Here is a 72,089-nt window from a genome sequence, read left to right as displayed (position 1 = left end):
TTTACGTGTATTGCAAACACATATTCAGGTTTGAACTGTTGATTTTTTTTCTCACTTGCCTAGTTAACTTAATTTCCATTTGACTGCCCTGAATTCCAACTTTCCCGAATTACACATTTATATGACAGCATTTACAGACACAAATTAAGAATTAAATTTGCGGTTAATCAAATCGGAATTTTGTCTTTTTTTTGAGCCCATTTACAGCCCATCCTCACCTACTTACCTAGTGTTTTCTTACTTTTCCCCCCTATTACCGCAAAGCGACTTCACAAGTCTGATTAAAACTAAATATTTTAAATATTAGTCATAATGAACACTGCACACCCCATGCTCTGTTGTTGATGTGAAAGGGGATGGGGTGGGCTGTCAGCCATCTGCCCCACCCTACCCTGGTGATACATTTATTTATCTCAATTTCAGAATATAAGGGAGATACTAATGCGGACCCTGGAGGGAAAAGGGATTCTGCTCAGCTTGGATTAGGAAGGCTGCCTCTCACTTAAGCAAAGAAGAGCCACGCAGCGCATACTTGTATCTTACCTTCTGGAGCAGTTTGCATCATTCCTTGATGGGATGGCTGTCTTGGGTCTATCTTTGGTGCCCCTGTTGGTTAGCTAATCTTGGCATTGTTATTTTCATTGCCATTGCTCAAACTATATATATATATATAATTTATTTTTGCTATCAAGCCATTTGGTGAATTTTGGTCAGAGCAGGCTCTGGGGCAGTTAATAGCCTTAATGTCAACATTAAAGATGCATAACACCCCACCCTTAATTTATTTTATAGAAATTTTACATCTCTATCTTTCTCTTTTTCTCTCTCACTCTCTGTCAGCCCTACTTCTGACACCAAAACTAAGTTGGCAGTGTCTGTTGTGGAACAGTTCTCATGCCTCAAAGACAACATGGGAAAAGGCTACGTAAGTTTGTTTCTACTGTTAAAACTCACTTTCGTTTTTTGCGCCTTTAAAATGGGTTTATATGCTGACATAATGTTATGATAGAATAATGGGAACCAAAAGCACGAGACAGACTGAGCGTAACGAAATACAATTTATTGGAAAACACGAGTGACAAGAGAAACAGTAATAAGTGACACTAAAGTGAAGCATACATCTAATGTGACAATAATAAATGTGTACAAGCAATTAATGTGACTCTAAAGTGTGAGCAAGTAATTAACGTGACACTAAATGTGATACAATAATATACTGTAAGTGACTCTAGATGTACAATGAAACGCGTGTAAGCCAGATGAGGACGAAGACAGACGACGAGGAACACGGGGTGAGGACGACAGGACTGGAAACAAACTGGGAAGGAGAGAGAGAACACGAAGGGGTCAAAAAAGTACGACAGGGTAAATCTCACAGAGTATTGAATTACGAGAAAACACGAAGAGCTACCAACCAACTGGAGAAGAACAATAATCCGGCGCTGGCTTCCTGGCAGAAACCAGCTTAAATACCCGGATGACGAAATGGCCCACACCTGTGGACCCTTAATAGAATAATTAGTAGACACAGAGGGAGTGACAGACAGGGAAACAAACAGACACACATGGGAAGAGACAGACAGACCCAAAACATGACAGTACCCCCCCCTCAACGACCGCCACCTGGCGGTCTACCAGGCTTCTCGGGGAACCGTCTGTAGAAATCCCGGATAACCGAGTGATCCAGAATTAAAGCCCTCGAGATCCAGCTCCGCTCCTCCGGACCGTAACCCACCCAGTCGACCAGGAACTGGAACCCCCTTCCTCTGCGGCGAACGTCCAGAACCTTATTAACAGTAAATGCCGGATGGCCATCGATGAGCCGGGGGGGTGGAGGGGCGACGGCCGGAGGGCTCAGGACACTGGTAACCACTGGTTTAATCTGGGAAACATGAAAAGTAGGGTGAATTTTCAAAGCCGGGGGAAGTCTGAGACGCACTGACGAGGGGTTAATGATCCTGTCAATCTCGTAGGGCCCAATGAACCGGGGCGCCAGTTTTCTGGACTCCACACTGAGCGGTATGTCCTTCGCGTTAAGCCAAACCCTTTGTCCAGGCACATAATCCGGCGCTTGAACCCTGTGGCGATCGGCCAAACTCCGGTTCCGCTCCTTGGTCCTTAGCAACGCCGACCGGGCCTCCCTCCAAGTCTTGCAAATCCGTCGCAGGTGAACCTGGATGGAGGGAACCGCGATCTCCTCCTCCTGATTGGGGAACAGAGGAGGTAAATAACCCAATGAGCACATGAAAGGTGCCATACCTGTCGCTGAGGATGTAAGTGAATTGTGTGCGTATTCCACCCATGCCAGATGTTGACTCCAGCTGCGTGGTCTCTGTGCACAAACACAGCGAAGCATGGCTTCCAAATCCTGGTTGGCCCGCTCAGTCTGTCCATTAGACTGCGGGTGGTATCCGGACGATAAGCTGACGGTGGCTCCCAAGGCCCGAACAAACGCTCTCCACACCTGAGAAGTGAACTGTGGCCCTCTGTCGGAGACAATATCCAAAGGAATGCCATGCAGCCGAAACACGTGGACTGTCATTAAATCCGCGGTCTCAGCAGCAGAGGGCAATTTAGGCAACGCCACGAAATGAGCAGCTTTAGAAAAGCGATCTACAATCGTCATGACAATAGTGTTACCTCCCGAGTCAGGGAGACCCGTGACAAAATCCAGTGCTATGTGCGACCAGGGACGTCCAGGCACAGGAAGAGGATGCAGCAACCCTGCTGGTGGCCGATGAGACGCCTTGCCCCTCGCACATACCGAACACGCCAACATGAACTCCTTAATGTCCACACCCATCGTAGGCCACCAGAAATGTCTCTTGATAAAGTCTGTTGTGCGAACCACTCCGGGGTGGCACACCAGTTTTGAAGAGTGTCCCCACTGGAGAACCTGGGAACGAACATGGTTAGGTACAAATAAACAATTAGCCGGACCCCCACCCGGATCCGGATGATCCCTTTGAGCTTCCCTCACAAGAGACTCCACCTCCCACGTAACTGAAGCTACCAAGCATGAGGGAGGTAAAATAGTGTCTGGAGCACTAGGAGTCTCACTTTCCTTGTGAAACTTTCTTGAGAGTGCGTCTGGCTTTATATTTTTATTTCCTGGTCGGTAAGTCACTGTAAAATTGAACCTGGTGAAGAACAACGCCCACCGGGCCTGCCTAGAATTCAATCTCTTGGCAGTCTGGATATACAAAAGGTTCTTATGGTCAGACCAGACCACAAATGGCACCTCTGCTCCCTCCAGCCAATGACGCCACTCCTCCAATGCCAATTTCACGGCCAGCAATTCCTTGTTGCCGACGTCATAGTTTCTCTCGGCTGGAGAGAGCTTACGGGAATAAAAGGCACAGGGATGCATCTTATTGTCACTAGAGTCTCTCTGGGAAAGAACTGCTCCTACCCCAAAATCCGATGCATCCACCTCCACAATAAATTGCTTGGTGGGATCCGGCTGCACCAGGATAGGTGCCGACGAGAACCTCTCCTTGAGGTCCACAAACGCTTTCTCCGCCGCTGGTGACCAAGAAAAAGGTACAATGAGAGAAGTCAATCTTGTGAGTGGAGCAACCACCTGACTGTAGTTACGAATAAACCGACGGTAGAAATTGGCGAAGCCCAGGAACCTCTGCAGTTGTTTTCTGGTAGTTGGTGTTTCCCATTGCAACACAGCTTCCACTTTCGCCGGGTCCGTCCTAACTTGACCGCCCTCCAAGATGTAGCCTAGGAAAGAGACTGACCCGGCATGGAACACACACTTCTCAGCCTTAACGAAGAGTTTATTTTCTAATAGTCTTTGGAGCACTTTCTGAACCACGATAACGTGCTCGTCCAAGTCCTTAGAAAAAATCAAAATATCATCCAGATACACAAACACGGAGTGGTTGAGAAAATCCCGGAGAATGTCATTGATCAAAGCCTGGAAAATGGCTGGGGCATTGGTTAGTCCAAACGGCATAACTAAGTACTCGAAGTGACCCAGATGTGTGTTAAACGCCGTCTTCCACTCGTCCCCCTCCCGAATGCGTACGAGATGGTAGGCGTTCCTAAGATCCAATTTAGTAAACACTGTAGCTCCGTGTAGAGGCTCGAATGCTGAACTGATAAGAGGTAGTGGGTACTTGTTTTTTACTGTAATGTTGTTCAACCCCCTAAAATCAATGCATGGACGTAGAGACTTGTCTTTTTTCTCCACAAAAAAGAATCCGGCACCGAGTGGCGAGGACGATGGCCGAATAATACCCGAATTCAATGACTCTGTGAGATATTTTTCCATAGAAATTTTCTCGGGACCAGACAAGTTAAACAGACGACTAGACGGTAGAGGGGCACCCGGAAGCAGATCGATGGCGCAGTCGTAGGGTCTGTGCGGAGGTACAGATAACGCCTTCTCTTTACTAAAGACTTCGCTGAGGTTGTGGTAAACTGGAGGTACTGCAGCTAGATCCGCGGATGATACCGAGGAAACACGAGGAGCTAATTTACAGGAAGGATTAGCCGCAGTAAGACAGTGAGCGTGACAAAAATTACTCCACCCGGTGATCCGACCCATGGACCAGTCGATCACCGGGTTATGGCATTGAAGCCACGGCAGACCGAGAACTAACGGAGCGTGAGACGACGGCATTATGTTGAACGTTATTTCCTCACTGTGGTTCCCCGCAACGGTCAGCAATAATGGTGAAGTCTCAGATTCGATGCGGGCTATGAGCTGACCACTTAAAGCGTCCACCTTGAGAGGTGTCGAAATGGGTTGACTCGTGATTTCCGCTTGGTTGACTAACTCCACATCAATGAAATTAGAGTCAGCACCTGAATCAACTAATGCCAGGATAGTGAAAGGTTTCCCTTTAACCAGGAAACTAGCCTCTAAATTGAGGCGTCTTTGAGGGGAATTTATAACTTCTGCCCTACTCACCAGCACCCCTGCCGTCACTGGTGAGCATGAGCGTTTAACCGCACCGGACAATGAACCAGCTGATGCCCCGCCTCCCCGCAGTAAATGCAAAGCCTAAGGGCAAAGCGTCTGTTCCTTTCCGCCGGCGATAAACGATTTCGCCCCAACTGCATGGGCTCCTCATTCTGGGCTGCGGTGTGGGGCCTGACACTAAAAGGATCTGACGGAGCATATTGCACAAAGGGTGAACCAGAAGACCCTCTCTGATCCGCTACCCGCGACACACCCCTGCCTCGCTCCCGTTGTCTCTCCCGGAAGCGGTTGTCGAGGCGGTTGTATTAACCTCATGACGCCCCACTAACCCGTCTTTCACTGCCTCACTCAACCCTTTAAGAAAAATTCCCTGTAGCGCCTGGTCGTCCCAACCCAACTCGATAGCTAACGTTTGAAACTCAATGGAGTACTCAGCCACACTAAGTTCCCCCTGCCGTAAGCTGAGTAACCGGTTGCCGGAATCCTTGTTAGCTACAGGATGGTCGAACACGGAAGTCATAATGTCCGAAAAAACTTTAAACTGAACACTGTTATTCACAGGATTGTTCCAAAACGCTGTTCCCCAAGTCCGTGCTCTACCCGAGAGCAACCCCAAGACATATGCTATTTTAGCTCTGTCAGTGGCATAAGTGAGTGGTTGCGTTTCGAACACGAGAGTGCACTGAAATAAAAAAGACTTACAGTCTCCGAGTTTACCACAGAACCTTTTGGGTGCCGGGACAAAGGGCTCACGAGGCTGAGTGGAGCTGGGGATATAAATCACAGGGTTAGTAGGCATAACCGAAGCAGCTTGGGCAGTGAGCAGCTGATTCTCCACGCGATTCAGGCTGGCGGAAATGACGTGGAGTGACTCTGTTAACCCCCGGAGAGTCTGATCATGATGACCGAGCATAATACCCTGCGAGGCTAAAGCGTGACGCAACGCATTACTATCAGTCTCTGACTCGGCTGGTTCCATGTTTTGGCCGGATTATTCTGTTATGATAGAATAATGGGAACCAAAAGCACGAGACAGACTGAGCGTAACGAAATACAATTTATTGGAAAACACGAGTGACAAGAGAAACAGTAATAAGTGACACTAAAGTGAAGCATACATCTAATGTGACAATAATAAATGTGTACAAGCAATTAATGTGACTCTAAAGTGTGAGCAAGTAATTAACGTGACACTAAATGTGATACAATAATATAAGTGACTCTAGATGTACAATGAAACGCGTGTAAGCCAGATGAGGACGAAGACAGACGACGAGGAACACGGGGTGAGGACGACAGGACTGGAAACAAACTGGGAAGGAGAGAGAGAACACGAAGGGGTCAAAAAAGTACGACAGGGTAAATCTCACAGAGTATTGAATTACGAGAAAACACGAAGAGCTACCAACCAACTGGAGAAGAACAATAATCCGGCGCTGGCTTCCTGGCAGAAACCAGCTTAAATACCCGGATGACGAAATGGCCCACACCTGTGGACCCTTAATAGAATAATTAGTAGACACAGAGGGAGTGACAGACAGGGAAACAAACAGACACACATGGGAAGAGACAGACAGACCCAAAACATGACACATAAAACTTTTTTTTCCTGGTTTGATGTTAGTATCATTCAGGATTAGCCATTCACCATGCAATGAAAGCCTGCTTGCTATATTGAACTGTTAACATCAGAAGGAATTAATATAAACTTTTATTTTAGGAGGCTTGGTACAGCCAAGGGCAAAACCATCGTCCCTCAACTGGTTTCTTCGAGGAATGTCTAAGGAACAGGAGAAAGCAGGCACACGGACCAAGGAAGCAGGAATCTTGTCTTGCCTGGTAAGATTTATCACTCACTAGCTCACTTAAACCTAAAGTCAACTAGTTAACTTGCTATTATATGATGTTGGGGATTTTCCACGGCGGCACCATTATGTAGGGACCTTCCACGGCAGCAACATTACGTTGGGGTTTTAGGATGTAACATTTAGTTGTCGAATTAAATTTAATAATTAAGTTTACTTAATTATTAAAATAAATCAATAATTATTATTAAACTGAGTTTAATAAACCTCGGGGCACCACCCTGTAAACAGGGAACAACCAAAATATTACAAATATCAGTCTCAAATTAGTTAATTAAATACCAATATCATTAATAATTAATAATCTGTATTTAATTGAAGGTGTGAAATCCGAACACAAGGCCCTTTCACCCAGCCTAAGTCACAATGTGAATACACAGTAATCACAAACAACTGCTCTTTAAATTATAACAGAATTTATTTAACAAAGCAACATCAAGTTAATCAATGAAACTCAATCAAACAAACAACTATTATAAACCAAACTACAGGTAACAAACAAAAACAAACAAGCGTGGCACATGTGTGTGTGTGTGTGTTTCTGTGAGAGTGAGAGAGAGAGAGAGAGAGGGAGAGAGAGGGACCACACGTGGTCACGTGATGGCGGACACAGAACGTGATCTACGTTTCTGCAGCGTCTGGAAAGCCACAGATCTCTGTGTGTGCGACTACCGAAAGGTGTGTGTGTAAAGCGAGAGAGAAAACAACGCACCTCGAAAGCTCAAACTCGGCCTGGAGCTCACGTACAACTCAGAGCATAGTTTACTTCACTTACCAGAAGCCAGTGGCCAGATTTGTATCAGACGGCGTTCACACTAGTCTTTCTGATAATGAGTCTATTACCCGGTTATGATGCGAGAGTTCACAGAGAAACACACGGGACGTAGCAGCCCAAATAAAGATAACAAAAGAGGTTTTACTCTCATAAAACCTAAGACACAGTGGTCAAACACCAAGTAAATATTATCACCGTTTCACAATAATAACTCAGTTATTAAACACACTCTCTATATTTAACTTCCCAGACCTAGCTAAGCCTCACTTGTAACCGTTTTGTCCACGGTTGATGAAAGGAAGAAAAGAGGTCCTGGAACGGCCTTTCTGCAGTTGTTGGGGATGGCGGCGCCATCCAAGGGGTTGAGCAAAGGGCTGTGGTGTCCTCCGTCAAGCGAGGTGATCTCCGTGGATGTCCTTTCTTTAAAGGACGGAACGAGACGTAATCCTTACAGTCTCTCTCAATACCGTTTTACTATGGGAGAAATAAGACGCTCTTCTTTGAGATGCGTTCAAGTGGATGATCTAGGCTCGGAAATTAGGACGTCGGTATGCTTCAAGGCCTTTGGATTAGCTGCGCGCCAAAACTTTTAAACAAAGAGAAGCGTGTTGAAACAGGAAGCAGAGTTGGTATCCTCGAACGTCGCCAGACGACGTATGAAAAAGAAAGAGAGAAGGGGCATGGCCGGTTTTATACCTCCCAAACTTCACACCTATGTGTTAGGTGTGGCAAAGCATTCTGGGAGTACCTGCAAGGCATGCTGGGATACAGAGTCTTTTGTCGTAGTTCTCCAAACGTACACAGCCTGAACTTTGCCATCCTGGCTGAACCCAACAATGACCTAGAAACAAAGTTGTTTGCCTATAGTTAGTGAATAGAGTAAACTACAACTGGAGAATTGTAGATTACTAATTGAGGAAGGGTCATGGGTGACCAAAATCAAAAAGGGTCTTGCTGTAGTACTCATGAATGTGCCAGCAAATTTAAAATATTTGCATAAAAACTGCTTCAGGGGTGGCGCCGATAGCGCAGCGGCAGCGCGCGCACCATGTTGCGAGGCTTTGCTCCTCGCGCGGGCGGCCCGGGTTCGCGTCCGGCCTGTGGCCACTTTCCCGCATGTCTCTCCCCACTCTCTCCCTGTTTCCGACTCTATCCACTGTCCTATCAATAAAAAGGCCAAAAATAAAAAAAACTGCTTCAGATAAAGTGTTCCACTTTTCCCAACAGTTTCGGACATATCTCCTAAGAGGCCATGCAAATGGTTGCATGGTTGAAAAACAACATTTGGCCTCTCAACCAGGTGTCTGAATACATGCGGGACACGGCCATTCATCGGGCAAAGTGGATACGGGATGATGGGGCCAAAAGCTTGGCTGAAATTCTCACAGAGTATCCACTAAACGTGGATAGTCCAGACATGGTAGGTCTTAAATGTGGCATATGTAAGGAAAAATACTATGTACTGAAACAAAAAACACAATGGCATTGAAGAAGCCTTTATTTTTGCACCATTAGCAATTATTATTATTACTTATTAAATTAATTTAGTGAGGTGGCAATGATGAACAGCTCTAAGGCCAATTAGAATTGAGTGGTTTAATTGATCAATACTGCAATCAATAGGCAGTATAGAGGGAGTGTTTATAGTAGATGGATCGCAACAATTCATGCAAATTCCACCAATCCCAGCGATTTCTGGGCGACTTTGCAATTTTGTCCAATCACTGCAACTTTTCTGCAAATTTGAACAATCAAAATAAATTTCCCTACAACTTTCACCAATCAGAGTAGTTCCCTGTGAAAACAGCGAGCTATACGTCACCAAAGTTTAGTGAGCACGGACCAAACTCACTTCTTGTTTATATGCACTCAGGAGAGTGAGCATGAAGCATTAGTGCGCTGAAAAGAGAAGTTCTGCTGGTCCTTCCTGTCTCCATGACAACAAGTGCCGCTGTGTAGCTGACGCTGCTCCGTCACTTTTTACTGCATGTTTAATATTTGAGAGGGTTTTTTAACCCAGCAGACACGGAGCATAAACAATCTGGGTACTAGATACGATCTTTCTGAAAAGAGGAAAGAGCTTGGTGCGGCCACACAAAAATGACAGAGTGTGTGTGTCGGTGTGTGCGTGGGCGCACGTGCGTATGTGAGAGGCAGACGTCGGTGAGTGAGGCAGAGGAATATGCTGCTCAAAGTAAATTGCTCTGCTCAGGTTAAAATATCACTCAATCACATCAAAGTGTGAGCAAGAAAATAATTGACATGAAAAAAGAATCACAACTATTTTACAATTTTTGCTTCCTGTCGCAATTTAATTGCAAAAAAACGCTAAAAACATCGCAACATTCATTGAATTTTTTTGGAAAAGCTGCCGTGAAATCAGGCATTTAAGGCCGCAACAATCCCCCTAAAAGTCTGCGAAATCCTGGAGGGACTGATAGTAAATAACATCAGGGCTGTGATTTGATCATAGACCTAAACCACATGCCTTAGATCATCAAAACCTTGATGTCATGTTCTAGGTTACATCATAGAATTTCAAGAGTTCTATTGCTTTTATAGTTTAGAAACAGTTTTTACTTCATGGAAGACAGACGCAAGAGCACACACTTCTAACGTACATTAATTATGTGTATTGCATCCCATGTGTCTTTTTTGCATGTGTTTAACCATTTTCACACTCCTGAACACAGTTGTATCTCCACTTGACAATTTACAAAGTTTCTCCTCCATAAGGAGTCCTGTGCGCTGCTGACGCCATTTTCAATCTGCTCTGTTAGACATCGCTGAAACTTTTTTTTTTCCTATCAGCATGTGTCTGCATGGCCCTGTCAAAGAGTTTTAGAAATCTTCGAAAGAACTGAAGAAAAACGTGCATGCATTCTTTAGACATATCTTTCTATTATAACCACTTCTCCTTGTTTCCTCCAGATATGAAAGGAGACATGGCGATGTGTGTCCTCCCATCCCTCCTTCCTGCACCAGGATTTAAAGTGGGGAATAAGACCATCCGCCCCACAATGCAGGAGGCCCAAACAGCCTTTATTGACCTGCAACCTGTAAGTATATGTCAATTTAGCTTTTTCTCAACTGTAGGGGTATATATTCTTCCTGAGTGGTGAGGGTGCATACATTATGGTTTGTGCATGTTGCAAAGAGAATACATGGTACGTAGCCTATGCGTTTTATACCTGGCTCATTTGGAGCAGTTAAATAGGAGCAGGGAGTGTTTCCCCCTTAGGGCAGTTCCTTTGGTCATGTGAGAACAAGCAATCCCCTTATGTTTGGTTACAAAAAAAGTTTTGTTTCTCGCACCACCGTCCCTCCAAACCCTCTATTTTCAAAATTAGTGCATCTCAAATAGCTTTCATTCAAATCTTTTTCTATTTCCTGTGCACATCCATGGCCCTACAGGTAGAAGCCTGACCTGTTGGTGACCACTATTTTACTCTAACCCCTGCAAAAAAAAAGTTCAGGCGCAGGTTTTTTTTTTAACTTTAAGCTTGGCATTAGGGATCATAAATGTTTTTGCATTATTATGTTGGAGTTAGGGTTCAGAAAAGGATCTGCCGCGTTGGTTTCGGTCAGGCCAGAATCATCTGTAAAGTTCTGAGTCATCTGGCCTCATGGTGGCGTGATTCTCATGAAACTAAAAAAAAGTTAGTGACTAGTTAAAGACTAGTATTAGGGGCACGTTTGAAAGATGGATGGAGAATTTGGGCTGTTCTGTGACATCTTATTTAAACCACACAAGGCCTCGCCCCTCTTTCATTACCTCTTAATTACTGTTCTATTTTAAAGTTTATTTTTTTAATTTATTTCTAATTCACAGGTTGAAACAAACATTCCTGATTTCCTGAGGGAGGCCCTGAAGACCAGACCAGAGTCCTTCGTCCTCATTCTAGGGGATCCTCTCCATGGACACACTTCTTCTCAGTTCTTCTCTGTGATCCATGGAGAGGCTCTGGAACACATCACACTGCTTGCGGCCGTTGATGCTTGCTTCAAGGCTTTTTACATATTTGACATTCAATACCCAAAGCAATGCGCCCATTTGGGACTTTTTACAAACAGCCGTGTATCAGCTGCCTGGCAAAGAGTTGCCAGCAATTAAATTCTTAAGGACATCTTTGATGAATAAAAAAACATAAAAATCCTTTTGTTTCAGTTTGGTTTAATTAATATACTTTTATATAGGTTATTGTTAATTAATAGGTTATATGTTAATGTTGTCATGTTCGTATATGTTTTAAAATGTTGTTGCAAATAAATACAGCATATTAATTAACTGTAATATTTGTGTTGATTCTATTTGTTTAGAAACAGTTTGTGTAAAGTATTGTTTCTCAATGCTGAAATAATTTTCTGTATGGCTAAATAATACAGCAGAAAGATACATAAATAACCCTATACTGGGTGAAAATAAGCATATATTATAATAACCCCATGAAAAGGTCAAAAGGAACCAACGGTTGGGTTAGAATGACCCAATTTTAGAATTAAAAAAATAACCCAACATGCTGGGTCAAAATGACCAAGTGCTGTGTAGGTGTAAGCCATATTGGGGCAATTTTGACCCAGCATTTTTTAGTGTGTAGTTAATTCCTAATGGCCCACAAACCCTCCAGGACCTTGCCTTTGCTAAGCCACCTTTGCAGGAGCGAATCATCAAACGCTGCATTGACCTCCGTCAGGAACAAATGCAGCAAGCGATGCTTGATGTTCTCAAGAAGTTTATGAGTCTCATCTTTGTTGCCATGATTTCAGAGTAGACTTCTCCAAGACTTGCACAAAGGACAGACCGGTGAATTATGCAGTGGTAAGATATCAGGTGAGGGTGGAGAACTTTCAGGCTCTGCACCAGTCCTCTCTCTCTCTCTGCCTTCTTTCTTCACATCTATTCTTTCATTCAATATTTCCAGTACTGCGTTGTAAATGTCTTCACCCCTTGTCTGTCCACAGAGGTTTGCCATGCCTAACACATATTCAACAAACTCCCTTTTTACATCATAACACCTCACAAACACCATTAACTGAGCAGTGTCAGTGGACTCATCCAAGGCGAGTGAAACACACTTATTTTTTATTCCATCACATAGATCACCAGCCAATCTTCAGTGTGTCTGGTTGCGGTGGAATCTGAGAGGGGAATTTGTTTAATTTCAGCTGTCTTTTTGTGTATCCATAACTTCAGTCATGCATTCTTATATTATTTCTGTATCTGAGAATGGCTTCTCGTGCTTACCCAAAATCCACTTGTAGACAAGTCCGGGTATACAGGCGGCTGGCAGGCTGGACGTACCCTGCGGGCCGCCTATTGAGGGCCCCTGTCTTATATGATATACCCAAGTGAGACGTGAACAGCCCTTGTAGGTCTGAGAACCCGTGGTTAACCCTGAAGTTACTTGGCTAATCTCTAACTCCCCTCCCATCAGCACCTACAGGTCAAGGTTATGTCAATAGAGCTGCCCTTCCTTTCCCCCAACACCAAAGCAAAGCAGCAGATCCACTTCAGAAACCTAAAAAAACATTGACATGGATGCCCTGGCCTGGGATTCTCAACTCTTTCCTCTCGCACCTGCTGTTGCTTTGTTACTGGACCTCAATGCCCCCTGAACATCCAGGTCAGTCTCTTTTTCACACACAGCACCATGATACAACAGCTGTGAAAGAAGAAGGCAGCTGGGTATGTCCTTGAGCAGCAGATCATGCTGAGGGATGCACAGCCCAGGTTGTACTCCACCATAATAAATAACAGCTCCAGTAACTCCAAACATTTATTTTCATTTTTTTTTTATAGATCTATCGATCTGCCCTTACCTCCAAGAGCTCCTCACCCCCAGAACACATCAGGCCCCCTCCCTTCAATATCTACACACATTCTCATTGCACCAAGGACTAAGCTCCGCACCATGGGTGATAGAGCCTTCTCTGCTGCTACAAGACCATGGAATGCCCTGCCGGAGCCCCACAGACAAAAGCTGCTTTTAAACGAAGCCTTAAGATCTCCTTTTAGAAAGGCCTTCTGCTAAATTCTCTTTTGTGTTATGTTTTAACAATTCCTTAATCTTTTAAACTCTGCAGCACTTTAAGATTTCTCAATGTAAAGTTCTCTACAAATAAAATGTGTTATTACTATTGCAGATTTGCGCGGCGCAGACAGAGAGCAGAGTCTCATGTACCCAGCTGTCTGTCTCTGAAGAGTGATCTGTACAAAGTTGAAAATCCAAACTTCAGTAATGAATCTGGACCCTCAGACACAAAGTACGTCGACTTCCAAACTTCTTTTTCAGATCTTTTCTGTATCACCACAGTGTGCTTGTTGGTCATTAAATACAAGAACACCTTGTGTGGATGCCCACTCTTCTTTTTTTTTTTAAATTTGGTATCTAAAGAGGTATTCAGGCTATGAAAAAATAACAAAACTTTGTTATTGCAGATTTGAGTGGAGCACACAGAGAGCAGAGTCTCATGTACCCAGCTGTCTGTCTCTGAAGAATGGTCTGTCTAAAGATGAAAATCCAAACTTCAGTAATGAACCTGGACCCTCAGACACAAAGTAAGTCTTCTTACGAACTCCTTTTTACTTTACACACAGATCTTTCACCACTGTGTGCATGTTGGTCATTAAAAACAAGGTGTGCCTTGCTTTTTACCTTAAACCCGGAAGCTTTTAAGTGGCAGCCATGATAAGAACTGTTTGAATTCTCTTAAAGAGCATATTGCAGGTTAAAGACAAAACTTAACTAATCATAGGAAAATACGTTAACAATACTGTTTTTAAACAAATTCAGAAATTAATAACCCACAGGGTCTCCTGGAGACGCAGGGCTTTGCTCTTTACTTCCGCATTCGGCTGTGACGTAACATAAGGGAGTCCCGCTGAATCCCCGTCTGTTTAACATTGAAAATCATGGATCCGAGTGTCACTCCTGTCAATAAAGAGGAAGAAAATATGTATTCCTTTACATATAATGGTCCACTGGCTTATTATTCTGAACCTGTTAGATGTGATAGAGAGCAGAAACAGGCAGGATTAGAGGAATAACGGCCTCAGGAGAGAAGTGAAGTTGTGGTGTGAGGAGAGACCCGGAGCAGGCGTCCTGCTGAGTGACAGGTGTCAGCTCGCCATATATGGGCTCGTGCTTTGTTCACATCAGCATATATAAAGTTTGTAATCACATTCAATCAATTAAAAAACAATTTGTAGAAGGTGCAAGTGCCGATCATTCCCCTTTACATTGTATGGGAGTTGCTTGTAAAAACGGCAAATCTGTACAACGTATTACGGTGCCGCGCTGTGCGCGCGCGAGAGAGAGAGCGAGCGAGAGAGAGACAGACAGACAGACAGACAGACAGACAGACAGACAGACATAGAACCCGATTACACGGCCTGTGCAAATGCAGCACCATGTCTTTATTGTTTATTCCTCATGCAGCTCAGTGCTCACGTTGTTATAGAAAATACAGTGTATGGTGCAGGATTCTCCTGACGTGAGTTCACAGCGCACGTAATCCACACAAACATGCACAACAGCGCACACACTCCACAGTTTAATGCGTGCACATATATTAGGCTACTACAAAAAGTTTAAAGTTTTAATGGAATAGAGGACCGACGTAAAGCTTGTGTTTCTGTTTGTTTCCAAACCGCGCGTTCCGTCTTTCCCCACTGCGCACACACAAACACACACACACACACACACTCCACAGTTTAATGCGTGCACATATATTAGGCTACTACAAAAAGTTTAAAGTTTTAATGGGATAAAGGACCGACAGAAGTAAAGGTTGTGTTTCGTTACGTTTCCAAACTGCGCGTTCCGTTTTTCCCCACTGCGCACACACACACACACACACGCACACGCACGCGCTCTCTTGTAACAGAGTTGGATTTATAATAAATAGTATGACTACATATATTAAAACAGACTGTCCGGTGTCTATTACGCTCACACTAGAGAATATACAGAGGATTCCAGCAGATCAAATCATTAAACGCTTTCTGTCTGCGTATATAATATTTGATGTTAAACAGCCAGAGATTTAAATCATTAATAAGGAAACGCTTTTGTGTCTGATGCCGAAATATTCAATGTGTCTGTTCGATCGTTTCTGAGGTTGTGGGAATAATTCACCAAAAAACACTTTGAATAATCAAGCCACTTACACTGTGCACCTGAATGTGCGCAGCGCAAATTACAAACTATTGCAGGGAGGCATCCTGTCTATTCTCACTCACTACCACGTATCATTACACCTCTTTAATCATGTTTTAGCCTGTTTTATACAGGCTAGTACAGACATAACATGAGTGTAATGTTACTCACTCAAAATCTTTTTTACAAAGGGAAATACAGTCGCACCATCAGATTGAACACCCTTTTCATATTTAGTTGTAGATCTCACGCCAAGTTTTCCAGAGCGCTACAAACTAAGAGCCGGCATACTGCCTCATCAGTGGCCTGTGGTTTATTTGTCTTAAAAAATGTCTAAGGGCATGTTATGACCACCTAACTAAGTTACATGTTTCAACAGGGAATCGAACATAAAAACACTAATCTAGTCGTCTCTAATCAAGAAAATTGTTTATTTTTTCACAAATAAAGTTGGGATAATGAACAACAAAACATAGGGGATGATTCACAAACAAAATGGAAGTGTAAAGCCCCGTTTCCACACAGCAGTTTGGTTTGATTAAGCCTGATCCCGTTTGCGTTTCCACAGCCACCCGTGCCCTAAATGGTAGGCGGCATGTAAGCCGGATAACTATAGCCGTTATGTAAATAGCGTCATATGATAGCAGCTTACCGCTAACAGCGAACTAATAAATTCAAGAAAGGAGAAAAACGCTAGACAAACAAGCTGGAAGACATGCAGCAGTTCATCTACTCTGTCACTGGCATGTGACTCTCTGTTAAAAACTCAATCAAGCTTTGTTTCAGAGAAGGCTGTGTTGTGGAATTTTTTCCATTACCAAAGAGTGAAAATAAAGAGTGAGAAGATCTATTCAAAAAGGAACCCCAAGATCGATCTGGTCTCAATGAACATTTATTCGAAGGCAAGATAAGCGTTCGAAGACCCCTCTCTCCCATGGTGAGGAGAGAAAGAGGCCCCGAGAAAAGGCAAACATGAACACTTATACATTTCCATCACATTACACAGATCACTTCCCCATCACGCCACATAGAGCCACTGCCCACCTGGCAGGGCACAATCTATCCCCTAGTGTGAGAAAAGAGACTACATGACTATTTACCATCTCCCAAGGCTGAGAAGGAGCTGGAGTCCAGTGAGAAAGAGCCTGGGTGACTCTTCCCACATGTACAGAGTGTGAGAAACAGAATAAAGGGAACAAAATGATGGGAAACAAAACACCCAATATGCTGTGCATGTAGTATTCTAAGACATTTCAGATACATTTCATATGACAGATTCTATGAGACCTTCGTAGTACACATGGAGTAAAATTTTCCATAACATTCCTCCCTTTTGATTACATCTTAATCACACCATATGATACTTGGGAAATTTTCTTAAATGTGTGTGCAGTCACAGCAAACCAAACATCCGTAATTCCAATGACAATGTGTAACCACTTCAAGTCAAAACTTCATAAAGGTACAGCATATCAATATTTACGGATTATAGTCTTCTTCATCATCACTGTCGCTGCTGGATTCTTACAATTCTTAATAACAGGGGAAGTCATGGAAAGGAGTTGATATTGAACAGTTTGATTCTCTCGGTGCTGAACCCGAGCTCTGGTGCAGGGAATGACACAACAAAAAAAACATCATCAGTAGCACAATTCCAATAAACAGCAAATTTATCATATAAGGAAGAAAGAGCAGGAGTCATTAAGAGGGATATTACATCCTGCAGTGGTACCCAAATATGTGCCTTTGGGGTCTTGACGAGTAATACAGACAGAAGGGTTAACAAAGAGGTTGAGACCTTTTTTTTTTTTTTTACATGTACACTGATCGAGATCGAACACAAAAAAAACATTAGTCGGTGCAGTAAAGGTGTGAGGATCACGAAGAACATAATAACTTCCGTTACATTCTTCCTCCAGGGGGTAAGATTCACAGTCTGAGTCTGATTTCTTTTCCAGTGAAAAGTTTGAGTCTGATTTCTTTTCCAGTGAAAAGGTTGAGTGTGGTTGCTTTTCCAGTGAAAAGGTTGAGTGTGGTTGCTTTTCCACAGTAGGAAAACGGAAGTGGAAACGTGTACTAAGGCGTGATAAGGAATCAGCAAGCCGTTAGAAGGAGTGGTTTGGGGCGATAATCCACAAACTATGCGGTTGCTGAGTGTTTCGTGTTTCCACCTTTGGTGGGAGACGCATGGACAGGGTCTCCCCAAAGGGACCCCCACAAGGGGAGGCACAAGATGGTAAAGGCAACAGCTCCAATGGTGGCCACACAGGAACACTCTGAACACCTCAGAGTCATTATGGGCTGGATTAGGGGCAGCTACTGGGCTCTCCAGTGAAGAGGCGGCAGTGGCTGGCGTGAATCCACATGGCCATCTCTGCGACCTTCAAACGGTGTGGGTCAGCAGAACCTGGTTTGGACCTAACCGGCGCTTGGACTTTCAGTGGCGGTGCCTGTGGTCCTTCACAGCAACCCACTGTCCTGGCCAGAAGGTGTAGAGCGGTCCAGAGGCCGCTGGAACGGGTAGTGCAGCTTTCACCGCCTGGTGGAGACAGAAAGGGACCGTGACAGACTTTTGCAATATTTCAACATGTTATGTTTTAATAAAGCAGTAGATGTTAGTTAGTTTGGTGGAGTTAGTTTTGTGCTGGTTTCCCCTCCAGTGTTATCTAGATGTTCAAACAATATTTCATAAAAGTTAAGTGAGGTGCGTGCACGTGTGCGTGTACGCATTTACATGAGAACAAGCGGAAGTGCTTTTGTCCAGGGTAACTTGGTGTCTTCACAACATTCAGCCAATCTGCTTTCAAAGTGCCATTTTCACGCTCACAGCGCCACCTGACTGTAGATGGGAGGCACAGAGTGTTTTAGCTTGAACCCCTACAGAGCACTTACTTCTTGTTCGGGCTTTCTTAATAAAATGGATGCCATTATCACTGGAGTTTAGGTTTAGGTATGTCCCACCTTGGAATGATCTCTGTCAAAAGAGCTTTTGCGACGGCACTTCTGTCAACATGTTTAGTTGGAAATGCCTCGACACACATGGAAAAACATGCAAACCACAGTTTCAAATATGTTTACAGTCAGATTTCAGAGAAGAGCGATGTTTTCATAGTGTTTCAACGTCATGAACTACTCCGAAGGGATAAGGGGAGTTAGTGTAGATCATGACCGCTTTAGATGCTAATTTGCAGGCCTCAGTTAAAGCCACAAGTTCTGCTGTTTGTGCAGAGTAATTAGATGACAGTGAGCCAGATAAGATGACAGTGAGCCAGACGCCCACACATTGTTTTTAGAGCAGACAGCGTATCCTACCCAATTCAGTCCGATGTCAGAGCAGGAGGAGAAACCATCAATGAACGGTATTAGGTCAGGGTTAATCAGCGGTCGGTCAGAGAGGTCAGCACGAGGTGTGCAGACCTGACAGTGAAATTGGGGAGGCCAAGCAAGATGGTGGCATAGCGCAACCACCTGGCAGCAGACAAGTGTCATGCATTTTGATCAAGCAAAATAATAAACATTACGAGAAACAAGGACTGTAAGATCGAAGCCAAAAATGTCACGTGAAGCTTAAACAGCTTCTTCAGCTGCTAAAAAAACAAAACCAGGAAGTTCCACAGTCACAGGGTCAAGTTTGGATGAAAAGTAGGCCACCAAACGGAGTTTATCACCATGCATTTATAACAAGACAGAAGAGAGAAATCCTCCCTTTTTATCCACCGTTTGAACAACAGGACAGGAGGGGTCAGAAGACCCGAGGCAGGTGGCGACTGAGACAGGGCTTGTTTTAATCAGAATCAGAATCAATTTTATTGGTCAGGTATGTTTAACACCCAGGGAATTTAATTCAGTAGACTGTGCTCTCTCTCTACAAAATAAACATCAAATAATAACAAATAGCTAAAATATAAACAATTGCTCGAAGGAGCGCTCAGCTTCAGGAAGAAACATGCAGAGAGAAACTGTAAACTCTAAACAATCCTTCCTGAGGCTCCATCAAGGACACACAGATAGCAGCCACGTGGGCGCTCCAAAACAATGTTGTTAGAGTCAGTCTGTCAGAGGATTGTTTGTACCATTGTTTTCCATAAACATGGTCGAAGTTGTTAGACGCATGAGAGGTACAGTGTAAGTCAGTAAGTCGCTTGAAGTCTGAGTCAGGAGCAACTTTTCTTTTGTCATTTTAATAAGTTGCTGGGTCGATTGTCCTAACTGTATTCTCAACTCATAGATATATTTCAGTTCAAATGGGGCCCATTGTACAGCTGTAACACGTGTCAGGATCAACATCATTAGGTCCATGATGAGAAACCAGAAATGAATGACGTATCTTTAGATTAGAAACCCTTTGTCTAATGGTTTCCCCAGAGGCAGATATAGAATAAATCTATCTGCCTCTGTATCTAATTGGGGTAGACAAAATATATCTGTGATCTATGATCACAGAATGAGTAGCCTTAAAATCAACCATAAATTTCACCAGTTTCACAAAATTTCTATCGTAAACACACAGGTTCGTTTTGAAATGCGGGAGAATCAAAATAACCTAAGTACCCAAAATAAGTAACTAAACAAAAGTTCCTAAAAAATAAGTGAATAAACACAAGTTTCTAAAAATCAGTAAATAAACATATGTTTCTGGCAGGGGTTGTGTTTGTAACTCTAAGTGTGTTAATGCCTCCTGTGTGTGTAACCTATGTGAATCAGTAGAAGCAGGCGCCGTTTCAACAGAGTGTAGCAGTGTGTGTGTGTGTGTGTGGTATCTCACGCCCCTGGGCAGGACCCTCAGCAACCGGGTTGACGTCTGCACCTGGAGTCCCAACCTCCCGTCCGTCCCCACCGGTGGCTCCTCCTTCAGCTCCTCCTCGCTGCGGGCAATCGTCCCTTCAACGGTCAGGTTGCCAGCAGTAATGGTACACGTCAGAATGTCAGTCAAGGGCTCGGCCCCCTTCGCATCCGTGTCTTTGGGACAGGCCCTGGAAATGGGCAGCTTATGCAACAGTGTCTCTCTTTTCTTTTCTGCTCCCTTCTCGCTCATTCACCATGTCCTGAGCGTGTAAAACGTGTCTTCGGAGCTCTCCATACCTTACACACCATGACGCCATGTCTGCCCTGCAACATCCATAGTGTGGTTGCAGAGGAGGCCTGAGTGACGGTTAAAGGCTTCCGTCAGGCAATGCAGGAAATCAGCAGCTTGCTTCTCTGGGCTGCATAACACTCCTGATAGCGCCGGTATCAGTGTTTCTGAAGAATTCGTCTCTCAGGTCTCGGGTCAGAGTAGCAACAGCAGCTTTGTATTCCAGTGTCTGTGTTATTCCAATCTGGATGCTTTGCTCTTTGGTCTGGAGCTGGCAGTGTTAGGGCTGTCATAACGTTGCGATGTTGAAGAACCGTTAGCTGGGCCCTGTTGACCACGGGGGGAGGCTGGTCGTCTGGTTCCGGCTGGTCTGGTTCCAGTGGTGGCAGGGACGGCGGCATGGGAGGGTAGGAGTCCAGGTCCGAGTCCGTCACCCTGAGGGCCTGCAATGGTGCCTGCAATGGGGCATATAAGGAGACAGGCGTGAGGTATCACTAGACCTATATGGAGGTGGGCTGAACTGGTTTTTTCTTCCAGTTACATCTCCACCTTAAACTCTTCCCTCTGCCATCTTTTACATGACCTTTTTTCCTCTCTCTCTTTTGCAGCGAGAGTCTCACTGCAGTTTTCCACATTGTCATGCATTTGCTATGACTCCCATATCTTTTCAAATCCTTAACTTTCACCTTTACCTTTTTCTTTTATTTATACTGTCTTTATTTATATTATTATTATTATTATTATTATTATTATTATTATTATTACTATTATTATAACTGATTTAAGTTCAACGAAACTCATTCAATCATCCACTCATTCAGACATTCGAAACATTTTTCACCGTATTAGTTTTTTTTTTTTGTTGTTTGTTTGTTTTTTCCCTTTTTTCCTGTTTTCTCTTTTTCTTTTTTTTTATATCATAATATTACACAATGGACTGTCGGGGAAAGGTACTTGACACTTAGTGGATCCGGACCCCCTGTTACAGTCAAGACGTCTCTTGCTGGCTTTCCTAACTTTATAGTGCCGAAATGCTAAGGGCACTGGCTTGCCACGAGGATATTCTCACCCTTTGAACATCCCTGGAAAGTCCCCTGATTCTTCACTTTTATAGTGCTCGAAATCATAAGAGCACTGAGTCCCCCGGAGAAAATCCAGAGCTCCTAGCTTCATAAAGTTTGAAATACTAAGAGCACCTTGAATTTCCCACTGGGAAGTCTGATTCCTTTTATATTTTTTTAGTGCTCGAAATCATAAGAACACTGAGTCTCCAAGAAAAAATCCCTGATTTCTATTCTTTATAGTGCATGTAATCAGAAGAACACTCAATTTTCCCCCTGGAAAATCTCCGGATTTTCAGATTTTATTGTGCTTGAAATCATAAGAGCACTGATTTTTCCTTGGAAAGTCCCTGATTTTCTCTCTTTATAGTGCTTGAAATCATAAAAACACCCGTCTTCCCTTTCCCAGAGAGTCCATAATTATGATTTGAATAGTATCTCACCCAGTATTCTCTCGGATCTAGTCCCTTGGATCCAGGCAGCCGTAGACGCAGGAAACGAGATTCCGGCTCCCCTGTTCAAACAGGTGGACTGAGTTTTTTTCCTCAGGCTGGCCAAGCACCGTTCTCCCGTTCCTCTCGTGTAGCAGCTCGCTGGATCCTGCCGACAACGCCAAATTGTTGTGGAATTTTTTCCATTACCAAAGAGTGAAAATAAAGAGTGAGAAGATCTATTCAAAAAGGAACCCCAAGATCGATCTGGTCTCAATGAACATTTATTCGAAGGCAAGATAAGCGTTCGAAGACCCCTCTCTCCCACGGTGAGGAGAGAAAGAGGCCCCGAGAAAAGGCAAACATGAACACTTATACATTTCCATCACATTACACAGATCACTTCCCCATCACGCCACATAGAGCCACTGCCCACCTGGCAGGGCACAATCTATCCCCTAGTGTGAGAAAAGAGACTACATGACTATTTACCATCTCCCAAGGCTGAGAAGGAGATGGAGTCCAGTGAGAAAGAGCCTGGGTGACTCTTCCCACATGTACAGAGTGTGAGAAACAGAATAAAGGGAACAAAATGATGGGAAACAAAACACCCAATATGCTGTGCATGTAGTATTCTAAGACATTTCAGATACATTTCATATGACAGATTCTATGAGACCTTCGTAGTACACATGGAGTAAAATTTTCCATAACAGCTGTGTGTGGCGAGGAGAAATACAGACGTAAACAATCAGCTGTGTTTACATTCAATAGTTTAAACACGGCAGAGTTTTTTTTTTGCCGACGTAACATTGGAAGTGACTATTCTTTCAACCAATCAACGGACTGCAGTGTTTAGCTCCACCTTTTCGGGTTGGCTCGACATTCTTGGCACCCCAACGGAATGGTCCCAAAAAGTAGGACGGTACGGATCAGTTATTTGCGAATCTTTCCCGGAATTATTCTATGGAAATGCCGCAAAATGCACGCCGTACCGAGACAGACAAGCTGGACCGTTCGGTGGAAACCGGGCTTAAGTCACCCAGACCAGCCCACAAAGGACCGTCAGACTGAGCACTTACCCTCTACCCCTTTAATTACATAAACAAAACGTTATGTCATGGTTTGGGTTTTGTTCTGCATTTAATCCTGTTTTAGTTTTCATTAAATTCCCTTGTGTTCTGTGTATCTATGTTCCTAGTGTGTTTTCCTGTATCCTTGTGTTCTTCTATGTTGCCTGTTAGTTTATTTCCTGTTTTGTGTTTTAAGTCTAGTCTTTAGTGTTTCCTGTTTTATTTTGTATATCTGGTTTTGGTGGTGTCGGTGTCTTGGCTTATGTTGGTTCATTGTATTGTCTTGTCGGATGTCAGTTGTCGTGGCCTGTTGTTTCCTCTCCCTGCTCCATGTGTTTCTCCTCGTCGTGGTTTTTGGATTTTTGGTTTTTCTAAGTAAGCCTTTTTTTTTGTTAAAATAAATTAATGTATTCTGCACTTGGGTCCTCCTCCCTGTTTCCTGCCTGCTACTTCGTGACAGAATGAACCGACCAGAAATGGACCCAGCAGAAGATTTTTGGTTAAATAACAAACCTTCTCCCTGGGAGGGGACAAGGCTTGCTTTTTTCCCTGGCACAAGAGGTAGGAGGAGACAAGGCCGGGCAACACGGTGTCCGGACTCCATATCCTCTGAGGCTCTGGTGGATTTTTTAATGGATTTGTACTTGGAGCCAGAAGGCTCCACAAAGCCTCGGCTCAGGCTTCAGGCCAGGTCCAGGAATCAGCCTAGTCCTCAACCCAGACCACAGCAGCCTAAACCTCAGTCCTGGCGTGCCTGCTCGGCCTCCCGGCCGTCCCCCAGAGCTCTCTCCTGTGCCTGCTCGGCCTCCTGGCCGTCCCCCAGAGCTTTCCCCCATGTTTGTTCGGCCTGTATGCCTGAAGGTCCGGAGTCCTTCCTCCGGACCCCCTCCACCCACCCTGGGTTGGTTTTTTGAGTTTTTGGGACATCTGGGAGCTGTCCCTTACTGTCGTGGTTTGGTTTTTGTTCTGTATTTGATCCTGTCTCTTTGATCCTGTCTTGTGTTTTAAGTTCATTGTTTCCCTTGTGTTCTGTGTATGTATGTTCTTAGTGTGGTTTACTTTAGTCCCTAGTGTGTTTTCCTGTATCCTTGTGTTCTTCTATGTTGCCTGTTAGTTTATTTCCTGTCTTGTGTTTTAAGTCTAGTCTTTAGTGTTTCCTGTTTTATTTTGTATATCTGGTTTTGGTGGTGTCGGTGTCAGGTTGTACTTTGTACTTGTCTTCAGTGTTCTGGTCTTGTGTTCTTTGTTCCTTGTGTTTCCCGCCTTAGTGATTACCCTGATGTTCCTCACCTGTCTCGTTAGTCTCACCTGTGTCTGATTACCCCTCGTCTATTTAGTCTCTGTGTCTGCCTCAGTTTCTTGTTGGTTCATTGTATTGTTTTGTCAATGTCTCGTGGTCTGTCGTCCTGGAATGCGTTTCATCTCCCTGCTCCCTGTGTTTTCTCCTCCTGGTTTTTGGATTTTTGGTTTTTGGTTTTCGAGACGTTTTGGATTTAGTTTTTCAGTAAGTTTTTGTTTTGCCTTTTTGTTAAAATAAATTAAGTGTATTCTGCACTTGGGTCCTCCTCTCCTGTTTCCTACCCAGATCGTGACAAAATTGTGAGTTTGGATTACTGATGTTGTATCCGAACTCTGCTGAGGTGGAGTGGAGGTGACTGGGGCAGAGGAGGGTCATCAAATGACAAACTGACTGCAAACTGATTGACTGCAAAAGAAGAAATTTTAAAATTGACCGCAGCAGGATGATTGGTTGAGAGATGTTGTGATAGAATTATTACTTATAGCGTAAATGCCCCAAATCAGCTGATCAAGGAGCAGGATGGTGGAAGTAGTAGAGAGGGAGTGGCTAAATCGAATGAAAGAATCTAAATGAATGTATGATATGTAACTATTATTCATGCTTGAACTTGTGCTGAGCTCCATTGCTATCCAAAAGCACATCCTTCTGCAGGGATAGATGATGGAGTTTGACAACAGGGAGAATCGTGTACAGTACAGCAGTCAGGAGATTTGGGCTGCCTTTGTTGGATATCAAGACACAGATTGGAGTCTAAAGCTCCTGTTCTAGTTAGAGGAGTACAGACTAACATATGCTCATTCCACATTTATACTGTACGGTATGTCTCACCTACTTATTCACCCACTGCTGGCAGAGGCTGCTATGTAAAGTGACCATCAGAATCCCATTCATTCACATATACACTCTGCTCACAAAGCATTGGGAGAAACTTGGGGTACATCAGACGTGTCTATTATTATTTTTTTTGCAAATTAATGAATAAATAAAATTAGCATGCTTGGTGTGAATAGGTTAAAATGCTATAACAACACATTATTCATATTATCCCAAACACATTTCATTGAAGTATGTGTCCATAAACAGCCCCAGATTTCTTAAGACCCTGTGCAGCAAGGATCTGCTGGTGGCTTTTCTAAAAATAGAAGTCCAGAGCTTCCTTCGTCAGCCCTGTTCCATCTTTTTTGGCTCACTGCAAAGAGCTGAAAGAGAAGGCAAGCATTTCAGACAGATGGAATATTAACTGTGCTCAGACGACCATTGATCCACAGGCCACATATAAAGAAGGACCTGGTTTTCAACAAAATCAAATTATATCAATGGGATTGATTAGTTATACGTACCAGTTTGATTTGAAACAACAACTTATGCATAGCACGTCATTTATACATATATCGTATATTTATACAAGTTAATGTTATAATTAAACCTGAGTTGATAAATGTTCTGAATATTCTGAATATGATATGGAACATGGGCCTAGGATCAGTGAGGGACAAAACTTCTGGTAATAACTTGTCATACTGTTAAATGTTTTACAATTAAAGAAACATGACCTGTTTTTTACATACTGTCTGAAATATGGACATAGTCTCAGTGACCTCAGCCATCTGTTTCTGAAACACACTTTTGGAGTCCAATGATGGTGTTGGCTATGTTGGAAATGCTATCTCACACTAACTTTAGACAACCAGCCATGAGCCTCCTGCCAAACAGATAAAAAAGAACCCATCATCTTATGCGTGACCTAAAGTCTATTGATACCAAATGAATTTAACCTGCCTGTTAACGTGTTTATAGATGGTGATAAAATAGACAATTAAACATTAGAGTATCTATAGCCTTGTTCACATTTCAGCTCCAAATCAGATTTTTAGCACATCTAGATGTATGTACCGTAAATTCCGGACTATTGAGCGCACCTGGATATAAGCCGCACCGGCTAAAAATAAGTAAATAAATGTATTTGTACATATATAAGCCTCACTTGATTATAAGCCGCAGGTGTCCACGTTATAACAAGAGCTATTTACACAGAAAGACGTGACACAAAAACATTGTTTTAACTTTTAATTAAATACGTAGGCTACCGGTAACATCCGCAAATACGAAGCCTAGTGGACATCCTTTATCGAACAGGGTCTGTAACACGGCTGATGGAAAAGATTACCTTAATACAGTAATGCATTTCACAAGAAAAAGTCCATCCATTCACTGCCTCAGAATGACTTCATTACTCACTTCCTCAGTGTCTTTTTCGTTGTCGCTGTCAGTTTCAACTTTACGTGCAGCAGCTCTATTAGCTTCTTTGACAGCCAGGTCGATCGCCTTTAACATGAAAGCTGCATCATATGTATTTGTCCGTGTGTTTTCCATGATGAGGGTGCATGCATGAAGCACAAAATGACTGATATAAAGATCCGACGCGACAAGGTGAAATGTTTTTGCGGCAGAAGCTCATTGTCCCGCAAGAAAAATCCATAAATAAGCCGCATCCTTGTAAAAGCCGCAGTGTTCAAAACGTGACAAAAAAGTAGCGGCTTATAGTCCGGAATTTACGGTAGTTTGTTTTTTTGCTATTCTGGACACAAAAAGCCAAATGAGATCTGACATACTCAGGTGGTTTCGAACGCAATTCAAATCGGTTTCCTACAGATCAGATGCAATCTGAACGTCTCGGTCGCTTCAATGCGTCTTCTGCATTACTGGCAACATGACTCCATCGACAGTAATTACGGCGTAGATCCAGCAAGCTGGAAGTTAACTTTGGTCAGTGAAAGAAATCTGAATAAAACAAACGTAGTAAACAACCCCATGGACGGATTTCTCCAAAAGCTTGTTTGCGTCTGAAATAGACACAATTCTCTGTCATCTATTTTGCTGTTGTATTTCCTGGGTGTTCCATCGTTAATTAATTTAGAACTGACTATAACTACTCCTGTTTCTTCTCTGAACTGAATACGTTGCTCGAACTGTTTAAAGTGGCGAGTAGGCCTATAACACGTAGAGAAGTTATATTTCAGGGTGCAGCTCTAAACATCAAAAACAGAGCGGCAAGGAGATATCAAACATTAACAAGAAAAAAACAACTCAAAGCCAGAAGAAGCTATTCATAATTGTACATCTTCAACTAAAATACTCTGGCACTTTTTCAGTCTCTGTGGAAGAATGAAGCATATCAGTAAAAAAATAATCATTAACTGAACAGACTATAGCCTAAAGTAAAATCATGCAGGACATATAAAGTGTCCTCCCCCCTCTCGATCAGCTCCAGGAGCTCCATGACCTAAAGATCTTATTGGTAAGTGGGCTGAGATTTACACAGTTTGATCCCTTATGTCTAACATAGAGCAGGTTAGGTGTGCAGCATAAGTTACCGTTGCGACATACCCAGGTAAGAAATGAACGACCCTCGGAGGGCTGAAACATGGTGGACACAAGAGATTGTGCTGAGTCGTTGCATCTCAACCAGAAGGTCACTGGTTCAAGCTGCTGCCCAGACACTTAACCCTGAATTGCTCCTGCTGCTTTGTTGGCAGTGTATGAATGGAATTAGTTACTTCTGATGTTCTCACTACAGCAACCACTGCCATCAGTGTTTGAAAGTGTCATGCAGTGTAAACGCACTTTCAGTCGTCAGAAGAGTACAAAAGCGCTGTATAAGTCCAAGACCATTTTTACAGCACTTGAGAAAAGAAGTCAATGAGAAACTGAAAAACTGCAGTTCCTTGGATTAATTTTTCAACGCTGTAGGTTGCCACTTTTCATTTTTATTTCTAAGTTAACTAGTAGCTTACGTTGCACATAACAGGTGAGAAGAGTCTGCAGCCTCTGTGGAAAACATTGTGCCTGAGTCTGACAGCTTCTGATCATTTGTATGCACCCATAACTGCATAAGAACCATACTAGTAAGCCCAGATATCAATGAATCATAGACACCAGGTCAAAATGGAAATAGGATACATACACCTTGTGACTTTGAAAGAAATTTTTTTTTATTTGAAACCTGTAAATTAAGCATTTAACAGGTTTCAACTGGACGACATACTGTACATTATTTGCAGAAAATTATCTGTTTAGGTTTTCTCATTGGTGTGGAATCTATTTACTGATTTTAGAATTTATTTTCTCTTAATCATGCAAAACATTTTTGTCAAGTTGAAGAAAATGTGTTTTGATGATCTAGAGGTTTCAAGAACATGTCCTTCTTAAAACCAAAATGGTGACAACTCTTGAAGGACAATACAACAGGTTTTCCTTCAATAGGTTTTCCTTCAATAGTGTAATGTAATGTAACAGAGAACCTGGGACTGAAGCATAAGAAAGACAAGATTTTTATTTGAAGTACTGGAAAAAAAAAAAGTTCAATTTCTGTTGAATTAATGCAACAGCCTTAAGCTTTCATCTAAATGACACATCTGGGGCAACAGCTCTGGACTTTTTTTAAGTATAGTATTACTGGGCTGTATGAACTAATTAATCCACTCATTGCATCTTATTAAGGGGATAGAGCCTTCACACACTGTTACATGCTAAAAGCTTAGCTCTGCACAATCTGGATTTACAGAAAGAATTCTCAACACTTCATGGAACCTGTTCCTTTTGATTTTTCTTCGTGAAGGACTTTCTGCATTAAACTCCATATACCTCTTCATGAAGCAATGTTAAAAGGAAATAATGCGTGTGTACAAGGCAGTCATATCCCATAAAGCTGTTAAGATATATCCAAAAAATAACCGATTACAATACAAGGGGAATAAAAAAAATCCATCAACAGGAAAAAGACCACCTTCAAATCAGGAGACACTGCAGGAGTCAGAGAAGCACAATAAGGCTTGAACCAGCAGATGAGAGCGGCACAGCTGCAGCAAAAGGAACGAGCAGAACAGGATCTGTCTCAAAGAAACTGTGGGCCTCTATCCGCGGAATCACCAACATGGACACAAGTCCATGTTTTAGAGAATGTAATGTGAACGAGCACAGAATCTTGATTAACCCACAATCAGTAATTAAGATTTTTAAAACCATACGGACCAACAAAGCAACACGGCCCGTGATGTGATCTGACTGGCCTGCATTTTAGTGTCATTACACCACTTAACAATGTATACAATTTTTTCAGAATTTCCTTGATTTATGAGCAACAATTTGAGATCAAATTGAATACCTTTAGCTTGAGTTATGTTGGGGACCATTCTTGGTAGAAGTACCTGAGTATAGCTGATCAAAAATGCAGAACATGCAGACAGTCTCCTTGCAATCCCTCAATCACGATGAAGGTCCATCCATCTAAAAAAAAGTAAGCATTAATGGTGGTAAAATTACATTGTACTCACATTTTTTGGAATATTTTGGTCTGCTTTGGGATTTGATCAAAGAGATTGTTGGGAACTTGGGGCACATGTACATTTAGAGACCAAAGTTGAATAAGATGACAACAACAACCAAGAAGCTGGCAGAGGAGCTAGAAGAGATCAAAAGACCCCTCAACTTTATGTCTGAGGAGATTAGTAAAGTGATTCAACAGCAAGTCAATGTTATGGGTCTCATGGAGGAGGTCCGTGATCTCAGGGCCACAATCAATCAAAAAGACCAAATGATTAAACTACTGGAACAAAGGATTGATGATTTGGAGCAATCCTTTTGTATCAATGATATTTTCATCTCTGGGCTGGATAAGAAACATCACTGGCTATGCCAAGGCCATAGCCAGTGACTGGCAAGGTGAGGAAGCATCACCTGAGAACCTGCACACATTCTCCATGTTACTATTTGAACTATTTGTCAAACAAGTTAAGTTCAGATGTAGTGTGGAAGTCGAAAGAACGAGCTGAGAGGATTAGGTTCAGGAGCCGGTGAGTTTATTCTCAGACTTCCATCAAAACAATAACAACATTCACCCGGAAGTGCTATCCCTTATATCCTCCTTTCTCCGGCCTATCTGCCAATCCCATCTGGTGATGAGCACCCCTAGTGGACCGCCACACAGGCCCCCCCCGAAACACCAGATTTGGCATAAAGAAACCAAACTGCAAAGCAACAGGAGGAAACAGAAACAAACCATAAAAAAACAAACAAAAACACCATCACATTCTTCTAGGAGGGTTAACTGGACGTCCATAGCGGCTAACTTGCCCAGTACCCTCGGGTAAACATGACACCTCCCGCGGGGGACGACCCCGCCGGCGGCGAGCCTGGCCCGGAACAGCGGACAATTCAGCCTGTCTGTTCAATGCAGGAACAGTGTCCGCCACTGCTGCCCGCGGCCGGCCACGACGAGGAGGAAGCGCAGGCACCGTCACGCTGTCCGGGTCCTGATGGGCCGGCTTCACTCGATCAACCGACACCCGCTCATGTCGACCACCAAAGTCAATAATGAAGTTTTTAAGCCCCGCTTTCACCACTCGAAAGGGGCCATCGTAAGGAGGCTGGAGTGGGGAGCGATGCCCGCCGTGCCGAATAAATACAAATTTGGCCGCCTGGAGGTCCTTTGGCACGTGGGAGCGGGGCAGACAGTGATGCACGGGTACAGGAACCACTGCCTTGGTAGCCCCCTGCGCAGCGGGCCGCCAGGCCCCCAACGTCCCTTGAGCCAAGTTCGCAGGCAGGAAATCCCCCGGAACCCTCAGCGGCTGACCGTAAACCAGCTCTGCAGCTGAAGCCTGGAGGTCCTCCTTCGGGGCCGAGCGCAGGCCCAACATGACCCATGGCAGCCGGTCAACCCAACCACTGTCTGTGAGACTGGCCCGCACAGCAGCCTTCAGCGAGCGATGGAAACGTTCGCAGAGTCCGTTTGCCTGCGGGTGATACGTCGTCGTGCGATGTAGCTGCACTCCCAGCCCCGCAGCCATTGCATTCCACAGCTCCGACGTAAACTGGGCTCCCCTGTCAGAGGTCAAATCAGATGGCGTTCCAAACCGCGAGACCCAGCTGCTGATAAAGGCCCGGGCAACCTCGTCGGTAGTTGTGGACGAGAGGGGAACCACCTCTGGCCACCTCGTAGTCCTATCCACCATCGTGAGGAGGTGAGTGCAGCCCCGGGAGGAAGGCAGAGGACCAACCAGATCCACATGCACATGATCAAACCTCCGCTCCGGCACCATGAAGGGTTCCAGTGGCGTCCTGATGTGCTGATGGATCTTAGCCCGCTGGCAGGGTACACATGCGGCTGCCCATCCCCTGACGTCCTTCCGCATGCCAGGCCAGACAAACTTTGCACTCACCAGCCTGACGGATGCCTTCACGCCAGGGTGAGAGAGAGCATGAACGGCGTCAAACACCCGTCGGCGCCAACCTGCAGGAACCATAGGGCGGGATGGACCAGTTGACACGTCACACAGCAATTTGGTCCCATTTTCATGGCAGGGAACCTCCACGAACCGCAAACCTGTCACTGCTGTGCGCCAGGCCTGAAGGTCCTCATCTCTGCCCTGATCGACTGCCATCTCTGCGAAATCCAGGCCCAGGTGCACTGCAGAGATAAGCACCCGTGACAGACAGTCCGCTACACCATTGTGCTTCCCCGCCACATGCCTAGTGTCTGTGGTGAATTCTGAGATGGAGGCCAGCTGGCGTTGTTGTCGGGCAGACCATGGCTCCGAGGTCTTACCCATAGCGAAAGTCAGGGGCTTGTGGTCCACAAATGCAGTAAAACAGCGACCCTCCAACAGAAACCTGAAATGGCGAGTGGCCAGAAACAAGGCCAGGAGCTCTCTGTCAAAAGCACTGTAGATTCTCTCCGCAGCCCGTAGCTGCCTGCTGAAAAAGGCGAGAGGCTGCCATGCCCCCGCTACCCACTGCTCACAAACCGCCCCCACAGCTACGTCCGACGCATCCGTGGTGAGAGCCAAAGGAGCAGTAGGAGAGGGATGCGCCAGCAAAGCAGCGCCCGCCAGAGCAGACTTTGCATCCTCAAATGCCTGCACTCTGACCGGAGACCAGTCTACCTCCTGTGAAGCTTTCTTCCCCCGTAAGGCCTCATACAGGGGGTGCATGAGATGAGCTGCTCGTGGGATGAAGCGGTTGTAAAAGTTTACCATCCCGAGGAACTCCTGCAGCGGTTTGACCTTCAACGGTCGAGGGAAGTTCGCAATAGACTCCACCCTTGTAGGCAGTGGCACAGCCCCCTGCGAGGACACCCGGTGCCCAAGAAAGTCAATTACGGCTACTCCAAACTGGCACTTGGCCGGGTTAACAATCAGGCCGTGCTCGTTCAACCGGCTAAACAGCACCCTCAAATGCTCTATGTGCTCCCTGGCAGAAGAACTGGCCACCAAAATGTCATCCAGGTACACAAACAAAAAGGGTAAATCCCGTAGAACAGAGTCCATGAGCCGCTGAAAGGTCTGTGCTGCCCCCCGCAGACCAAATGGCATCCTCAGGAACTCAAATAACCCAAACGGAGTTATTATGGCAGTCTTTGGTATGTCCTGCACATGTACTGGTACCTGGTGGTAGCCGCGCACCAAATCCACCTTAGAAAAGATGGAAACCCCGGCCAGCCGCGCAGAAAAGTCCTGGATGTGCGGGATGGGATAACGGTCCGGTGTGGTGGCGCTGTTCAGCCTGCGAAAATCACCACACGGCCGCCAGCTTCCACCGGGCTTTGGCACCATGTGTAGGGGAGAAGCCCATGGACTATTGGAGCGACGTACGATCCCCAGTCTTTCCATCGCCGCGAACTCCTGCCGGGCTAAGACCAGTTTAGCTGAGTCCAGCCGCCGTGCATGCGCGAAAACCGGCGGGCCCGCTGTAGGGATGTAATGCTCCACCCAGTGCTTCGCGACTGCCGCCGAAAACGTCGGCACAGTCAGTTCTGGAAACTCCGCGAGAAGGCGCTGATAAACATCCCCCACAGCCAGCATATTGGCGAGGGCCACGGGCTCCAGCCCCCCCAATGTGCAAGGGTAGGTGGAGAAAGCGACGGCGTCAATTAAACGGCCATTCGCGACGTCTACCAGCAGTCTATTTGCGCACAAAAAATCCGCCCCTAATATAGGCACAGCTACTGAAGCAACCGCAAAATCCCAAGTAAACCGACGGTCACCTCTGCGACGACGGTCCGAAACAGCAGCCACAGCGCCGTCCTTGAGCTCCTCCGGCACAGTCCAGGCCGGTGCCAGCAGCATGGCCTGCACACTGTACTGGCGAGCAGCCAGAAGAATCCTGTCTGCCTCCTCAGCCAAACCCCGGTAATCTTTTGTGGCGAGCAGCGGTGAGTTGGCCAACGCCGTGCGCACCGGAGGCGGGAGCTGACGGAGAAACAGCTGTACAAACAGGAACGAAGCATCCCCCGAACCGAGCAACGCGAGCATGTTCTCCATCAGTTCGGTAGGTTTGCTGTCCCCCAGGCCGTTGAGAGACAGGAGGCGGTCGGCTCGCTCAGAATCGGACAGCTGGTAGAGGCGCAGCAGTGAAGCCTTCAACGCTCCATACTTGTCCGCAGCCGGAGGATCCCTCAGCACCCCCATGACGCGCCGCATCGTCTGTGCAGAGACGACATGGTAGTACCGTGTCTCGTCCACCGTGACCCCCCGAAGCCGAAACTGGGCTTCCACATGCTGGAACCAGGGTTCGGGGTCATGTTGCCAGAACTCCGGGAGTTTTACCGTCGCAGCGTACACGGCAGGAACCGGCTGCAATGGAGCCGGGGCAGCAGAGGCGGAGGCGGCGGCGGCGTGATCGGCGGCGCTCAACATGTTCAACAAACGTCAGGGTCACCAATGTGGAAGTCGAAAGAACGAGCTGAGAGGATTAGGTTCAGGAGCCGGTGAGTTTATTCTCAGACTTCCATCAAAACAATAACAACATTCACCCGGAAGTGCTATCCCTTATATCCTCCTTTCTCCGGCCTATCTGCCAATCCCATCTGGTGATGAGCACCCCTAGTGGACCGCCACAGTAGAACATTTATTTTGAATTATGTCATTGATTACTTTCCAAGTTGTATGTATTTTTTTTTTACTGTCCTCCAACATTTTACTATTACCTTTTTCTATACTCTCATAATGGTAATCAGTTTGTTCTTATATGTCTTGTATTTTTATTCACTAGAAATGTCTTGTACAGTAAATTTTTATTCTTGCATGCCCGCTGCATATCTGTTTCTCATCCAAGGTTTTCTTTTATCTTCATCTTTCATCTTTCATTTTCTGATAGGACAATTTTTGTTGTCTGATTGTTATTTAACATTAAAACTGTAAACGAGAACTCATGATACCCTTGATTTGGAACATTTTTTAGATGAGCTTTATGTAGTCCATTTTCTGTAAACTGTAGTTCCACCCCGGCACACTTACGTCACTAACCTCCGCCGCCGTCACATGATTATTACATCACCTAGTGAAAGTGCAGTCAGATTGTCAAAACATCACGGTCGCCGGTTTGATGACCCTGATTAGTCTCACCTGTCTCTTTAGTCTCACCTGTGTCTGATTACCCCGGCGTTCTTTGCCTTTTACAACACAGAATCTTGTTTTTCCCATGTGTCTGACACCACATGAATGAACCAATACACATACCTAATACTTGAATTCTTAAATATAACACACATCTGAAGGTGATTATTCACCACTACATAATGTTCTATAATCAAGAGTTTAGTTATATGGTATATTAAAGGTTTGTTTACCCAATAACATTACATCAGCAAGGCTACTTAACTAAAACAAACATTTGGGTTTCAGGAAAGAATACAATTAATTTTGAATATGAACAGCCACATAAATGATAGCACATCCAATGATTGGTTTTAATAGCAAACATTTATTCCAGTCATTACGACAATTCACATCTTGCCATCTAACCTGATAAACGTGCTGTGAAAACTCAGTGTGATTGCTTCAACTCTCTTTAGCCAATACTTTGTTATATTTTGACCATTACACAAAAACGTTAGGGTTAGTATTGAACCCTTTTTTTTCATTTGATCTCAACTAATGCTCAATCCATTTTTACGTCATTTTTTTCTTGCTGCATAGAATTCATACAGCTGATCACAGTATCAGAAAACATTAATGATTCATCCAAAGACAACACAAGAGGCTACACATGCAGAGAGCATCCATTCACAGTTCTACCCATAGGATCTACATATCTACTCATGTGTCACATAACACTTCTTGATTTTCACAGGCCTTTGGGATGGACTCTAAATCAGACAAATCTTATGAAACAACGCAATATAAATATTCTTTTCATATCCTTTTTTTTTTAAATATCCAATCTATATATAATATATATCTTACTCTGGAGGGATTTCTGTATTTCTATTCATCATCCTAAAGGGAGAATGGACACTGTTAAGGCTTTGATCTAAAGAATGTTAGTTGTATTTTGCACAGTCATACAAGTTCAGTTTTTGTCATACAGACTAGTTTCAGATATATCTTGTAAAAAATGGCAGTCTTCTTTGATATGTCTGCTATAAAGAGGCTGGTATGAAATGTTAATCTAAAGCAAAAGAAAGCTGTATAGTTTTTGTTTGCATCTGAAACATCGCATCAACAGTGTTTTTCTCAGTTAAGTCCTATCAAGTAAGTACTGTATGTAAAATATTTCAATAAAGTAGGCCAATTCAAGATTTAGGTTGATCTACAAGTTGTAAGAAAACAGAAGAGAACAAAGGCTACGCCCTATGAAACCTGTCCTGTCATCAAATCTCATTTGAAGACCCAAAACAACTATAAATGTGTCTTTATTGCAGGTGTTGTACGCATTTCTCTGTTCAATCATTGTCCAGTAACATTTTTTTTTAAACAAATCAATAATCAACAATGTTGTTTTCATTTTGATTAACACACAGAGCACAAATTGAGGCAACCACATATACCTGTACTGCTGCTTGAAATAATAATACCACATCCTTTTTGTGAATTAAATAGTGTGTTTTTGCGCATCTTTTAAAGTGTTGTATTTTCAGTATTCTAAAATATGGGGACTTGAAAAATATAGGGCAAGGGACTTGGCACATTGTTAGTTTTGGTCTTTTGTGGGATTTGTTGACCACATTAAAAATGTAGTGAAACAAAAAGAACCAAGCAAACATTGTACATTGCCACTGAATGTTACTCTTGATACACTATGCTCTATTTATACAACACTATTAAAGTAAGTGTTCTTTTGAGGGTACAATGACACAGAAAAAAAATTTCAAAATACTTTTCTGTCTGTTTATGTCATCACCAGTAAAATCGTCAGCATTGGCCAAGATGGTAGGCATGTCTGGAGTCAACAACAACAAAAAATGCAACATATTCTCACAATGTGTTGAGATATACTGTTTTAATTTGGATTGCAGGCTAAACTTTATCTAGTTATTCATAGTGTTCAGTCACATGACTAGCGCCGAGGCCTGGAGGGCAAAAACAGCTTAGAAAACTGGCAGCCATCATTAAATAATTTCTGTGTTTTCAGCACAGAGTTGTACATTTTCCATCTCTTAAAAAATGTATATAACCTGCAGAGAAAACACAAGATCATTTGCACGATTTAGACACTACTGACCTTTAAACATCATCCAGACACTATTTGAATAGCTAAAAACAGCAAAACCCTCCCTACAACTGTACTTTGGTAATGTTGAAATCAGGATGAGAGCTAACAGAGTACAAACAGCTTTTTCTATTTTTGGTGTGTTAGGGCCAATAGCTCTGCCATTTGTGGAGTAAAGGGCAATAAATTCATCATTGAAGATGAGCGCTAGTTAGCTAGCTAAAAGTAGTGCTAAAATTAGCTAGTGTTGCACGTTACCTGACATTAGTTTACGGAAGACTGTCAGCTGTCACTGACTGTTCAGTCTGTGTTCTCTTGCAGTGATGTGAGTTAAAAGGCGTTAATATGTTATTGAAGTTAACACTAAATGTTGTAGCAAGAGATGTCTGTTCTTTTGTTTCCCCATAGGCGAGCAGAGCATCTAATCCACAAACTGAGCTAATCCATCCCCTTGAACAACAACTGTATTTTGTTTAAAACATAACACTGGTTAAAACACACACTAAGATTGGCAATTTCTCCATGGGTGCAGAAGTAGGTTTTTTTTGTCCCTCCAGGTCGGTACTTCCATTAATGTGTGATGTAATGTGAAAGCTATAAATTGTGATTATAATGGGAATGGTGCAGGTAAAAATCTAATTAAATCAACTTGTTTGAATAGCTGAAACACTCAAAGATGTTCAATGTTTGAGTGTTCAATTAAGAACAAAAGAGTGTATTAAAAATATTCTATTAATTTGGTTAATATTAATAAGAAACATATTTGTAAGAGTTTTATTCCCCTTAAGTCAAAGAGATCAGCTACTGTTTGGCACGGTTACGTAATATACATATTACAAATGACTGTTATGCAAAGTGATTAGAGTTAAATGGAAATCTAGCCTGCATTCATGACATAAATAGGCAGCAGTACTCAGATAAAAAAGATTGTCTTATAACTCTCTGTATGATACACTAATCCTATTGACATACCATTAAATACTTGTGTAAATTCAAAATAAAAGTACATTTATGATATGTGATATCCACTATATAAAAGTGACCATGCAAATGTAACTTGGGTAAAGAATAACTCAGTACAATATATTGCAAGCTTGCTATACAAACACTAAAAGTTACATGATGGTTAATATAATTATTCAAAAAAAAAAAAAAGAGCTTTGGCAAATTTTCTCACATAGTTACACTGGCAAAATATTTTTCACAAGACAATTGTCAATTCTGGAGGTTTTGTATCAAATATAACTTATGTAAAGTGGGTGCTTATTTAGCCACTGAGATACTAATAATTTGCACAATTGTAAAAAACCTAAACCTCTGTAAACAACAAGTTTTGTAATTCTTGAACAGTCGTCTTTTTGCTTTTTCAAACAGTAAATACCCTGTACGTCTGTGTCTTTGAAAAACTCAAAACAAAAAAAAGCATATCAATTGGAGACATGTTTTGTCACCATAAACAAATCACTTGTTTTCTCGTTGAATTGGCGGCTTCTATTTGCCTCTACATACAATTGAATACACTTGGTTAGATTTGCTAGAAAATTTGCTGGTTGTTTAATGGCACTAAAGGAAATTATAGCTCAAAAGTGGATGAATGTTCTGTCTTTCTAGTGCATACAGCAGGGAGCAAGGGGAGTGGTAAACCCAGCAAAATTCACCTGTTATATGCTTATTCTGTTCTGCAAACCAAATACACTGAAAAGTTTTTATTAAAGAAAACGATTACACTGAGGTATTGCAATGCGACAGCAACACTATTTTGGAAAAATGCTACATGCATCACCTTTAAATGTTGGCTAGAACTAATTTGTTGCATTTTACTGATGACCACAATGCTTTACATTAAGTTTATAAAGAACTAAGCTTTACAAATGTTTATTAATTCTTATAAGGAAAATATATGTTTGTTGGCTAGTTTAAACCAGAAGAAATGATCAATATAATTCTCATCTCTGTGCATCCAGTACAGAAGTATGTCTGGGATATGTTTAGCTTCATTGAGACTGTAAGAATGTGAAAACTGGAAGCCTCAATCTAAAATTTGTGAAAGAAATGTTTTCAAACGTGTGTTTCATGACATCGATACAAAAAGAAAAAAAGATATGGTGTTCTTCTTGTTAAAGTACTTTCAACAATTTTTAGACATTTTTAAGGCCAACAACTGCAGAGCCCATACAGTACAGGCAACTACATATCTTTGTGCTGTGCTTGGCAAAATCACATCCCAAACTAATGACTGTAACTCTTTTGTAAACACTAAGAGATAAAAATAATACTGAGTTGCAAAGTGGTGTTTTCACACCATTCTATATGAACAACCTTTATGTCGCTCACCATGAAAACGTGCATGTCCATCAGTTTGAATTATAAAATTTCATTTTTGTAAAGCAGTTTTTGCATTGCCGTATCCATTCTTCATCTTTTTCGGTCTTAATGGAAGATCTCCATAACTATTCATGCTATGGAAATCCACCTATCACTGCCAGTAGTGACATGGTGTATTTCAGAACCCTTGACCCACCCATGTTACCTCCCCTCTTTCTGTTCCTGCAGGCCTTTAGCTTTGGATTTGACAGCTACAACTTTAATTTTTGAAATATTAATTTGAAAGCTACAAAACAACTTTTAAGCAGTTTAAAACCTGCAAAATAAGGGAAGATTGAGGTCAAGTATTGCAGTGAGATTTGGATATGTACAAGTTATCTTATGATAAGAAGACACAGAGTATTTTAATGTTTTGCTGTTTTTTTGTGCTGTAGAATGGGATTGAAATTGTCCAATTGTAAGGATATGCAGATAAGGTCAGGGTTTACAGTATACTAGGTACAGTAAACACATATTTCAGTGCAAGTCACAGCATATTTTACTTCGTAGCTACAGAAGGGATGCTAAGCACACTTATGGTTCAAACAGTTTTCTGTTGAATATGTAGTATATTTACAGAAAAGAGACAAAATACAAAACATATCTCTATATCTTTAACATATTAACGTCATGTTGTTCACTATGTAAAATAAGCCATTCTTTATCTATTCAAATGATACAGTATTACGTATAGTAAATAGTATTTTCTGGTGTAGCACCCTTTTCAAACAAACACATTATATAGAGTGCAGTGAAGTTAACACTGGTTTCACAGCTATGGTACAATTATTTTGTTTAAGTTTGCTACAGTTTAAAAATGACTGTGCTACTCAATTTTTTCTTTTGTTTTGTGATATTCAAAACCAACAGGTCAGTTTAAAAAAGGTTCTCCCGCCCCCATATGACTGGCACAGAATAGACATTACACAATGTTTCCTTGGGAGTGACCACAAAAGGACACAGTGATTATTTCTACATCACTTAAAAGGTTGTGATTACGTGTTAATATGTAAAAACCTCATGCTTCAAAAAACATTTTTTTCTGATATTATTGTGATATTTACAATGGTGGTAGGTACTGACATTTGTCCCAGACATAGGGTTTTCTACAAATCCAGCTGTCCTCTAAGTAGCTACATCTTTAAAGTAATTTATTAACTAGTCCTTAAAAACAGGAGTTATTGACGTTCCCTTGTAGAAAATGTTTCGGGCGTTATCAGGACTGTTGGCTCTCTCTGGAATCAGGATGATATTATTGCCTTTTCTCCGTAATGTTGACTCACGACTGGAGGCTACTGAGTGGGTTTCAGAGGCAGATTCACCACCTCCCCCTCCGCCACCAACTCCGGAAACAGAACCACTTCCATCACCTGGAGTGACCCTTATGGTAGAAAAGCCCTGGGGATGAAGCCTCTGCTCTGACTGGCTGGTGCTCTGGGTGTGAACAGTAACTATAGGTGGCGTGCTAACACTGGCAGTGGTTGTAACAATATGATTGGCACGCTTCCGGTCAATTGACCCTTCACGAATTGAGTCTGAGCTTTCCGAGTCTCTATTAAGATCATTGAGCTCAAAGGACTGCCTCAAACTACCACCTCCAACTAATCCACCTCCTGCTCCACTTGTCCCTGAACCTCCACCAGCTCCTGTGCCATGATCCAGAGAACGCCATCTCCATGATCCAGTTCCATCTGTTGAGGGAGCTTGAATGATTGGCCTGTTGGTTTCAGGATGGGCCTCTACTCTAACAATTGCTCCAGTACTGCCTGAAATGCTGCCGTTGGTGCTACCAAGTGAGCTGGGCCCTGTGGTGCTGGTGGGATCTTGATCAGTTAGCGCTCTGTAGCGAGTTGAGCCTTGGCAACTCCCAGTTGTGCTGCAGCCAATGCTGCTCTCATCTAAGCTCTTGGAGTGGGTCTGTAGTAGACCTTGCTGCTTTGACATAGCAATAACTTGCATAATTCTTGGCTGGGTGCTGTGCCCATTATCATTAGTCCTGCAGGCTGTCTTCTCTGCTGCTCTTTGCCAGTTAGCCTGAACTGTGCTATTTATTGTTGACATCCCCTCACTTCCTCCTCCTTCACTGGTCCTTGGAGATGTAGGGTTGTAATTTTCATGAGCCTCCTCTGGTATGTGGACTAGCTGTGAAGATCCAGGTCTAGATTGCATGGATATCCTTGCTCCTCCAGTGATGCCACTGCAATTACTGGGCAGTGTGTTACAAGTACCTGTGACCAGTTTCGACATGTATGCATGTGCATCAAATCCTCCATTCATGCCCATAGCAGATGGATCTGAGCTGGATCGGAGCTCCATACTGCCATGGTGGTGAGGATGTTGGGATGAATGGCCAGATGAGGAGTCTACAGAGGAGGAGAAGGAGTCTGGGACCTGCAGCGAGCATTTGTGGTTGTTCTTACTTTTCCACTGAGACAGAAGTTGCTTTGAGCGACTGGAGTCCATGGAGGCATGGTGAAGGGTGGCAGCATGACGTCTGGCTGCTTCCTCATATGCTGCCATGGCCTGCGGGGTATGAACCCTAGGAAGGGTGTGGCTAAAGGTCACATAGGCATCTTTGCTCTGGGGGCTGCGGGGGGAGATCACTTCAACATCTGCACTGGAGTGCTTCAGACTGTCTTCAGGCCTTTGCTGCTGAAGACCTCGATGCAAAAGGCCCTCAGTGTGGGCGATAGGTATGCCAGGCTCTCCGGCCATGGTCGCTTTCATTTGCAGGTGATGGAGCACAGCCTCCTGGCTAATGTGGGGCAGGGAGCATGGGGGGCGGTGTAGGGGTGGAGGAGGGCTGGTGCTGATTTCCTCACTAGGCTGAAAATTTCCGACTGCATACAAACCCTGGCAACAAAAGAACACACAGTAAGTTCAGTACCGTTTAATTGATGATTATTTTTCTGACAATATAATTTTTTTTTATTTAGACAGTTTTAGATTTAGGCAGTTTTAGGTTATGTCTCATCTATGGGTCACCTTTATGTTTCTATACAAAACATTTTAAATTTGCTCACAGAAATGTTGCTCGTCATGCCAGCATCATAACTCAGCAGGAGCATTATCTGTCAGTTGGTCAAATAGCTACTTACACTGATATTTTCTAAAATGTCAGAAATTGAACCAGTGTTGTATTTGGTACAGTTATTTATGAACCACAGTTTTGAGAATTCCCACACATGTACTCTACTGCTACCAGCAGGTCTTTATTTTGACTGTTGAATGGATTAAAATGACATACGGAGGTGATAATTGGAACTGTAAAAAAGGATTTCCCTAAGTGGACAACCAATAACTCCCCCCTGAACTGCTACCTTATCGTGGTGGGGGAGTTTGAGTACCCGAATGATTCTAGAAGCTATGTTGTCAGGGGCTTTATGCCCCCAGTTGGGTCTCCCAATGCAAACAGGTTCTAAGTGATGGTTCAGGCCAAAAGCTGTTCAAATAACCCCTCTGAAGAAAACAGCAAAAAGGACCGTGACGCCGCCCTTCATGGCACAGCCGGGGCCCCACCCTGGAGCCAGGCCTGGGGTTGGGCCCGTAGGAGAGCTTGGTCGGGCTCAACGGGCCCATCCTCCTCCTGTGGGCCCACCACCCAATGAGGAGACCGTAGGGGTCTGGTGCAATGTGCTTTGTCGACGGTGGGGGCCTCTGTGATACCCGAACACAACTTTTGGCTTTTGGGACATGGAATGTCACCTCACTGGAGGGGAAGGAGCCTGAACTTGTATGGGAGGATGAGAGGTACCAGCTAGATATAGTCGGGCTCACCTCCACGCACAGCTTGGGCTTTGGAACACAGCTCCTCAAGAGGGGTTGGACTCTTCACTTCTCTGGAGTTGCCCGCAGTGAGAGGCGGCGGGCTAGTGTGGGCTTGCTCATAGCCCCACAGCTCAGCCATCATGTGTTGGAGTTCACCCCGGTGAACGAGAGGGTCGCATCCCTATGCCTTCGGGTAGGGGACAGGTCTCTGACTGTTGTCTCGGTCTATGGACCGAACAGCAGTTCGGAGTACCTGGCACTTCTTGGAGTCCCTGGGAGGGGTGCTGGACAGTGCAGGGGACTCCATTATTCTGCTGGGGGACTTTAACGCCCACGTGGGCAACAACAGTGAGGGGGGTGATTGGGATGAACGGCCCCCTTGATCTGAACCCGAGCGGTGTTCTGTTGTTGGACTTCTGTACTAGTCACAGTTTGTCCATAACTAACACCATTTTGGAGCACAGGGATGTCCATAAGTGCATGTGGCACCAGGACACCCTAGGCCTGAGGTCGTTGTGTCCTCTGACCTCAGACTGCGTGTCTTGGATACTTGGGTGAAGAGAGGGGCTGAGCTGTCAACTGATCACCACCTGGTGGTGAGTTGGATGCGCTGGCAGGGTAGGAAGCCGGTCAGACTCAGCAGGCCCAAACGTGTAGTGTAGGTCTGCTGGGAATGTCTGGTAGAACCCTCTGTTAGTGAGGTCTTCAAGTTCCACCTCCGGGAGAGCTTCTCACAGATCCCAGGGGAGGCTGGAGACATTAAGTCTGAGTGGACCATGTTCTCCACCTCCATTGTCGAAGTGGCTGCTCTGAGCTGTGGTCACAGGCAATCCCCGACCTGTTAGTGGACACTGGAAGTAAGGGAGGCCCTCAAGCTAAAGAAGAAGTCCTATCGGGCGTTGTTAACTCATAGGACTCCTGAGGCAGCTGACGGGTACCGGCAGGCCAGATGTACTGCAGCCCAGGCTGTTGGGGAGGCAAGAACTCAGACCTGGGAGGAGTTCGGGGAGGCCATGTAGGAGGACTTTCAGATGGCCTTGAGGAAATTCTGGCAAACTGTCCGTGACCTCAGGAGGGGGAACCAGTGCTTCACCAACACTGTTTACAGTGGAGTTGGGAAGCTGCTGACCTCAACTGGGGATGTAGTCGGGTAGTGGAAGGAATACTTCAAGGATCTCCTCAATCCCACCGTCACGTCTTCCATTGCGGAAGCAGAGGCTGAGTCCTCAGAGGTGGACTCGTCTATTACCCAAGCCAAAGTCATCAAGGTGGTTGGCAAGCTCCTCGGCGGCAAGGCACCAGGGGTGGACGAGATTCACCCTGAGTATCTTAGGTCTTTGGATGTGCAGGGGCTGTCATGGCTGACACGTCTCTGTAACATCTCGTTGAGATTGGGGACAGTGCCTCTGGACTGGCAGACCTGGGTGGTGGTCCCTCTTTTCAAGAAGGGGGATCGGAGGGTGTGTCCCAACTACCGGGAAATCACACTCCTCAGCCTCCCTGGGAAAGTCTATTCCAGGGTACTGGAGAGGAGGATCCAGCTGTTAGTCGAACCTCAGATACAAGAGGAACAATGCGGTTTTTGTCCTGGCCGCGGAACACTGGACCAGCTCGACACTCTCCATCGGGTACTTGAGGGTTCATGGGAGTTTGCCCAACCAGTCCACATGTGCTTTGTAGATGTGGAGAAGGCGTTCGACCGTGTCCCTCGTGGCGACCTGTGGGGGGTGCTCCGAGAGTACGGGGTGCGGGGCCCTTTGCTATGGGCGGTCTGGTCCCTGTACGACCGGAGCAGGAGTCTGGGTCACATTGCCAGCAGTAAGTTGGACCTGTTCCCGGTGCACATGGATCCAAAAGTCACCCCCGTCAATAAAGAACAAGAAAATAATGTATTCCTATAAATATGATGGTCCACTGGCTTATTATTATGAACCTGTTAGGTGTGATAGAGACCAGAAACTGGTCAGGATTTAAATGTTTTTATATGTGTTATAAGACACCTTTATGAACACGTTTGTGAAGAAATCTATTGGTAAGGAATTTATTTTTGCAATATTCCCTCACTAGATGCCTAAAAAAGCACAAAACACACAGGAAACAACTAAAAATGGGACCTTTAAGGACTATCTGCTTTCAAAAAGAGATTGTTGATAAAACTGGCCCTTACCAGGTATACAGCGATAGCACCTCCAAGCAGGAAGCCCAGGTAGACGTCAATCGCATGGTTCTTGTACTGAATAATCCGGGTCAGACCACAAATGATGGCACAGATAATGAATGAGAAAACCAGCAGGGGCTTGAGCAGTTTGGATGAGTCAGTCAGAGTGCTGTTGAAGTACATCTGAGGACACATGACACAGAACTGATTACTGATTCTCTGTAATGACTTCTCTCTGTCACACAATGTTTGAGTCACCATTTTTTAAACCTTTCAGCATTTTAGTTGAAAAATATCAATACATGGTTCAATCTTTGCTTTAGGCATCTAAAGAGCTTAAAAAGGAAGTCAGCAATTATCCAGTGATGATCAAGATTTGTTCGTTTGACCAAAAAACAATCCAAATATGCTTTATCCAAGCAATTATTGAACTACATTTTTTAAAAACCTTATGAAGTATTAAGCAGAAAATGGGATGGTTATTACAAAAAACAACTTGTCTTTTATCGTGGCAAATTTAAAATAAAAAAAAAAGGTACTCTCTGGGTGTAGGTCTGATCAATAACACTACTTGCTTAACAAACTTGCAAAATACTTGCTGTCTTTTTCCTCATTCCTGAAAGGCTACAATTCAAGAGTCTAAAAAAGGCTAATTCCATAATCCACCACCTGATTTTTTGATTTGTTCAGTTCCTCTGATACATTGGGGGGTATTAAGAAAGGTTGAACAAGGTTCAGTGTTTGTGTGGGCTAAAACCATTACTCACAGAAACATAGACAGCAGCGAAGGATGCGAGGGTGGCATGCTGCGATGGAAAGGATTTTCTGCAAGAGATGAAAGAACAGAAATAGACTCAGCCAATGTTCGCATCTGTATGTGTGAGTCAACAGAGGGTGGGGAGAGGGTGGAACCACTGCCAACTTAACAAAGCATAATGAGGTATTCTAAAATCACCATGTGCACATGTGTTATCTGTTATGGCTAGAATTACGGAAAAAATTTAGATACAGCTTTTCATGTTTTTCTACATTTTGTCCCCTTTATACTCCTCCCCTCCCCGAGAAAAAAAATCAAGAAAAAATATAGCAATGGCCACAACATTAAAACAAAGTACAGTTCCATTGAAGGTCACTTTTAACCTAATGCTGCAAGCATCAACGTAAGATAAAGAAACATATCATACAGTCATGTACTGCAGTGAAGTGGCAGGAGTTTCACTGTGTGCTTCATAAAGAAAGTGAACCTGTGGCCCAGTTTCTCACTGGCTCCAATCCCATGACCTACTTCTGACAACTCTTGGTACTCTCTCCTCCCACCAGCCCTTATCTTTACTCCTGACTCTGCATGTGTGGGAATATGTGTATTTTGTGCTGCATGCATGCACTTCTCTGTGTATGTGTATGTGTGTGTGTGTGTGTCTGGTGGACATTATACAGTTGGGTATTCTCTTCTAGCATTTACAACATCTGTGCAGTTATAAAAATTCATGAGCGGACCCACTTCTAGCTCTGATAAACTCCACACAGAAATAAATATCATTCTGGTATCGAAGTATAGGTAATACTACTACACATAATTTTCACAGCATTAAGAATTGCATGAAATTTCAGTCCCCTGTTCTTACGATGATCCCCATTTTACCAAGTGCAATTTCAAATGTACAGTAGATGAAGCTATGCAAGTTGCAGTATTAGCAGTTCCTAGTTACAATAATTATGGAAACTGAACAATCCAAACACATTTCCCTCTGGTCAGGTACAAATCGTTTGGAAGCAACTTTTGTTGTCAAGGAACTGCTGGTCATGATTTAAATTCTAAAGGCAAGACACAAAAAGTAATTTTCCTGAGGTATAAAGGTTCCCCAAAAAGTTCAGTCTATGAAAATACACATGTTTGTCTTGCTCAAGGGAATGCTTAAGCATGGTGGTTTTTTAGGTTGCACCTCAGTTAAATTAGGTTAATAATACCCCTGATAGGCAACCACCGCAATGAAACCGCTCCCATGCTGCCTCGGAAACAAGATTTGAGGCTTAAGCTGCTATAGAGAGAGTGGAAGATGGTGTTTATGCCAGGAGCAGCGGGTTATATTTAGACCCCTATTCTCTACATTCAAATCCCTGAGTGTGCCAAATGCTTGGGTCAAACCTAGGCTTATACCCCTTACCTACATCCCTGTTCCTTTCTACTGTCCCTCACACACAAACACACACATGTACATATCACTCTTTCACGTTCCATCACTTTTCAGGAAACAGAATTAAATTAAATCTCACACAAACCAATGGTTTAATCAGATATACTTACTTTATGTAAAGTAACGCTTAGGGGGCAACAAACGGCACAGTCAAGTTGCCATCATCTAGTATTGCATAAGTTTGTCACAAAAGACTTTTAAATATCATAGCTAGAGATAAACTTATCTGTTCCTTCCTTGTTTTAAAATTATTCTCTGATGGGCCCACTGCCCAACAGAAATGTAGTTTTGCTTATGTAAATTATGTAATCTGAATTTTTTCATTTCATTTTTTCAAAATGAAATATGTAACATCTCTATGAAAACCCAGTAAACTTGAACTTTATGCATTTGATACTTGCATGAATGTGACCATCTAATCAACCATAAAAATGAGAGACACTTTCATAATGTAAGCTGTGGGAAAGTTTGGAAAGACAAATGCTGCAGGAGAGGGAGAGAACCAGTGAGGAGACGAGACCTGTCACCATGTAAAAATAAAGACGTGGATGAAAAGATCTATGAGTCAAAGGGAGCCTGCACTGTCTGTATATTTAAAGGAGGAAGGAGACGAGAACAGCCTGTTTGTGAGAGAATAAAGAGTATAACATAAAATGATGTTGCAGCAGCTTTATGCTCTATATTCTTGAAAGCATTCCCCCCTGCCTCCCATTATTCAAAACCTGGCTTAGCCCTAATGACACCTTTGCAAAAATAAGAAACTACGACTATAAATTCAATTCAATTCAATTCAAAAACCTTTATTTGTCCCCGGGGGGCAATTCAGGGCACACAGAGCAGCAAATAACGACAGTGCAACTATACAAAAACATTCAACCTATCAACAAGAATAAAGTGTAAAAGAAGAATAAGTGTCAGGGTGTTAGTACAGGTTAGAATCCAATCACAGAGTTAGATACGAAGATCAGCAGAGAGGAAAGTGTCTAGATGTTAGTATAAGTTAAAAACACACAAGTCACAAACAGAGGACAGCGTTGACGTGAGATGTAAAAAGACATGCATGTATCAGATGAAAGCAGACATGTGAACAGGAAGCAATTAAAAGCAATTAATATGTGAATTTATATATTTTCTTTTTTCCGTTGATGACATGATTAAATGTAACAGATTTTTTTTTTCAACCAACTTTAACACAAACAAGAAAGCACAACAGGGAAGAATGGGTTTTTGAAAAATGTTTGCATGATAAGAAAAACCTGCCAGGATGTTGCCTTTCTTTCACTCATTAGAATTACTCACGTATAACATAAAACATCAAAGGCTATTTTTACTCTCCATCTACTACAATCTCTGTGACCAAAACAATTGTGCTCTAGATCATGCTTATATAAATATCACAAACAGACACACATAAATAATCAGCTGAATTCTTCCACATCAATGGAGAGTGGGGTTATCAGATCTAAGTAATGTGTAGTATAAGAGCTTGCAAATCCATGATCCCTTTTCCAATTCATTTAGTATCCTTGTCACCTGAGGGAAGATAGTGTAGGTGGAATGTAGCAATGCTAACACATTGTATGGTCAATGTGATACAAATACTCTTCCTGTTGTTTTGTAACCAACATTCCTGATGAATGATGCATTGTTGTTTTTTTCCTTTTTGTGAAAATTAAGTTGAGTGATTTTATGTAGATGGTCTTTCTACATCCATTAAAATGTGGATGTTATAGATTTATATTACTACATTATTTATAATTCTCTGTGCAGAGGGGCAAAGTCAGCAGTGTTTTTGAGAAAAAATACGTATCTGAGGACTAAATTATGAATAAGCATGTGACATGTTGGTGTTAAATCATCCTAACACTAAATAATTGATTGTTTTTAAAGTCAAATAAATTTGTAATTTGATAAATATACTTTAATATATATATTCAAATGAGTAGCCTTTAGTCCAGTCTTGTAAAATGCTCACTCACTTTTACAACTGAAAGGCCACCATTGCAGCTTCCTACAGATTGTAGAAGGAGTCTTTTTTTTTTTTTTTATGCCTTTATTATAGAGGGAGGACAGTGGATAGAGTCGGAAATCAGGGAGAGAGAGAGGGGAGAGACATGCGGGAGATGGGCCACAGGCCGGACGCGAACCCGGGCCGCCCGCGCGTGAGGACTGAGCCTCAATACATGGGGTCGCGCGCACCGCCGCTGCGCCACCGGCGACCCCAGAAGGAGTCTTTCTAAATAGAGAAAAAGAAATTGTCTTCTCACCTGCCCTGGTTGATGGCCATGGGGTCGGCTCCTGAACAAATATCCTCCATGATGTAAGGGTTCTGCTCGCAGCTGACGTTGAGCGTGGTGTAGTTGGGTTTACATACAGTAAGGAAGTACGGTGTTGGGTAGCCTGTCATCAGTTGGAGGATGTCTGTGATAAGGGCCGTGGCACAAAGACCAAATGCATGAACACCTGAAGACAGAGCAAATGTGTTATTGAACATACAAACCTAGCTGAAGCTACTGTTGGATGAGCTATACTCAACAAAAATATAAACGCAACACTTTTGTTTTTGCTCCCATTTGTCATGAGATGGACTCAAAGATCTAAAATTCATTCCAGATACACAATATTACCATTTCTCTCAAACATTGTTCATAAATCTGTCTAAATGTGTGATAGTGAGCACTTTTGCTTTGCTGAGACAATCCATCCCACCTCACAGGTGTGCCACATCAAGATGCTCATCAGACACCATGATTAGTGCATAGGTGTACCTTAGACTGTCCACAATAAAAGGCCACCCTGAAATGTGCAGTTTTTGCTTTATTGAGGGTCTGGGGACTCAGAACCAGTCAGTATCTGGTGTGACCACCATTTGCCTCATGCAGTGCAACACATCTTCTTCGCATAGAGTTTATCAGATTGTCAATTGTGGCCTGTGGAATGTTGGTCCACTCCTCTTCAATGGCTGTGCGAAGTTGCTGGATATTAGTGGGAACTGGTACGCGCTGTCGTATACGCCGGTCAAGCACATCCCAAACATGCTCAATGGGTGACATGTCCGGTGAGTATGCTGGCCATGCAAGAACTGGGACATTTTCAGCTTCCAAGAATTGTGTACAGATCCTTGCAACATGGGGCCGTGCATTATCTTGCTGAAACATGAGGTGATGTTCATGGATGTATGGCACAACAATGGGCCTCAGGATCTCATCACGGTATCTCTGTGCATTCAAAATGCCATCAATAAAATGCACCTGTGTTCTTCGTCCATAACAGATGCCTGCCCATACCATAACCCCACCACCACCATGGGCCACTCGATCCACAACATTGACATCAGCAAAGCGCTCACCCACACGACGCCACACACGCTGTCTGCCATCTGCCCTGAACAATGTAAACCGAGATTCATCCGTGAAGAGAACACCTCTCCAACGTGCCAGACGCCATCGAATGTGAGCATTTGCCCACTCAAGTCTGTTACGGCGACGATCTGGAGTCAGGTTAAGACCCCGATGAGGACGACGAGCATGCAGTTGAGCTTCCCTGAGACGGTTTCTGACAGTTTGTGCAGAAATTCTTTGGTTATGCAAACCAATTGTTTCAGCAGCTGTCTGAGTAGCTGGTCTCAGACGATCTTGGAGGTGAACCTGCTGGATGTGGAGGTCCTGGGCTGGTGTGGTTACACGTGGTCTGCGGTTGTGAGGCCGGTTGGATGTACTGCCATATTCTCTGAAACGCCTTTGGAGACGGCTTATGGTGGAGAAATGAACATTCAATGCCCGAGCAACAGATCTGGTTGACATTCCTGCTGTCAGCATGCCAATTGCACGCTCCCTCAATGCTTGCGCCATCTGTGGCATTTTGCTGTGAGACAAAACTGCACATTTCAGAGTGGCCTTTTATTGTGGGCAGTATAAGGTACACCTGTGCACTAATCATGGTGTCTGATGAGCATCTTGATGTGGCACACCTGTGAGGTGGGATGGATTGTCTCAGCAAAGCAAAAGTGCTCACTATCACACATTTAGACAGATTTATGAACAATGTTTGAGAGAAATGGTAATATTGTGTATCTGGAATGAATTTTAGATCTTTGAGTCCATCTCATGACAAATGGGAGCAAAAACAAAAGTGTTGCGTTTATATTTTTGTTGAGTGTATATAGGGATAACATATGAAAACTATGTCAATATGTGCATAGATTTTTAGAGCTCTAAAACATCAAACACAGCCTGTGGAGTGTGTAGATTTGTACAACTGATTGACACAGCTGTTAAACCAATAGAACTGGCTTTGTTGCTTTTTTCTCTTTTTCTCAGACACACAGAGACACAAACACATAACTATTTCTAACAAAACATGTTGAGAATTAGATACAGGAAAAATAGAATAGTAATTATTCAGTGACTGAAAGTTGTCCTTACTGAAAGTTTCAGGTAAGTGTACATAGATTAAGAGAGGAAATCACAGTACCAATGAAGCGGACAGCTCTGCGTATGAAGGAATTGAAGTTACAGCCAGCAGCGTTGATGTTAGCCTCAGCTCCAGCACCACTCTTCCTCCGAGATAGACAGCAGAACAGGATGGCCTCTCCAATCATTATCTGTCAATACAAAACCAAAAAAAGACATAGAAAACATGTTTGTTATAGTTTTATGGCCAATATTGGGTGTTTGCATAAGGAGTGGTGATGTGATGAGGCGTGATGTCGCACATCTTGCCAGCTATGAGGGGCCCCCTTATGATGTTCTCAAGACTAGACTGAGATGGGCTACTATTGCTGCTGTTTTACACCCACTTAACTTAAACAGTGTGAGTTTCCTGCATGATTTTTCCGAGGCAGTAGGCAGCTTACCCCGGCAAACACTGGATGAAAGGGGGTCTGGACTATATAGTCCATTCAATAGGTTATTGTAATATTCTTATTACTGAATGCAACTAAATGCATGGTGTAACCTGTCATCATTTGACACGCTATGAAATGAGCCTCAGAAATGAGCCTCTTTTTGACATCTTACTTAGACATGGATGTACACAGCAACATCTGCGGCAATGAATATAACATATAACGAGAAACTGTTCGGTGTTGGCTGTGTCCCATAGCTTAAACTTATCGTCCTTCAAACTTTGGTTGATTCAGAGGGCAGGCCAAGACTGCTTCTTTCTGTATGATACGCTCATACATACAACACATACTACACAGACATGCCATATGGTATCAGATGGGTGATGCCTGGCTACCTGCAGACTGCAGCTATCTAGGAAACAGATTAAATACTACAAAATTGCCATCACAGAAGGGAGGAAACAATGAATGGAAAAATGAAAAAAGAAAAAAAAGAAAAGACGAGATCAGTGTTGAGAGACAGAAAGAGGGATTAGCAGTACTTAAAGGAGGGCCTTGTGGGATCTGCATGAAACTGAAACTGACACAATGTTGGCTTTAATGCGTCTGAGCATTCTTCTCATTTTGTAATTTAAAAAGTGTAAAATATCTAGAATAAAATGCCAATAGCTATCTCCAATATAGCTTGTTTGAAAAGGGAAACTAACCATGAACAGTGGAACTAGATTCCTTAAATGTATGATTGCTGGTAACTTCTCCTCTTCACAGGTAAATATTAGGAGGGATTTGGTGGACCCAGCTGTATTAAATGTTTTTGCGTTTACACCATTCTCTGTATGACAAGATATAATCAAGGGGAGTGAATTAATTATATAAACAACAGTATTAAGCTAATTAACATGTGGAGGAAACATTTTATATCACAATATTGGTATAGCCTGGTTATAGACTGCTTAGGAGCTATTATGAATAACTCTGTATTAAGAAGTTTTTAGAAGATAACATAAAAACTGCTAGAAAAGACCCTCTTTTTGTTTCAACTATTACAATCCGTTAAACCAAGTAGCAACACTTCTACATTAAGTGGTAATGTCTGACAGTTACAATTTCTTTGTGCTCATAACAGTTTTTCTATTTGAAACAATTACTTAGTATTGTAATGGTAAACGTTATCTTCTCATGGGTGATACCTTGGAACAAACTTGCCTTTGTCAAGATGTCAATATTTTTTTAAATAGCACCAATCCATAACAGATGTCATCTCAATATCTTAAGACTCTTTACAAAAAGAGCAGGTCTAGACCTTATGCTTCGTTATATTAAAAAAAAAAAAAACGTATTCAAAAATTACCTTATTCTTAACCTATTTATGAATTCATGATTAAAAAAAACTGTAAAAACATAATAGTGTAGTACAGCACACTGTGGCCTTAACAGTGCAAACAATCCACTCATTTTGTACTCTAGTTTGTCTAGAATGTCTTCTCATGCTGCATTTGGCAAACAGGTGCAAGCTACAAAACATTTACAAAGGCCACATCATGTACTGGATATATCCCCTTCACTGTCCTGGTCTTGATCCCATTTCTCACACAAGTCATGTTTTTTCATGCCCAGGGGAGCACAGCAGGCGGTCCACCTAGGCAAATAAGGACATCACAATTTTGAAACCAGGACCACAGACAAAAAGCAAGCTGGCATGATACACTGAATCTAAAATTAAAAATAAAGCAAAGGTTGCCTGCACGCACAGATTATGACTCAGGTCAAGGCCAAATGAAAGCTCAGCTTTCTAAACCAATTATAGAAACAGTAATCCAAAGTGATTCATACACAATAGTAAAAATGTCTGATGAAATGGAACATATTTTAGACAATTAGAGTAATCATAACACAATAAACTTTTACGGAAAGACAGATTACAAAGTATAAAAAGACACAATCTAAATAAACATTTAACAAGTTTTTAATAAGTGGTACGGACCAAAGCATAAAGACAAATTGGTTCAAAGAGCTGAGTAATCTTAGGGCATCTCAAAGAATTTGTTTGTAACTTCACAAATGGACAAGGGTAACATGCTTTAGAGGACAAATATTCTGTTTTGGTCGTATTCAGCTGAAGATAAGTCAGCAAAATTCATCTATAGAGCAGTGAGGCTATTTATTTTAATGGATTTATTTTTGGGTCTTTACACCCTCATTGGAGAGACAGAGTGAGAATGTGGAGTGACATGTGAGAAAGCAGAAGGTTTATTTCAAACCTGGGCTGCCCCTTTCAAGGATAAAAGCTTCTGGTCATGGGGTGCACAAGCTAACAACAAGGCCACCAGCACCCTAAGGGCCTGATTTACTAAAGGTTTGCGTGTATTAAAACGTGTGCACACTTGATACCACCAGCAAAAAATGTGCTATCTGATTTACTAACAGCGTGCAGTGAGCATTGCGTCTTTCATATGAGCAAAACAACATGTATTGTCCAAATAGTACGTTTGCCTTAATCAATATGCAAAACGAGGCGTTTCTGCCTCAGCGTGCAAAATACTGGGAGGAGAAAATACAAAGAAGTTAAGTTAGTACACGCAATGCGATTTACCAAGCCAGGCAAAAATTGCGGTGGTTGTGACGGTGTCTGAATTTAACACCTTTTAAAAGAACGTGCTAATCCAAGAGCCCCAGTGTTATGCACTGCAGGCTGCAGTTAGGAGGAGACATAGGCACAATAAAAGACGTGTTAACATGTAGAATTTCAACATTGACACTAATGTCGTCCTATTTCCCTCTTCTCGCCAACATTACATTTTAAACTGGGCATTTCATTTTCTCGGGTTACGCGTCTCTGGTGCGCTCTTCACTCTACAGCCCCCCCCCCTCCTTTTGTTATATTCAGATTTATCTGCTATTACTTGAAAATACTGGACGTTCATTTGCCTCTAACTAATATCTATTTAGTAAATCACCCGCAAAACGCCCACAAGCCAAACGTGCAAACTTTTGCAATGAGCACGCAATTTAGTACTCTTTAATTGAGATCTTAGTAAATCTGGCTTTAAGTGTACTAATTTTGAACCCTTTCAAGTTTAAATAACATACTTAATAATGCTGGTTGATAACAGACAGCCTTAAACAGGTGTGTAATGGTCAAGGCTGATCTAATACATGATACTGAATTTCCCTCGGGATCAATAAAGTATCTATCTATCTATCTATCTATCTATCTATCTATCTATCTATCTATCTATCTATCTATCTATCTATCTATCTATCTATCTATCTATCTATCTATCTATCTATCTATCTATCTATCTATCTATCTATCTATCTATCTATCTATCTATCTATCTATCTACATAATAAAACTGATAGGCCTAAAACATTTAACTGATCAACCACGCCAATAACTTTATAAAACTGGGTTAAGCTGGTACATAAGAAAGAAAAGTTAAGATAGTTACTCTACTTTTTGTTTTCTCAGAGAAAGAGCAGACAATAATAAACATGAATGTTTTATAATCTGATACAAATATGGCAAGGGGCAAAAGTATGAAACTAAAGCAGAGCAAAATCTAAATTTCTGCTTTCGTAATGTATTGTGTCTTCTTAAAATATACACAGATACTTAAACAACCAATATGATGACACAAGATAAGATATTTATTAAATTAAAATTTAAAAAATGACCCCCTACATCATTAGACATTACGGATATGTTGAAGTGCTGACTTCTCTGACAACAATGAAGCAGCCAGTATGACCTCATTCTAAGTTTAGATTCTGATAAATATTAGAGATGCTTTTGAAAAATGGAGAGAGGTTAGACAGCAGAAAGGTTTCAAGAGATCTGGCTAAACACTGAAGCTTCAGTGTTCGCAACATGGCAACCATCATGAACAACGACTCTAGGGAGGAGTGGGCGTGGGGAGACAGCTCTCTGCAATACTTTGAACTTGACCACTATTAGGTTTGGGGTGGTTTGTTAATAGCAATAGAACAGACAGGACTATTACAATTAACTTTGAACGTCTCCAGTTGTTAGCTACAGCTAAAATAATTATATTTTCTTTGAAAAGTATTTCAAGCAGGAAAGCATAATTTGGTTTAAGAATCTAATTTTGAAGTGTCTTCTGGCTAAGATAGGCAGCAGCACAATCAACAAGTTTCAGACGTACAATACACACACAAAATAACATTACAAACACCAGTCCTGAGTTTACAAGCAGAAAGCCATTAGTCAACCTGTTGCAGCTTCCTTCGTTATCGTCAAACTGATTTCAAATGATTTAAAGTGATCAGCTTCCTCAGACCCAAATCTATCTACAAGTCCATGAAAATCTCTTTCTCCAATTTAAGACACACTTTGGGGACCGAATAGCAAAAAGTCTCTCCAACTGAATCGGCAAACCAGTGGTACACATTTTGGGAAGTTTCTGACATTGTCTGGAATAATTGGTGTTTGTGTGAGTTGGTGTGAGTTGGCTTAATAAAAAAATAATTAAGTTCCATAAAAAAGAATATTTCTGAAGGTTTCTCTAATGAGAGACCTTCAGAAATATTCTTTTGAGAGAAGAGATATTGACATGCTTCTTTTTTACATGCATGGAAGGGCAAGGCATACTACTCTCTAATTTGAACCAGGGTCACATTTCTTTGCAACACCTAATCATTTAATGTTGGTCCTAGCAGCTCATGTGTTAAAACCAGTGTCAAAAATAGTTTGTTAAAGTGCGGTGTCAAAAAACAAGCAAACACCTACAGTATGTATTGAAGATGTTCCAGCTGATTTTTGAGAGGTGCCAGATAGAGTAGCAGCCATGTTATTCACCCCATGCACCGGGACTACAGTCCTTGAAAATGAAAAGCAAACTTTACGACTACCCTGTTCCAATCCTTACCGTAATGGCGGGTCCAGCAAAGGCTAGGCTAAGGAGCATCAGCAGGGGGATGACCTCATGGTTTGGGTCAATGTAGGGCAGGCTCAGGCTGCGGTCATGGCAGTTGAAGCCTGACTTCACAGGCTTAAACAAGTCTGTCCACTCCAGGAAGTACAGGCTGACCACAGATGATACCAGAATCGGCAGCTGTTGATGGACATGACAGAGAAAACAGAATGACAAAGTTATCAATTGGTTCAAAGTCATAAACAGCTGCAGCAGGAGGAACTTTAACAGATTGCCAATGAATAAATAAATAGATAAACAGGCAGTGAGTGTTGCAAATGTCCCCATAAACGTATGGTTCAGTGATCATGTTAATTTGATTTGATAATGAGGACCAAAGGAGGGCAAATTATTGGTATGACCAGAGGGGGGTGAGGATGGGGCTGAGGGTTATGGAAGAAGGCATGTGGAATGAATTGCACACTCTGAACACAACTCAAAATACAGAATGAGTTCTCCAGATACCAACAAAAGAAAATGAGAATCACCTAATTCTTGTTTTTATAGCCAGCTTGAGATCTAATAATCGTAAAAAACAATCACAACACAACAGCTCAATCCCTAGAATTAATATCTTAGAGTAATAAAGAAAGTATTTTTCTGTCAGTTTAATAAATGAAACTGCTTAAGCGGTTATGTAAATTTCTGCCTTAGCCTAGCTGAATGGCTCGCTGCAGTGATTTCACTACTGACCTTTCACAGTGTCATCGTAATGTACTAGGAGTTGGTGGCATTTTAGCAGTGGGTGTCCAATTATTTGCAGAGTAAGACAGAAGAACTCAGAAGTCCTGACTATCCTTTTTATCAAAGACGCTATCACAACCACTAATTTTCAGAATGTTTATCAATTGAAATACTCCAAGTAGTAAGGTGGAAAACTAACTCAAAGATGAGGCTTTCTTGGGGACTTTTGTTCCTTATTATACGTCACATTGTTCTACTTTGCTATCCACCACCAGAACTCACAGAATGTCAGATCTGCAAAGAAAATAACATATGACCTTAAAAAATTAATTAAAAGGATAACGATGACAAAAGAAATTAGGTTAAAACTGACAACTGTTTGATGACCTCCCATTACAAAAACCCCCACAATGAGTAGGGATATGGAATGAAATCCCCAACTGGGTCAAGTAAGGCAGACCTACAATAACAATAAAGGATTGAACTGTATATCTCTTGAAAAAACATGATAACTTGCATATGCTCCTCAATATTTCTTATTGAGACTTAAAGGGATACTTCACCCATTTGTATAAAGCTTTTTATCATGAGAAACCTGGTGGTATTTTTGCATGGTGGTGCATCCCGCTCTAAAGACAGGAAAGCTCCACATTTCTTGTCTGAAAAGGAGCCTCCGATGATGCAAAAATGTTGTGGTTTTGGTGCTGATGCGAGTGGCCAAATATCCAGCAGTTCCATCTCTGTTGTACTTGCTTTAGTATGGACAACACCCACCACCCTCTACACAGCACCTTCACCAGGCAGAGGAGCATGTTCAGCGGCAGTTTACTGTCACAATTGTTTTCCACAGACAGACTCAAGAACTATTTTGTTCCCCTGGACATAAGACTGTACAACATCTCACTGTCACAGCAAGGGAAAAACACATAGTGACTCCTGGACTAATCTTTCATATTTCTTTTTTCTCACTTCTCATCTGCACTGTCCAAAGAGTATATCTGACAATCACTTCCCTTTTGAACTTTATTGTTTCGACACTTATGCTCATGTGATATCATTTTACTTTTTACTCTTCGACTTTAATTATGTCTGTTTTTACCTTATTCTTTGGACACTTCATTCTAATCTGTCATCACTTTATTTTCGCACCTTTAATGTTTGGACACTTTTAATGACAATCACTTCAATTTGCATTTTTAATTTGCACCCGTAATGTCTGCATTGACTGTTTTTTTTAACACCTTCTGCACTATCCCCACCTCAATCACCACTTTACATACATAAACAGCACATACTTTCAGAAGGTCAACACTCTTCATTTGATATGCACAAGCCTAATTACAACTGTTCTGAGGTTCCTCAACTGTTGAGAGGCCTCTTTAAAATGGCACATATATTTTCTTTCCTGCTGTAGTTATGTACATTTCTAGTACTGGTATTAGTATTAGTATTGGTCTATTTTATTTGCACAGGTTTAATTTGTAATTTGTTCATTCTTAGTCATATAGGGGGCCTTTTAAATGTTGTTTTGGGTTTATTATATACAGAAGGGATGGGGGACAGCGGTTTACTATTAATTGTAACTACTACAGTCTTGTGTCCTGCATGTCTTGTATGATGCTATGTCTGTCTGTCTGTCCGTCCGTCCGTCCGTCCAAAATCGTAGGGTGTTGTGGTTAGAGGGGGTGAAGCTACATTGCTAGACAACACACAGATCAGTTGGTGGGACCTCACTGCCAGAATCTAAAAGCAATATCTGCCATCTTGCTAGGAAGCTATGCTAACAGGCTCTGTGGAGAAAGCTGGTAAGGAAGGATACTTTTAACCTAATATGGATGAACAGGATTTTGAAGGTCTTGGGATCGAATCGGATGTTCTTGGCTATCTCTATGAGCCACAATATAGCGACAAGTGGTCAAGGCTGATGGAGGAATGGGAAGCGGCTGCTGCCAACAGGCAGGACTTGTGTCTGCAGCGACCAAGGCACAAGGCATGCCTGTTGGTGGTGAGGATGAGGAGGCCGGGCCGGTGGTGTTGGTGCTCTCACTGTTTGCCACTGAACACAGACATGGAGTCCTTTTGCTGCCAAACAGCCGTATCTGTTGCAGACATAGACTGTAAATAGAGCACCGTAGCTTCAGTGGCGGTGGCCTGCTGTGCTATGCATTCTGCGAGTTGTTGTCTTTCATCCACATGAGCCAAAAAGACACTTTCTGCCTTTTCTCTGTCAAGAAGGCACCAACTTCAACATTTATTTCACATAACTATATATGATTGATTTTTTAACAGGTGAAGTATCCCTTTAAGACATCGATGACTCCATATCAACCAGCAACACTGCTCTTCTGTTGTCAAAATTCCCTCACTAATTTTTTTTTTTAAAGCTCCCCCCAGGCTCTGTGGCGTCCTCATAAAGAGTAACAGGAACAAGTGAAGTGCATGTGTAGGCAGAAAGCTGATTGTAATTGAAGGCAGTAAAGGTTCCACAGAGGACTGCAGTCAGATGCGCCAGTGGGAGCTGAATGTGGCCTGCAGCTTTCCCTGGCTTTTTCATGCAGCTTAATACCCTGATTCACTGGTACACAGTGGCAGGCTTGCTGCTCGCTCAGCTAATGCTAAGTAGAGCAGCGTGACAGAGAAGGGCCCTACTAGGAGCCCAATACATGTGGATGTCTTCAAGTTAGCACTCTCCTGCTGGGAGCTGAGCCACTTATACACACGTACAACCACACAGAGGGCCTCTGTTTGCAGACTTCCTCCCTTTTGTTGTTCCTGCCAGGGGTTACTTACTACAACACTACTTTTCTTGTCTTGCCCAGGGGGACATTCATTTTCCTGCATTCTCAATAGTTTTTATGCACCAATTTGTGCATTTTCTGAAATCAATCATGATCCAATAGTTTTATTAATGTTTTAAGTTAATCATGGTATTGTTCATCAGACACATGTTCAGACAAGAATGCTACTTTAAACACATGGACTGGAGAATTGCAATGTTTCAGGTCGGGATCATTTTAATGACAGACACAATCACAATTGCCTGAACGCACACTGAGTGCTGATGCAGTAAGCTGCACAGAAAAAAATTGCTAAACGGTTGCTCCATGCATGCAAGACAACAGAACTCCCGTTTTAAAAAGTGTATTGAATATCCTGGACCAGTGTGTGGGGAGATTTCTTATGAAGATGCAGCAAACCCAAGAGAGCCCTGAATCACATCAAGTAGCTGCACAAAAGAGGAAAACACATTTGCAGTTGTTTGCTTTGCATCCAAAAACGTAACAGCAGACATTACTCTCTTTCTATCTCACTCTCTTTCTCTCTCTGGTCCACTGGTGAGAATAAAGTCAATTGTAGGTAATTTTATTTTTCCAGAGACCTCCCAAAATGTGGGGGGTTTAATTGCCAATCGAGGGGTCTAAGACTCTCCTCGACCCCTGTATTTCGCATCCAGGTCAGGCCAGCTGACAGTACATAAACAATCACAGACGGTCTTAATTCAACAAAATCAGCATCTGGGTTTAGAAGTGATTCAAACAAATTCATTCATTACTCAAGCAGAGCGATTCAGATCTATCCTGACTTAGGGTTGCGTGACTATGCCCTCCACTTTATCCAGCTTTGTTCCTTTAAAGTATGTTTGGGTTTGTGGTTAAAATAAGGCTTATATTTGTGATTTTTTTTTTTTGCCTTCATGCTGTTTCATCTGCATTGTCAATGTATAATGAAAACTGATGTTACTAAAATGCAGTTTTCATTTTCAAAGATTAGGGGAAAGTTTGTTCCCATCTGAATTACTGTTTGCCGCAGATTTAAACAAGTGTTTGATTTGGAAAGATTTTTATTTCAAGTGTTTAGAATCATCATTTTTGATATTTGCCTCTGACATTGGTGAACAATGACATCGCTTCTGCGTTGAGAAAGGTAGGGATTAAAATAACAAAATATCTCAGAATCTCATCTTTAACCAACCCATTCTCACAAACTGCTTACATTTAAAATCAGTCAAAACTGCTAAAGAAAGACTGGAAAAGATATCTGAAGCCTGGGCCGAATGTTGAAGTCAAAATGAACAATTATTGGACGTGTGTTGGACACCCTAAACAGCTGCTGGAGGACAATATTGGAGAAAGTAAAAAAATATTTATTCTATTTCTATCATTCATCTAAATACTCTACTAATAAAACTTCCTTGTGCAGGTCTTTTGTATCTTGAATTGAGAACTTAATGCATGACAGCATTTTTATGCAGGAATTATATTGGTGTGGGTTCTTTATGGAAAACAGTTCATGCAACGCCCCCCCATTGCTGCACACTGTCCCCCTCCCCCTCTCTTAGGTCTGTTTCCTGGCATACTGTCAGCCTCCCTCACCTCTCGTCCAGCATCTCAGCTTGTGGAAATGAGAAATATAGGTCAGTGGCATCAGCATCAGCACCCGCACTGCTCATGTTCTGCAGATGAATCCGCTCTTAGAGGAATACTCACAATACTTCAAAGTAGATTTCTGCAGGATATTTTATGTCATATCCTGTTATTTTTAAAGTGTGGTGTGATTCAAGCAGGCAATTATCAGTTGATCTTATTTGAAATACTTCAATCTCCCCACACATTTTTGTCATTCCTTTAATTTGTTTTTGAGAAAAAAGTAATTTAATGGCAAATTACCAGTGTACAGAAAGCAATTAATTCACAATCTTAGCAAAGTTGCATGCAGTGCAGTGCAGAAGATAACAACAATAGACTTAAATATAAAAAATATTTATATTATTTAAATATTTCCCACAGACAAAATACTGTAGTTTCATGTGCTAATAATGGCAATGCCTACTCAGTGTGACATCAGTCAGTTCATCAGACTGTCTTTCCAACACTTACAAAGAATGAATCAGTTAATGCTTGAAAAATTGGGGGGTTAGGTATGAATAGTTGGTCCCTAAAAGCAAGATTATTAGAATGAGGTAACGTACAGTGGAGTACTGTTCCCACCTGGCCTGCTATCTATAAGTATCTAAACATTTCTATGACAATAAGACCTCCCTAACAGGTTGAATTGCTGTTTTAGTTTCAAAACGCTTAATTGTTACCTATAAGCTGATAGCTGCCACACTACCTCAACAAATAGGAGCCCTTTACACTGAGACACTTGGGAGCTGATGGCCTCGTTAGGAAATTGTGGGTTGCTTTTGAGTTAGAACAACGGATATAGAAAGCTTTTTAGAAGATGATGCACACACCCACATTCGATTGCTGATTGGGTCTCTTCTGTGATGATGTATCCTTCCATGATTTGCCACACAATTATTATATCACCCTTTTCCGGAAGACAACTATTATCATTAGTCTTGGCAAGTAGCTGTTTTTTTTTCAACATGAAAAATCACAGCATTTGCATTTCATAATGACACATTTACATGCTATGGAGAGAATTTAATTGATTCGGTTTCTCTGGGCTATATGGAGTGATGCTTTTATTGTGACAAAACCTGTGTCTATTTTGAGTGTTTAAACCAGCACACAGATATCCAGAGAATGTAAAGAGTCATTGGTTTTGTTTGAGGCATGTTTGAATGGACAAAGTTTAGTTTGTGCCTATTATCTGTCACTAACAATCGAGAAACAAGATGTTCTAAAAAAACTGCAAAGAAATGAAAAGTTGTCATTAAAAGAATTGAGAATGCTGTGGTCATATTAATTAATGTACCACAGAGTTGCAGTATGAGTTTATAAAGAATGTCAGTGCAAATGGATGAACAAATTTCATGTCCCTCAGTGGACAAACAGTTAAACCCCATGACCTGTGCTATACTGTACCTGCAGGACAAACATTACACTTCACATTTTCATTCACCTTGAAACTATCTCTGCAGTGCAGTTGGAAGTGGGTTTTGATTTTCTACACCTTCTTCTTTGGGTGTTTAAATTTGGATAACTCTACAGCTTTCTGCCATGCAACACTCCTCTGAAAGTTTCCCTGACAATAATCCTTCTACAGGCTCCCAAGTGTTCCTGGCGGGCCCTTAGTGATTACAGAGATGAGAGAACAGGAAAGAGACAGTGCAGTTTGAATTATAGATGTGTAAAATGGAAAGCAGGCTCTAGTGGGCTTTAGCTGGCAGTTATTTTTGGTAAGTGTTGGGCCAACTGAAAAGACAGGAAGTTTTCCCAATGACAGCGTCCAAATGGTAATAACTCAAATCTCTCATTCTGAAATGCACTGCTTTATGGAGTGCACTTTGTCAACACAGGAAAAACAATGAATCAACAAAGTAATTGTTATTATTTATTACAGCCATCTTGGCATGTTGAAATTCTGATTGTATAGCACAGCCTCCTAAAAGAGCCTTATGTGTTCCACTCAAATTACATAAACAGACGTACTTTGTGGTGGAACATACATAAGTCTGAACAGATGATCGTCCTACTGCTGGAAACAGATCCCTGCTGCAGACAGCTGCCATCTGTAACAAAGCCTCTGTCAGGATAGGCAAGAAGGAGCACTATCATAAACTACCACAGTCATTTTGTACAATATCTAAATAAAACTGAAAAAAATAAATAAATAAATAAACCAAACAAACCAGAAACACAAAAACTGGTGGCAAGTCGTTGCATTTGTATGTTCCAATTCATGCCACCATAAGCAAGTAGCAAAGCTGGCTACTTAGCACATGAGCTATGACGAACAATCAGGTGGTCTCCAGTTAAGAAGGAGAGCAAAGCCGTAGAATTCTTCTGTCTGAAATGTAAAGAAGACCAAGTGTAACATATGACTTAAGAGTCAAGAGCAAGTTCGTCAAATGTGAACTTATGGGACTTTTGATCTGGTAGGTGTCACACTTTAGCGTCAGTCTCTCATAACAAAATAAACTCCCTCCCAGAGCTAAAAAAACAACAAACCAGATAGAGTTTGACTTCACTTTTCTCCATAATAGTAAGTGGTAGTTACATGTCAGTCAGTAACTTGCCCAATATAGTTACTAGTTTTTCAATGGAACTCATGGTTCTGATTTAAACACAATACAGATAACCAGTCGTCTCTCGCTGTACTGTTGAAGACAGCATGGTCACTGTTGGAGTTGGAGATGACAAGAGAAACAAAAGAAACAAGTTCAACTGAACTGAGAAAATCTGCATGTTTCACTCCTTTCATATTTTGAATACTGCCATTTGTTAAGTGAAGGATTGTTGTGCAATGACACATATACACCGAAAAAGCCATCAGTGCTGAAAGACATGATTAAGTCTGAAATTGAATTAAATGTTGTCCTATAATATGATAAAATGTTCAATGAAATTGTGGATTGAGTTATTCTTAACTATCCCTGTTTCAATAACTGGTCAACTGTGTGACTGACCGGCTTATCAGCAATCTTAATGATTATAGTGACAGTGATGAGGGAATCTACTGATCGTTCACATTGTGCAGTCAGAGTGAAGGAAAGGCAGAGAAGTAAATCACAGAGCAGAATGACTTTGTGATTCTTACGCTCTCTTTCTCTGAGAAGCTTCTCCTCTGGGGAGAGTTCAGCTCAGCAGAGATGCTCCATTGCCCTACATCCTCTAACTCTCACAGCCAACCTCCTCTCTATGTCTCATTCTCTTTGTCTCGCATTCATTCCCCCCTCCTTTTTGTCACATGCAAAGAACCAATGTATGTCACATATTGTACTGTTCTATATCACAACTAGCCTTTTTTTCTTTACTTCTGACTTGATTTTTTTGTGATATCCTTCAACTTTCCTTCGGTTTGTCTGCCTGCCCTGGGATCATCCTATTTTTTTTTCCAATGTTGAAGATGTAATGCTGATTGTGTTAGATCAATACAAAAAACAGGGGAAAAATTGCAAAAGCTGGACTGTATTTTTCAAATCTTCTGCTTTGCTGCCTCCACATCACCGCTCACTGTAGCTTCAAATATTTATGCCAATGTTTCAAAAATAAATCTGATAATGAACCATTTTACACAGTTTCTGGATATGGCTAGTTTTTCCCCATCGTAGGAAGTTTTTCCTAACCACTGTTACTTTGCTAAATGTTGCTTAGAGCTCATGATGGATTAATGGTTTGGATCTTTGTAGACTTAACTATGACTAAGGTATTTTTCTTTCTTTTGCACATTGAGATAACAGTTGTTATGAATTGGCACTATTCTACTTTCGACCAGGGGTACTGAAATACAAATCTTAAAGGGCCACAAAGATGTTTTTAATGACTCATAGGGCCATTTATTAAGGTCGGTCAGGCCACATACAATAATACCGTAAAATTCAAAACAAAATATCCTTTTCATCTCAAACAAAAAAACCCAAAAACAAACTAAAATAAAATGTAATTTCATTTTTTGCTGTTTTGTCATAGGTCATGATTTACTAAAGGTTTTAAAACGTGTGCAAACATGATACGACCCGCAAAAAATATGCTATTTGATCTACTAACATTGTGAAGTGAGGATTTCGTCTTTCATATGAGCAAAACAACACGTATTGTCCAAATAGTACAAGGACAATAAAACACGGTATGAAGATTGTTTTTCCGCAAACATATTAAAACGTTTTGAATGACAGAAAAATAAAACACAAATGGCATTTATTTTTAATTTCGATTCAATAATAGTTAACAAACCATGATTAAACTAATAACTGAACATTCACAGCCTCTGCATTCAAAAGAATTTCAACATTGACACTTACGTTTTCCTATTTTCTTCTTCTCACCAAGATTACATTTTAAACTGGACATTTTCTTCTTCTTGCATTTCTGTCAAATCAGACACAGACACTATATCTATATTTCTGCTATGGTTTACATCCAACACGATGCAATACTTCTATTTTATATTCTGCTATAGTCTACTTTGCATACTGTGCAAAATATTTACACTTTATATTTTCTGCTGTAGTTTACATTTCATATGGTGCAATATTTATATTTTATATTTTTGCTATAGTTCACATTTCATACTGTGCAAATATGTTTTTGATATTTCTGCAATACCCATTCATAATTTATTATTCTGCTACCTTTAAACAAGTCCGATTTACTTTTTTATATTCTTCTTTTGTTGCCGTTCTTATTAGCTGTGAGCACTTTAAGGTGAAGGGAAATAATTTTGTTGTACAATTGTGTAATGACAATAAAGGCATTCTATTCCATCTATTCTATTCTAGTGCTGGACAGCTGTCTGGTCTGCAACAGTGGCCCGAGTAGCGCACCTGAGCGCCCGTGCCCCAGAGGACGCACAGCTCGCACCTGCTGTGCAATGTGTGATAATTCGTTAAAAAAATTGGAGGAAAGAAAAGAAAGGCTTTGTTTAATGCCGTGGTTTTCTGATAAGAAAAATGTTGTTTTTGTTAACTGCTATAACTCTAAAATACTGGAAGTTCATTTTCCTCTCCAACTTAAACCTATTTAGCGCTTGCAGTCATCTTGCTTTCCGTTCAAACTCTCTGTGACCTGAACCAGTAGAACATGCAAAAGCCTGACTTAAATACTACCCCCTCCAACCTCTTGGAGTGAACACACAATTTAGTACTTTTTAATTGGACTCTTAGTAAATCAGGCCCTTACAGCCAGCAAAATGTCAATATGAGAACTGCTCCAAAAACGAAAGTGAAAGTTAAAATTGTGCTTGCAGCAGTGAATGGCCCAGTATCAGGCCACATGTGGCCAGCGTGCCACCTATTGAGGACCACTGCTCTAGACCATTAACTCCCAATGTATGGCAATTAATTAATGAAACATACAGTATGTGATACTGTGAAAAGTCTGTTTCCCTTTCACAAAGTCTCTCTGTTTACCCACATACCTTACTGTCTGCACTCACAGTGGCTGCAAAACTGTTCTAGTTGGTTGAAGCTAAAAAAGGCTATGCAACCTGTAGCTTCAACCCGAAAGTGATACTAGCAGCAGAATATACAATTTTCATTTGCTGTATCTGACACATTCAGTGAACAGTTGAAGTCCCATATACTTCATCAGCCACTGTCTGAACAAAAGGCTCCTGATTCAAAACCTTACCGTTGTTCTGCTCTCTGTTAAAGACTAATGAAAGCCTAGAGCTGACCTTTTCAAGAAGAACAGCAGACTCTTTATTCTTGTCAAGGCAAATGGATATCCATGCCTTTATTTAAGCATGGGATTTCATCTTTGTATTTTCTCAAATTTTAAATCTTTTCAGCCTTCGTCGTGCTAGCATTTGTTCCACTTTGGAGGAAAATCAGCCTGGGGCTCCACTAACTGCACTTCACCACAAAGTCCACATGAAAAGTAAAGCTGTCAGAAAGTATTGGGGAACAGATCATATCTGTAGTTTCTCTTTACACCAGGGAACTAACATCTGTGACATAATTGATTACCAATGATGGCATTGCCATAATTTCATTGCGGTCTTTTACATTACTTAATTTTATTCTTTCTATTATACGTAGTCAAGTTTAAGTAATAGAGAAGCATACCCTTTAAGTACTGGGAGGAACCCAGTTAATCTAGCTACAAAACATTATAAAATGTGCCTCATATCACAAACCACATGACTTTATCAGTCAAACATGACCACCATTTCTTTTTATTGGAAAGTTTGATCATATGTCAAAAAAACCCACAGAGCAACATTACTTTTCATTTGGAGGGAATTCATATGGTCAATTGATGAATTTGCGAACAAAGTCCTAATTTCATTGTTGCTGATTTGTTCACTATGTGAAGGAGGAAACCATTTACACTGTATAACTAAGTTTGAATGATGTCATATTCAGGAATTCTGTGGCTGTAGTTAAAGGAATACTCTGTCAATTTCTAACAGCAAGGAGAAGATAAGATGTAACTCAACAGTATGTGTTGAGTTATTTCCCAAGTTTAATGTGTTGCAGTCTGTCAACTATAGAGCCATGATTTCTTTGTAAATAATCTGTTTTTGAAAAAAGGAAATATGACAAACAGTACCTGCTCATTGGTTAGGTGTGTCGATATATTATTTGTTATGAATTGGTGATAAACAAATAAATAATGATTGATTGATTTACAGCTAAATGTTTTTCCCAACAACTCTAGATGGCTGGGAAACTCAGGAAAGACAGCTTTAAACAAGAATAGTCCGACCAATTGAGCAAACTATGACTTATCCCGGCTTCAGTCTCTCTACTGAAGGGCAAACCGCTGGCTTCTAATTCTTCTAATTCCTTTGGACTGTACTTACTTCTCTAGTTTTCAGACAAAGCAAGCATTTTTTTTTCCTGACATGTCCCAATCACACACACATTCATATACTGATAGCAGAGGATGCTACTTAAAGTGCACCTTTAGTATTAACTTATTTCATTCAAACACATTCACAGCCTGCTGGCTATACCATCTGGAGCAACTTAGAGTTCAGTGTTTTGCCCAAGGGCACTACCACATGTGGACTGCAGGGGCTGGAATAACTAAACCTTCAGATGTTGTGAATGATTTTCTTTTGCATGATTCCCCACACATGAACCTGATTCCCTTAGTCATTCCTATCTTATACTTCTTTTTCTGAGGACCATTATAAAAAAATGTATGGCCGTATGGTGGTTTTAAGGGGAAGGTCACACAAATCAACTGTTAAGGAATAGGCTGGATGGATTTGTAGCGCAAGTAAAAAGAAGAGCATCACAAAAAAACAAAAAACATAACAAAACAAAAAAACATAACCATTAATGCATTATATATTTTTATCAAAGTTGACCAAGTCTGCCTTACCAACCTGTTTGTTTTTTGGTGATATAAAAATTAGGCTCAGATAAGAATCTTTACTGTCAACAACATATTTACTTTCTACAATATCAATTTTACATTCCATCCTTCAAAAAACCCAAACCTGTTTCTGTGAGAAAACAAAAACTCTATTCTCAAGGAAGAAACGTAGTAAACCGCTAAATAAAATCTTTCATTCAACCAGTGAGCTGTGAATACAGTTGGATACAGAGCAGAGGGGCTCACTCCTTATAAAAGGCTACGTTATATTTAGATCAGCCTTTTCCCCCTTGATCTTAAGCTATAAGCATAAAGAATTCATATGGCAGGTAAAGAGCAATAACTTATGCAGAGGTAAATCTCCCGGAGGGGGATGCATACAGCCTGATTGACAGACTCTTACCTCTGCCCCACATGTATTGTTGGACATGGCTGACAACAGTACAGATAAAATTATGCTGAACCACCTCATCAGCTTTTTGCAAACCAGCCACTGACAACACACTCAGGGAATGAGCCCGAGTCAGACTAATTATATGCACAAGTGTTGTAGTTCACTGAGTAGAATTTACTTTCAGCATTGACCTAGTTTAAACGCTTCCTGCTGTTCATAAAAATGGAGGGTAAAAAAAAAAGTCCTTTAGTGAACAGAATGCTTTAGCTATTTCAAAAGCTCAAGGCTGAATTTCTTTTTCAGGCATGTTAATTATAGCAAGAGTGCACTGGAATGAAAGGATTAGAAAAAATACAAGAACAAAATCAAGGGAATTCCCTGTCAAAGTCTCTACTGTAAAAGAGTCAATGAGCGTCATGATGTTGTAATCCCAGCAGCATCCAACATACAGTATACAGGCTACTTTATAATATATGATGCCGATTTGATTGAAGAGCCACAGGCCAGTGGTGAATTAGAGCGTGCATAAAGTGCACAGCAGGGGAACGAGTGACAGTCACCACAAGCTGCATGCAATCTGTGACTAAATCTTTGAAATCATCAGGCCATTTGAATTACTCCCTAAACAATTTAAAAACGATGTTTTAACAATATCTAAAAATAAATCAATTAATCACAAAAGAGTCTGGTTATCTGCCCCATTATAAAAGTATTCGTTGGGAATTCACGTATTCCCTATATTTAGAGTCCATGGTGGTTTACCTTTCTGTCCCCAGACTCGATTTTAAAGCTGCTCATCAGTGAAATGTCAGCTTTCTCTGTTATTTTTAGTGTGTGCAATATGCCTGTTTTCTCTAGAATAACATTATTTGCAATCCTGTTTTTTTCATCAGTGTATGTGGCATGATAATTCACGTGAACACAAAACAATATACAGAATGATGCAATGCAAAAAAAAAATGATAACAGGTGACTTCGTTTGACAGGTTAAAAAAATGCACATTTCATTCGCTGAAAACCGGGTATAATAATGTATGCATTCATTTGACCTACATATTAAAATTGTACCATTTAATCGTCATCTTCATAAAGGTTTAAGTGATGGTTAGTTATGCACGACCACATCATAATACTATGTTACCAGGAGCATAATACATCGGTTTCGTTTTGATGGGGATACCGAGCGGCTCTGTACATGCACATAAGGCATCAACACACCTCCACGAAGTAGAAACACGGCAGCAGGCTAACGCTGTCTTTGGTCAGGATCCCCTTGTCTCTCGCAGACATGGTCGGGCCTCAGAATATCCAAACAGATCCGAGATGTAATGAGGGAAGAATCGCTTGAGATCTCCAGGCGTCCTGCCGGGATCAGGAGCGCTCCATGCCGCTGTGTGGAGGAAGACGCGCAGGACAACAGCCGGGCAGTATCCTGCCCAGACTCCAGACACCGGGGCCACTACTGGTGAGAAACCCTGGGCTTGGTTCTGTGCATGTCTCCCGATGAGCTGTCAGGTGGAGAACCGAGACCCACCGACGGAGGGAGGAAGGAGGAGGGGAGTGAACGCAGGCGCACTGGGCAAGATGCATTTGACAGCATACGGCTTCTTCTGCTGACACGATGGATGGATGAGACTGGCTCTGTCAGCAAACATGTCAGCTTTACCAACAAGGAAAAAAAAGAAAAAAAAACGTTTAAATGTGTTTATATTTACATTTATGTATAAACACCATTTACATCAACATTGTGTATTTTTGCTGGTATCATAAGGCTTTTCTTGGTAATTGATGAGCTGCAGTGATTAGTCCAAAATCATAAAGGTTTCCTGCCTGAAACCAGCGCAATGAATCAAGGGCACATTT

The 72,089-nt window shown here is 42.0% G+C and overlaps 1 protein-coding gene and 2 long non-coding RNA genes across 3 annotated transcripts in view; 2 read left to right on the top strand and 1 right to left on the bottom strand.

The window, feature by feature from the left end:
* LOC306834689 overlaps positions 1–562 on the top strand; it is a 4,281-nt gene extending 3,719 nt beyond the window's left edge. Inside the window, exon 3 of the long non-coding RNA XR_013780525.1 lies at positions 424–562. This is a non-coding gene — a long non-coding RNA (uncharacterized lncRNA). The remainder of the gene's footprint in view (positions 1–423) is intronic.
* Positions 563–12,247: 11,685 nt separating this feature from the next.
* Positions 12,248–13,923, top strand: LOC306834688. The gene is made up of 2 exons (XR_013780524.1): positions 12,248–12,330; positions 13,407–13,923. It is a non-coding gene; the product is annotated as an uncharacterized lncRNA (long non-coding RNA).
* Positions 13,924–35,424: 21,501 nt separating this feature from the next.
* On the bottom strand, positions 35,425–71,678 carry plppr4b (phospholipid phosphatase related 4b). The gene is made up of 7 exons (XM_079361641.1): positions 71,445–71,678; positions 57,387–57,572; positions 52,125–52,254; positions 49,919–50,114; positions 46,224–46,281; positions 45,466–45,639; positions 35,425–42,383 (listed from the first exon to the last, which is right to left on the bottom strand). The coding sequence occupies exons 1-7, from the start codon at positions 71,514–71,516 to the stop codon at positions 40,689–40,691; spliced, it is 2,511 nt and encodes an 836-aa protein (XP_079217767.1). The 5' UTR covers positions 71,517–71,678; the 3' UTR covers positions 35,425–40,688.
* Between the last annotated feature and the right edge of the window lie 411 nt (positions 71,679–72,089).

This window comes from Symphodus melops (genome assembly GCF_947650265.1).
Source record: "Symphodus melops genome assembly, chromosome: 14".
In the NCBI taxonomy this organism is placed as follows: domain Eukaryota; kingdom Metazoa; phylum Chordata; class Actinopteri; order Labriformes; family Labridae; genus Symphodus; species Symphodus melops.
The sequence above is the reverse complement of the archived record's forward strand: the minus strand, read 5'-3'. Positions and strand labels throughout refer to the sequence as shown.

Bases quoted from the DNA above. Each gene is read 5' to 3' on its own strand.
- plppr4b (XM_079361641.1), bottom strand. From the start codon at position 71,516: ATGTCTGCGAGAGACAAGGGGATCCTGACCAAAGACAGCGTTAGCCTG. The intron at 46,282-49,918 runs GTGAGAAGACAA...CATCTCTTGCAG, and splicing joins ATGGCCATCAACCAGGGCAG to AAAATCCTTTCCATCGCAGC. The intron at 45,640-46,223 runs GTGAGTAATGGT...ATGTGTCCTCAG, and splicing joins TCGCTGCTGTCTATGTTTCT to ATGTACTTCAACAGCACTCT.